This window comes from Monodelphis domestica, chromosome 1, assembly GCF_027887165.1.
Source record: "Monodelphis domestica isolate mMonDom1 chromosome 1, mMonDom1.pri, whole genome shotgun sequence".
NCBI lineage: Eukaryota > Metazoa > Chordata > Mammalia > Didelphimorphia > Didelphidae > Monodelphis > Monodelphis domestica.
In genome coordinates, this window is record NC_077227.1 from 305,006,340 (window position 1) to 305,078,428 (window position 72,089).

At 38.0% G+C, this 72,089-nt stretch overlaps 1 pseudogene and 2 gene segments (V, D, J or C); 1 reads left to right on the top strand and 2 right to left on the bottom strand.

The window, feature by feature from the left end:
• Positions 1-21,847: 21,847 nt before the first annotated feature.
• Positions 21,848-27,691, bottom strand: LOC100618872 (immunoglobulin heavy variable 3-74-like). The segment is given in 2 exon segments: positions 21,848-27,297; positions 27,387-27,691. Coding segments are annotated over 2 exon segments (447 nt in total).
• A 6,190-nt stretch (positions 27,692-33,881) lies between these two features.
• LOC103106393 (eukaryotic translation initiation factor 2 subunit 2-like) lies at positions 33,882-34,794 on the top strand (annotated as a pseudogene).
• Positions 34,795-34,818: 24 nt separating this feature from the next.
• On the bottom strand, positions 34,819-40,057 carry LOC103106579 (immunoglobulin heavy variable 3-74-like). The segment is given in 3 exon segments: positions 34,819-38,784; positions 39,343-39,802; positions 39,903-40,057. Coding segments are annotated over 2 exon segments (477 nt in total).
• Positions 40,058-72,089: the final 32,032 nt, after the last annotated feature.

A 72,089-nucleotide genomic window follows, 5' to 3' on the forward strand; every position in this document is an offset into this window, starting at 1 on the left:
GATTTTGAATGGAATTTCTCTTTCTAATTCTTGCTGCTGAGCTGTGGTGAAGATATGTAGAAATGCTGATGACTTATGTGGGTTTATTTTGTATCATGCTACTTTGCTAAAGTTGTTGATTATTTCCACTAGCTTTTTTGTTGATTCTCTAGGATTCGTTAAGTAGAACATCATCTCATCTGCAAAGAGTGATAGCTTAGTCTCCTCATTGCCAGTTTTAATACCTTCAATTTCTTTTTCTTCTCTAATTGCTACTGATAGTGTTTCTAGTGCAATGTTAAATAATAGAGGTGATAATGGGCATCCTTGTTTCACTCCTGATCTTATTGGGAATGCATCTAGTTTATCCCCATTGCAGATGATGTTTGCTGTTAGTTTTAGATATATACTGTTTATTATTTTTAGGAAAGACCCTTCTATTCCTATACTTTCTAGTGTTTTCAATAAGAATGTGTGTTGTATTTTGTCAAAGGCTTTTTCTGCATCTATTGAGATAACCATGTGATTTTTGTTGGTTTGCTTGTTGATATGGTCAATTATGTGGATGGTTTTCCTAATATTGAACCATCCTTGTATTTCTGGTATAAATCCTACTTACTCATAGTGCATGACCCTCCTGATCACTTGCTGGAGGCTACCTGTTTAAGATTTTTGAGGCTATATTCATTAGGAAGATTGGTCTGTAGTTTTCTTTCTCTGTTTTTGACTTGCCTGACTTTGGAATCAGTACCATATTTGTTTCATAAAAGGAATTAGGTAGCACTCCCTCTTTGCTTATTATGTCAATTACCTTGTATTGTAACAGTTAAAATTAGTTTCTCTGCTAGAAGTATTATATTTTTATGAAGTTTATTAAAGATTAAGAATTAAAGAAAATACAAAATAAGAAAGCACGTGTCTAGGCCCAGAGAGCCTATTCACAGTCACTCACTCTACATCCTGCCTGGTAGAGCCGCCTGAGCCCAGACACAGAAGCCAAGAGAGTGAGCAGTAGGAGGAGTCCCTTTAAATAATAATTTATGATCTCACACTCAGGGAGATTCAGGGAGGTTAGATTGTAATTTGGGAACTCACAAGAACTTCTGGGGATTGAAGTCTGGGGTTCAAATCTCCACTTTTACACTTCCCCGTATGTTCATTTGGGTAGAACATTTTCCCCAAAGGATCATGAAAACATAATCCATTTAAAGATTACAATAATTTGAGGATAAGAGGGGAAAAGAACAAAACCAATAATTGCTGGATGCATTGACAAAAAGCCAGTTGGGGGCAGTCTCCTTTGGCAAAAAAAGTATACATACAAATAAATGTTCAATCAACTGTAATAATTAAAATAGTTGAGTTCATAAATAGTAGTGATTAAAATAGTGGAAGACTTAAATTGTAGTAGATAAAAGAGTGGATGAGTAAATTGTGATGGCAGAAAATATGTTTTCACTACAGTGTCATGTTTTAAAATCAAATATAAGGTGGTCGCCAGGGAAATATTCCCAATTGTTCAAATATACCCAAGTCAGCTGGGTTTTATAGAGATTTTAATTAATACAAATGAGGAATTAAAGAAAAGGAGAGAAAGAATAAGAAAGGAATAAGTATGAAGGGCCTTAAGCCAACATGGCCTAGACCTGAGTCTTAAGAGAGAGATCAGTCAGTCCTTAATCACTCCCACAAGATCTGTCCAAGCAAGAATATAGACACCAGTTCAGCCAGCCATCCTTCTCCAGAGAGGGATTCTTCTGACTGTCCTCAAGAGACTGTCCCAAGAACCTGTTTCCAGAGCTCTCTCCCAACAGCCTCCTTAGAAAACGTTTTTTTATTAAGAGCCTGTCATCTCTTTATATAGGGAATTTTCTCCTATGTCACCTCCCCTAAGTTCTTCCATCTACCAATCACAGTAGACGTTTTTCAAAAGACAGACCATTCTTAGTTCACACCTAAGCAGGTGTAAATTTTTGAGTAATTCACACCAGGAAAGTTCTGAGTAAGTTTCTCAGCTCTTTGTTCCTTGTAAATTCACAAGTTGCCTGACCTTTATAGGTACTTAGCTTAAGAACTTTTTGCCTTATTATAAGTATGGGTTTAAGTACATTTCATTGTTCAGAAAAGAGTTTACAACTTTATCTTCCCCTAGAGCAGACTTAAGTAGGTGAAGTAGAGTTCTCACATTCCTGATGTAAGTAGAGTTCACTGCCCAAATGGGGAATGGTCTTATTCCAATCTTATGAAGTAGGTCTGGAAATTTTTAAGGTTCACACAACCACACCCAAAGTTCAATTTTGATCTTCTTGTGCAGCTTGTGGTCTGGAGGCTTCTTCATGGTGTCTTCTGCAACAGTTCAGTTTCTGGAATCAAGGGGTATCATGTTTCTTTACATAAAATTCTTCTTAAAAGAAATCTAAACTTTGCAATTTAAAATAATAATGTTTTTACATTTCCCCATTAAAATGGTAATTGAAAAACACAGGATCACTTAGGGATGCATGCCTGAGTTATGAGGTATATGAATCAATTGGTAAGAGAAATTAAAAAGTCATCAGAAAAATCCAAATAAAAAAATAAAAATTTCTGGATGAAAATATAGACTATCAAAGTCTTATGTGAAAAAATTATAAGTAAAAGAAAAATAAATCTATAACAGATCCTTGAATCAGGGCCCAATTAATTGATCTAAGCAATGATGCATTTACCCAGTCAGTAGCCAGGACTACAGAAAGTTTGCCACACTATGAAAGACAGAAAAGGGACCAGATTATAGGAGCCAAGTAGGAGCCAAGTTTGGGGATACTCATCTGTATTTTCAGAGTGAGTGTGGACACAAGAAAGGCCTATGTCTTAACAAATGTTAAACATCGCAACCCTTAGTCTTCACACTAGGTTCAAGACTTTGTATTGGCTTAGAAGTGCATCAATCCATCCTGGATTGGTGTATCTTTGGCCCTATGCAATGTTTCTTTTGTGTATATCTTGTCCTGGAATCAGACAGAATCATTAAGCAAAGTCCCATAATTTTTTTAAAATAATTAGTGGCATTTTCATAGTCTCAAGCTTTGGGGGCATGCATTGATATTATAGCAAATGTATTTTAAACTTATATTACTGCAAAATCAAAAAAGTTAAAGAAAATGTTAATACCAGTGACATGTGCTTCAAATATAAAAAGGAGAGAAAAAACTGAAATAGTACATAGCACATGCAATAAAAATATAATAAGAAAGTTTTAAAATTCAAAAATGTAACTTATAATCATTGACACATTGTGTCAGTTAAGAAAATATAGAAATCAAGGTTTCTCACCAAAATGAGATCAAACAAACCCATTATCATATTTCACATAAGTTGCTGTATGGCATTTTTAAAAGCCTATGAACTGATGGATCTTTGTCACAATTTTTACAATCATAGCAAATCTTTCAACCTTGGTAAACATATTTTTAAACAAAGTAAAACTTATTTTGGGTTTTGAACATCATCAAGAAATCTAGATATCATTCTGGTGGAAGTTAAGTAGTGAGATGAAGAGTTATAATTGAGAGATGCTCCTTTTTGGGGGGCTTCTATGGGTACAGATGCCCTGGGATTAACTGCCCAACTTCCAATCACATTTTTAGAAATGCGGGAGTTGGGGGGTTAAATTTGTATTTCACTTCAGCTATTAGAATGGGCCTTACCTCATGTTAGGGGCAGGCAAAAATGACCAGATAATGTTAAGAAAAATTCTAAAAATCATGTCTAAAGAACCCTTAAAATCAATTTGAGACATTTAGCACATTAAATTTTTCAAAGGTTATTTTAGTACTTTTCTGATGGAGTCCATCTATCCTCTATGTGACAATTTACAAAGTCAAGAATATAAAAGCTGTTTTTATATGGGCTTATTCAATAATGTTTGTTCAGTATGGTTATAGGGGAAAAGCAACAGAATATAACAGTAGTTAAAACCCAGTACATTAAAATGATTCAGTGTAACAGAATAGTATGGAATGCAGTAATATATGAATTTAAAATAATAAAGTGAAACCTTAAACAAAACAATCAGCAAAATGCAATAGAAAACAGAGATTTTTTTTTATAAAACACGGAGTCTGAAAGGCCTTAACAATATAATCTACAGTCTTTTTAAAGTTCCTTGGCTTTTTTTATCCATTTAGATGCCTATTGTCAGAAGGCAGGAGATTGGTAATGGATAGGCAATGGGGATTAAATGATCTGTCTAGGGCCACACAACTGGGAAGTATCTGAGGCCAGATTTCAACTGAGGACCTCCCATCTCTAGGCCTGGATCTCAATCCACTGAGCCACCAAGCTGCCTCCCCAAAATTGGCTAAAGAGTTGCAGGGAGCTGAATTTTTACCTAGATCACATGTGATGTGAAGAAAAGAATCAATGCAGTGAAAGATATCCTCTTAAAGTAGCCATGCTTTAAGTTCCTATTTGGAAAAGCCTCTACTTTCATTCCCTTTCTTTCTCCCCTTCTGTTATCCCCTGCTGCCAGTCCACATGGAGGCTAATCAAAGCCTAAGGAAAAAATCATCACCCCGTTTTTACCAGCCGGTGGAAGTGAGTCCTGGGCCTGGGGCAATGTGTCAGAATTGCTGGGCCAGGTGGTTTATCTGGGTCAGGATTGCAGGCAGCAGGGCAGGTGGGCCATGGCTGGGCCTGGGGTGATGAGTGGTCTGCTCCTAGACTGGAGTTTGCTGGGAAGGCGGGTGGGCGGATCACCAGGGTTAAACAGTTCTGGACACTGGGAACAGGACCTGAGGAGGCCTGGTCAGGAAGGGCAGGCAGGCACATGAGCAATATTGAATCAAAAATGTCTGAAGTGGATGGCTGCAGGTCAGAGCTGATAAAGACAGTTTTCTAAAAAAGCATCTTGGATAAACATGGCTTAGAAAAAAACAAACTAGGCACTAGCTATTAAAGGCTGAACTAAAGATCAGAAGATTGAGGGTATTTCATTTTTCCAAAATGGTTTGCCAAAACTGTAACAGTTAAAATTAGTTTCTCTGCAAGAAGTATTTTATTTTTATAAAGTTTATTAAAGATTAAGAATTAAAGAAAATACAAAATAAGTAAGCACGTTTCTGGGCCCAGAGAGCCCATTATATATCCTGCCTGGTAGAGCCACCTGAGCCCAGATGCAGAACCCAAGAGAGCAATCAGTAGGTGAGTCCCTTTAAATAATAATTTGTGATCTCGCACTAAGGGACATTCAGAGAGATTAGAGAGCAATTTGGAAACTCTCAAGGACTTCTGGGGATTGAAGTCCGGGGTTCAAATCTCCATTTTTACAGTATAGTATTGGGATTAGCTGTTCTTTGAATGTTTGATAAAATTCACTTTTGAATCCATCTGGCCCTGGGGATGTTTTCTTTGGGAGTTCTTTGTTGTTGGATTTCTTTTTCTGATATGGGATTATTTAAAAATTCAATTTCTTCTTCTGTTAGTCTAGCCAATATATATTTTTGTAAATATTCATCCATATTGCCTAGATTGGCTTATTTATTGCCATATAATTGGGCAAAGGACTTTTTAATAGTTCCCTTAATTTCCTCTTCATTGGAGGTAAGGTCCCCCTTTTTATCTATGATACTGTTAATTTGCTTTTCTTCTTTTCTTTTTTTAAATTAGATTGATGAGTACTTCATCTATTTCTTTTGTTTTTTTTCAAAGTACCAGCTTCTTGTCTTATTTATTAGTTCAATATTTCTATCACTTTCAGTTTTATTAATGTCTCCCTTAATTTTTAGGATCTCTAATTTGGTTTTCATCTGTAGGTTTTTAATTTGTTCACTTTCAAGTATTGGGATTTGCATGTCCAATTCATTGATCTCGGCCCTCCTTAATTTGTTAATATATGCACTGAGGGATATGAATTTTCCTCTGAGAACTGCTTTGACTGCATCAGATAAGGTTGGAAAGGATGTCTCACCATTGTCATTTTCTTCAATGAATTTATTAATTGTTTCTATGATTTATTCTATAACTAAACAATTTTGGAGTATCATTATTTAATTTCCAATTGATTTTTAATTTTGCTCTCCATGTACCCTTAGTGATCATTATTTTTATTGCCTTATGAGTTGAAAATATTGCATTAATTATTTCTGCTTTTCTGCATTTGTATGACATGTTTTTATGACCTAGTGTATGGTCAGTCTTTGTGAATGTGCCATGTGCTGCTGAAAAGAAGGTGTATTCCTTTTTGTCCCTATTTATTTTTCTCCATATATTTATCAATTCTAATTTTTCTAAGATTTCATTCACATCTTTTACCTCTTTCTTATTTATTTTTTTATTTGATTTATCTAAATTTGATAGTGGGTGGTTTGGGTCTCCCACTAGTATAGTTTTATTATCTATTTCCTCCTTCAATTCTACTAGTTTCTCCATTAGAAATTTGGGTGCATTTGGTGCATACATGTTGATTAGTGATATTTCCTCATTGTCTATACTCCCTTGTATCAGGATGTATTTACCTTCCCTATCCCTTTTAATCTGGTCTATTTTTGCTTTTCCTTTGTCAGATATCATGATTGCAACTCCTGCCATTTTTCTGTCAGTTGAGGCCCAATAGGTCTTACTCCAACCTTTAATTCTGACCTTGTGAGTATCTACTTGCCTCATGTGTATTTCTTGAAGACTAAATATGGTAGGGTTTTGGATTGATATAGCATTCTGGTATTCATCTACATTTTATGGGTGAGTTCATCCCATTCACTTTCAAAGTTATGATTGTCACTTGTGAATTCCCCAGCATTTTGATATCCTCCTCTAACTCTGACCTTTCTTCTTTTGCTATAACCTTTTAAACTTGTGGTTAACTTTAAATCAGTCCCTCTAGTCCCCTCCCTTGCTATTCTTCCCTTTCTGGACCCTCCCTTTTTGTTCCCTTCTTGTTTGAGGGGGGGGTCTGTTAATTTCCCACCCCCCTCTCCTTCTCTGCCTTTTTGTACTCCATTCCCTTAAACCCCCCCCCTTAGTTTTCCCCTCTCCCTTACCCTGTTGGATAAGATAGAATTCATAATCCCAATGGATCTAAATGCTCTTCCCTCTCAGAGTTGATTTCATTGAGAGTAAGGTTTAAGTGATGCCAATTAGCACTCTCTTACTCTCCTTATTAGAGAATTCTTCCCCTCCCCTTCCAGTGTGTATCTTTGTGTGACAAAGATTATTTTATTTAACTCATATCTATTTCTTCAAGTATATCTTGGTACCATCATTGATTCCCCCCTCCCTTTTTCTTTCTTTTTTCCCTCCAAATCATCCTAATGCCCCAATCTTTCCCTATGAGTGATTCTTCTTATTACTCTAATAATGCATACAATTTTTGAGTTACACAGAACATTTTCCTCATACATTAATATATATGTATAATTTGATATAAATGTAGTCCTTATAGAAGAGAGTTTGAATAAAAGAAAATAAAACATTGTTCTCCTTTTCCCTTTCTTTCATATTTACCTTTTCATGTTTCTCTTTCTCTTTGTGTTTGAATGTCAAATTTCCACTGAGTTCTGGTCTTTTCTTTACAAATACTTGGAACTCTTCTATTTTGTTGAATGCCCTTACTTTCCCCTGGAAGTATATAGTCAGTTTTGATGGATAGATGATTCTTGGTTGAAGACCCAGTTCTCTTGTCTTTCTGAATATCATGTTCCAGACCTTGCGGTCTTTTAGTGTGGAAGTTGCCAGATTTTGTGTGATCTTGATTGGTACTCCTTTGTATCTAAAGTGTATCTTTTGTCTTCTTGTAAGACTTTCTCCTTAGCTTGGAAGATCTTGAATTTGGCAACTACATTCCTGGGAGTTGTCTTTTGGGGATTTAGTATAGAGGGTGTAATATGAACCCTTTCAATTTCTATTTTGCCCTCTTGTTCAAGGGGGTTAAGGGCAGTTTTCTTCGATTATTTCTTGTAGTATGGTGTCAATATTTTTGTTTATCTCTGGTTTTTCAGGTAGACCAATGATTCTCAAATTGTCTCTCCTTTCTCTGTTTTCCTGGTCTGTCACCTTATCAATGAGATATTTTATGTTTTCTTCTAATTCATAAAATTTTTTACTTTTATTTATTAATTATTGCTATTTTGAAAGATCATTGTCTTCCAGTTGCTTAATTCTGGTCTTTAAAGCCTGGATTTCCTTTTCACTTTTGTCTGCTCTGCCTTTTGTGGCTTCCAGCTGTTTCTCCAGACTGTTGTTCTCTCTTTGAATCTTTCCCATTTTTCTTGCTAGAAGGCTTCCATCTTTTGGATAAGCTCCAATTTGAATTCTTCCAGAGATTGTGTACAATTTTGATTTTTTGGGAAAAGTTTTGATTTTTTTGAATTTCATCCTCTTTTTCCTCTGTAGCCTGAGTTTTCCCTCCATAAAAGTTTCCAAGAGTCACTTTTTTCCTGTTTTTCTTGGAGGGTTTTTCCTGCTCACAATGAGCCATCCCTTTGGTGGTTTTCCCTTTCCTTTTATAGTCAGAAATCTGAGTGAAATGGGCAGGTTTTCTGTGGAGTTTTGTGGCAGGGCTTTTGCCTCAGGCAGGTTCTGGTGTCTCTGCAGCCTCCTCAATTTGCTAGAGCACCTGAAGTCTGTGCTCTCCAGTGCTCAGGGGTCTCCTGTGTAACTACTCTTAGGGGTAGATCCCTGGCAGTCCTTGTCAGTTCCCAAGAACCCTGGTGTGCCCCCCACTTACTACAGAGAGGAGCAGGGCTTTTGCCTCAGGCAGGCTCTGGAGCCTCCGTAGCATCCGCAGTATGCAAGAGCACCTGCTATCTGTGCTCTCCAGTGCACAGGGGTCCTGTGTAACCTCTCTCAGGTGTAGATCCCTGGCCATCATAGTTAGATCCCAAGGACCCTAGTATACCCCCCACTCACTACAGAGAAGTCCCTCACTCACTTGCTGTCTCTGGTGGGCTCGCTGGTCCCAACTCTGGTTCCATAGGTAAGGTGGGGGAGAGTAGTTCAGATCACATTTGGGTACTACCTTTTGCTCCTTCTTATAGTGTGGAAATGCGCAAACCCCATATACCTTCAGTGTTGTGCCCTACAGTAGAGTCCCTTCTTTCTTCCAAAGATGATTTTTATGTTTTTTTGAGATAGTCTATTTCATTGGGTGCTGGGGAGAGTAAGCAATTCGCATCTAGTTTGCCGCCATGTTTACCCAGAAGAGCCCCTTTAGGTTTTTTAATGGGTAGGATGGACGTGTTGTATTCAGATTTACAAGGGATTAGTATTCCCTGATCAATCAAATGAGTTTATTACTGGGGTAATGCCCTCTGTTGCCTCCTTTGAGAGAGGATACTGAGGAATGGAAGGAGGTGGGCTGGATTTAGTTTTAATTTGCACAGGAACAGCTTATTTAAGTAAGCCTGTATCAGAAGAAGATGTGGGCCAAAGAGACTCTGGTATATCTGTAGGTATTTCAAAGGTGGGAGGCTCTTTTTGCCTCCTGGCTCTCTGAGAGAAGTACAGGGAGTAATTTAAGGATTCCTCAGGTACTTCCAAGGCCATAGAGCCATCTGGGGTACACATTATTGTGGCTTGTAATTTGCATAGTAAGTCTCTCCCCAGTAAGTTTGTAGGAGATCCAGGCATTAAAAGAAAAGAATGTTCAACAGTTAAGGGTCCCACTCATCCCATGCGAGGAGAAAGTTTTGGGACCTTTAACAGTGTTCCTGAAACGCCTATTACATTTAGAGAGCTAATAGAGTCACATTTTCCATCTGGTTCCCAAAACTGACCTAGATGCCTCAGTGTCCAAAAGACAATCATAGTATGAATTTCCCACCTTAAAATGACATGAGGTTCCTTAGTATTTGGGGGGAGGGATGTATAGAAATTATTGGCATTAAAATATCAGGATCTGGAAAATCAAAGGTTTCACTCTTTGATTCCAAGGCCCTTACCCCTGTCCCCCTTCACACTTTCATAAAGATGCTTGGGCAGTTTTTTGGGATTCCCCACATTGTTGGTGGTATTCACCCTGAGTATAGCATGGTCGAGCTTCATTTTTTATATATTGTTGTTGTGCATTTTGGGGGGTATTATCATTTTCCTCATTTGGAGCACTGTCGTTATTTTGATTGGCATTATGGTTCCTATAGTTATTATTCCTAAAGTTGTTATTATTTCTTTTTTTCCTATTGCCAGCTCCTACAGACCATCATTGCATGGCCTCTCTTCCCACAGAAAAAGCATGTTAATGATTTATCTGTGGATTCCTGCGAAGGCACTATGGTCTCCTTCTTATTTTTCAATTGTTCTTGTATCCTTTCCATTTCTTTCATTAAGTCTTCCACTGATTTCTTGTGTGTCTCAGGTCTTTTTGCATGACCCTTATAGACATAGGTTGCTACTTTCCTCAGTTCTTCGAGGTCCATAGAATCCCAATCAGGACAGCTAGTTTTTAAATTGTCTTTTACCACTGAAAAACAATTCTTAATGAATTGCCTGCATATTTGTCTAATGTCCCTTTCTCTGGTCAAATCAAGGTCCACACATATATATATATATATATATATATATATATATATATATATATATATATATATATATATATATATATATATATAATTCCTATGTCAATAAGTCTGTCCATAAATTGGGAGGGGGTCTCATCAATTTCCTGTCAGGACACTTCAATTCATTCCCATGTTTCAGGTATATCAGAGCAATCTCTCATGGCTTTCAATAATGATTCTCTGGCCAGAGTTAGTTTTGTGTGATTTGGTGCAACATTGGGGTTCCAGTGTGGATCTACAGTTGGCCAATGGTGTGCTCCTTTACATTTCCTCTGATTAGCCAGAGAGATGATAGTATGTTTTTCTTTGTCAGAAATTTATCTAACAAATTTTCAACATCCATCCAAGAGGGGTCAAAGGTTCTGAATATATTCTCTAATTTTTCTGTAATTAATATTGGTTCTGCCTCAAATGGTGGAACATTTAACTTGAATTTATCTACATCATGAGGGTTAAAAGGTGTATAGTGTCTTACAGACACCAAGTTCCCATCTTTATTAAAGATGGGTACTTCCCTCAATGGAAATAAACATCTATCGAAGTTATCTAGTGTTCCTGTTTCTAGGCTTCTTGCTCTGTTTTCAATGGGGTAGATAAGAGAAGGGAAAGGTTTGGGATTTTTAAGGGTAGTGTGGGCAGCGCAGGTAACATGGGTGTGTGGGGTAGTCAGGGCAAGAGAGTTGGAGATGGAAGCATGGGTGGGGAAGGGCTGAGGGGGCAGGGTAGAGGCATAGGTGGGAGGGACTGTGTTCAATGTAAACGTGTTCTTCAGGAGGAGACTGACATAATCCTATTGGTTTCACTATCTTATGCATGGTATTTTCCAAGGCTCTCTTAGAGAAAATTAGATATAATATTACAGCTCCAACAATTATAATCGCAAGGAGGAAAATTGCAGTGATCAGGTATAGCCATAAATCCTCTGGGATAAGCCATTTTAGAGAGACAAGGAACAGTACATTTACAAATTTGGTCATGGAGCTCATAAGCCAATTCTTAAGTAAATCATGTACAGGCTGTAGCCACATTTTTCTAAAGTCAATCACTAAGTTGCCTGTAACTTTTGCCCCCTTGTCAGTAGATGGCTCTCCTTACTACCAAGGGTCTTATTTTGTTGTAAATTTTCCTTTACTTTCTTTTTGGTTAGACTTTTGGGTGGGAATCTATTCAGTTCTTCAGTGTGTAAGAAAGACAAAAGGAAGCCTTCTTCCTGGGACTGAGCTCTCTTTTTTTTTGATGGGGGGGGGGGGGAGTTTGGGAGGGGTGACAAGTAAGAAGATAGTCAAAACAAAGCCTTGTGCCTAAGGGGCTGAGGCTTCTTGGAAAAGTATGTTTGGGAGAGGTCACAAGTGAAAAGGCCTTAAAACAAAGCCATATACCTAAGGCTAAGACTCCTTCCTTTTAAAAGTAGGTTTGGGAGAGGTCCCAGGTGATCTTTCCTTGGCCCTCAGGCTAAAATTGCTAGGACCATGTGCTAGAGCAAAGCCCACTTAAATTTTTAAAACTAGACAGGCTAAAAAGCAGGAAAATGGGCTTTAAGCTGGCTCACTACATTTTATTCTGGTTATCTAGACATTACTTGTTTCGAGAGATTGAAACAAGAGCTCCTTTTCTCAGAGTTTCCTTGCTGCTAATCAGCAAGGGTCAGTTAATTAGATTTTTTTCTTTTGCCCAGAGTCACACATCTGGGAAGTAGTGAGGTCATATTTGAACCTAGGCCTGGATCTCAATCCACTGAGCTACCCAGCTGCCCCTTAAGGATAAAAAGAAAAAAATTGCTATTTCCAATTTAATTTAGGAGAAAAAAGAAGAGAGAAAATTGTTTTCTACTCACCTCTTCTAGTAGCTGTGTCTTTAAGCCGAGTTATCTGTTAAAAGGACTGACTGAGTGAGGAGGAAGTAGAGTAAGAGGCAAGAAAATTCAGGAAATTTTTGAGGGGACTTGTCACAACATACATGATCAGCCAAACTGTTATTGTTAATTTTAGGGGTTGAGACTGAATATAGTAACTATTGGTCACCAAGGATTTTATTTATAAAATACTAAATGAAACACTCAAGTCAAAATGGAGTTTATGGTGATTTAATTACAACAGGAGGAAGAAATTATTAGTGGGAGAGAGAGGGGGGGAGAGAAAGAAAGGAGATTAACTCAAAAACTCCTCTGGCTCAGGCTGAGCCAAGGAGGAGTCTAAGGCCTTGGAGAGCTAAGGCAGAGAAGGGAGTCAGTCCTTATCACTCACGTGACCGTTCTGAAGGGAAGCTGTCTGCAGGGCTCCTCCAAGCTCGATCTCCAGGATAGTACTGGCATCTAGCTGTCTCCACAGGAAGTCACAAGAACTCCAGAGGATGTTCTCTACCTCACTTCCTGCATCTCACATGTGCCAATAGTGGATCAAGTTTGGCTTAGGACAGCCCAGTAGTTAGTTGTTTCTGATTTGTCATTAGCAAGCACATGCCTGTGTAGTGTGGGTGTGTGCATTCCTGGGTGCTAGAACAAGCAAGATTGAGGAAATTTTAAAATCACACACAAGAATAATAATGTTTAATGAGTAATTGTGAATTACGTGGAAGTCCTCAACAATAAAATGATCTAAAACAATCTCAAAAACTCTTGATGTGGGGGACTTCCGATCAAGATGGTGGCTTAGAGAAAGCTAAAGTTCAGATCTCCTGAAACCCTTCCTTACCGATCTCAAACTGAATGCTCCTAGGGCACCGAAATTCAAAATGATCAACAGCATAGACCCCGGGAGTCCTCCTCCTGGACCTGGACCTGGATCAAAAGGTACACCGCCCCCAAAAGCCAGAACCCGAGACCACTCAGACCTAAGGAGTAGGCAGAAGGAAGGTCCTAGGACCCATCCCCCCCAACCCAGAGCTCTGAGTCTGAGTCAGAGGCAGCAGAGGCAAGCTCAGAGCCCCACGGCCTGCTACTCTGAAGGCCACATTCTGAAAACAACCTAACACTGTCAAGGGGTCACCCAGACAGAAGGGAAAAAGAGAGGGACGGGGGAGCTCGTAACCCCCTGGGAGGAGCCCTCGGAGCTCAGGGAAGCCACAGCCCCTCCCCCTCAGAGAGCAGGGTCTTCTGAAACAACAGCAACCCTCAGGGCTGGCAAAAGGGCCTCAGGAGTCGGCTATTCTTAAGGCCACATCCTGAAAACAACCTAACCCAGTCGAGGGGGCACCCAGACAGCAGGGAAACAGAGAGAGAGGGGGGAGCTTGTAACCCCCTAGCTGGATCCTTCCATCGGAGTCTCACGAAAAAAGTCCCTGCCTAAAGGCATACTAAATTCAACCCAGGGAAAGATAATCTCATTAGGAGCCCTCTGAGTTCCAGGAAGCCGAGGCCCCTCCCTCCACAGAGGGCAGGTGCTGGCTGGCTAAGGCACAGGAATGAGGGCCAAGCTAGGCTTAGAGCATGGAAGTAAGGCAATAGAGAAGCATCAGGAGGGTGCCGAGGAGAGGAGGGCAGTAACAGGGACACACCGCAACTCCTGGCTTCCCAAGAAGACAGAACAATTGCATAGAACGGACAATCTGCCTAGGGCCAAAACCTCTGAACACCAGACAGAGATAAGAAAAGCTAGTCCCCCCCCCCCACTCAAATACTCAAATAGAATTGGAAAACTCCACAGAAACACAAAAGTCCCAAAATTAAAAAAAAAAAAAACAAGAAGAAGGGGGGGACTTTGGACATATGCTATGGAGCAAAAATACAAAACACAGAGGAGAGAGAAGAGGAAACACAAGCAAATGCTCTGAAACATTCCAAAGGAAATTGTACTAGAAACACTAGCAGTAGCAATTAGAGAAGATAAAGGAATTGAATGCATCAAAATAGGCAAGGAGGAGACCAAGTTATCACTCTATGCGGATGACATGATGGCCTACTTAAAGAATCCTAGAGATTCAACCAAAAAGCTAATTGAAATAATCAACAACTTTAGCAAAGTTGCAGGATACAAAATAAACCCACATAAGTCATCAGCTTTTCTATATATCTCCAACACAGCTCAGCAGCAAAAACTAGAAAGAGAAATCCCATTCAAAATCACCTTAGACAAAATAAAATACCTAGGAATCTCTCTCCCGAGACAAATACAGGAAGTATATGAACACAACTACAAAACACTCTCCACACAACTAAAACTAGACTTGAACAATTGGAAAAACATTAACTGCTCATGGATAGGAAGAGCCATATATATATATAATATAATAAAAATGACCATCCTACCCTAACTTATTTATTTATTTAGTGCCATACCCATTGAACTCCCAAAATATTTCTTTGGTGATTTAGAAAAAAACATAACAAAATTCATTTGGAATAACAAAAGATCAAGGATATCCAGGGAAATAATGAAAAAAACCACATATGATGGGGGCCTTGCAGTCCAATACCTTAAACTATATTACAAAGCAGCAGTCATCAAAACAATTTGGTACTGGCTAAGAAACAGAAAGGAAGATCAGTGGAATAGACTGGGGGAAAGAGACCTCAGCAAGACAGTATACAATAAACCCAAAGATCCCAGCTTTTGGGACAAAAATCTACTATTCGATAAAAACTGCTGGGAAAATTGGAAGACAGTATGGGAGAGATTAGGAATAGACCAACACCTCACACCCTACACCAAGATAAATTCAAAATGGGTGAATGACTTAAACATAAAGAAGGAAACCATAAGTAAATTGGGTAAACACAGAATAGTATACATGTCAGACCTTTGGTAGGGGAAAGGCTTTAAAACCAAGCAAGACTTAGAAAGAGTCACAAAATGTAAAATAAATAATTTTGACTACATCAAATTAAAAAGCTTTTGTACAAATAAAACCAATGTAACTAAAATCAGAAGGGAAACAATAAATTGGGAAAAAATCTTCATAGAAACCTCTGACGAAGGTTTAATTACTCAAATTTATAAAGAGCTAAATCAATTGTACAAAAAATCAAGCCATTCTCCAATTGATAAATGGGCAAGGGACATGGATAGGCAGTTCTCAGATAAAGAAATCAAAACTATTAATAAGCACTTGAAGAAGTGTTCTAAATCTCTTATAATCAAAGAGATGCAAATCAAAACAACTCTGAGGTATCACCTCACACCAAGCAGATTGGCTAACATGACAGCAAAGTGTCAGAGACCATATTCGGGGACAACTTGACCTGAAACAAGATTTAAGATCCTAGGGAAACTGAACAAACAAGTTACCTCCCAGGCGTCGCCAAGACCAACAGCCACAAAACATAACAATAACCATTCTTCATGTTCCCTCCTGGTACAAGCAGTCTTTAGTCACCACCACCACCCCCCCTTTACCTCAAGCATATATATTCTACCTTACACCTGCAATAAACGGAGCCTTGACACTACCAGATTGACTCTGTCTCTCTATTCCGTGCTTGGTCTCCCCCTCTCTCCCCCTATGGGTTCTTTTTAGGTGGCTGCTCCCCGAACCCCACCGTTGAAGTCCGGCAGGCCCAGATAGATGGCGCCTCAACGTGTTGGGATTTGAGTAAGACAGCTTACCGGACGACTGAGAAACAGATTCCGCGGACAAAGTAAACGGTAGAGGCTGAACGGACAGCCTTGAGATAAGGGTAAGTCGTCCCATCCCCCATAGGCATAAGAAGTTGAGAGTAATTACCCCAGAGTGACTGTATGTGACTGTGTGTAATAATTGTGTGAATGAGATGGGGAAGACACTCTCAAAGGAAACTTTATTTGTTAAAGAATTAAAAAATAGTCTCAGGGAGAGAGGCATTAGGGTAAAAAAGAAAAATTTATTTAAGTTCTTCTGCTTCATAGAGGAACAATGCCCCTGGCTCATTCTACATGGCCCGGGAATTCACCCCCGTTTCGCATGGCGAGTCCTCCCACAAGGAATGGCCAACTCCCCGACCTTATGCCAAAAGTTTGTAGCTCAGTCCATTAACCCTGTAAGGACACAATTCCCTTCAGCTTACATCATTCATTATATGGACGACCTCCTGATAGCAGCTCCATCCTCCCACTTAACACAGACTATAGCTCAGACCATTGTATGTGCACTCCAGGCCCGGGGCTTCAGAATAGCCCCTGACAAGGTCCAGACCCAGTATCCCTTCACCTTCCTGGGATTCCGCCTTGAGCTTGACTCCTTATTTTCACATAAGGTTTCACTCACACGCTCCACTCTCAAAACCCTTAATGATTTCCAGAAACTTCTAGGGGACATTAATTGGCTACGCCCCTATCTACAACTTGCCAAGGCGGACCTTCGCCCTCTGGAGGACATCCTTCGAGGGGATGCTGACCCCTCCTCCCCTCGCTCCCTGACCCCAGCAGGTGAAGCTTCCCTTAAGAAAGTAGAACAAGCTATAGCTACACAGAACATTGGGTATTTTTCTCCCCACCTTCCCCTTTACCTTCTCATCTTTCCCACTGAATTCTCCCCCACGGGACTTCTATGGCAAGATCCCTCTCCCCTCATCTGGATCCACCTCCCTATGTATAACCGGAAGATTCTTGCCCCTTATCCTGACCTGATTGCCCGATTAGCAATGATGGGCATCCGTCTCTCCACCCGGCATTTCGGCCGCTCCCCTGACCATGTGGTTTCCCCCTATAACAAGGAGCAGCTTGACTGGCTCAAATCTCAAAATGATAATTGGGCTATACTCATCTCTACCTACCAGGGCATCTTGGACAACCACATGCCCAGTAATAAATTATTGCAGTTTTTCACCCTTACCCCCTTCATACTCACACGCCAAACCCGATCCTCACCTATCCCGGGGGCACCCACGGTCTTTGTGGACGGCTCTAAAACTGGTCTTGCCGCCATAGTTATAAATAACCACCCCCGCTCTATCAAAACACCCTATGAGTCTGCACAGCTAGTAGAGCTTTATGCAGCCCTAACTGTCTTCCATTCCCTGCCTGATACCCCATTTAACCTCTATTCAGATAGCAGGTACGTTGTTCAATCTCTGCTCAGACTCGAGATTGTTCCCGCTGTTCAGCCAACAACCGCCACCTTTTCCCTTTTTTCCCAACTTCAACAAGCCATTAGACGACGGTCCTGTCCCTTTTTCACGGGTCACATACGTGCCCACTCAGGCCTCCCAGGCCCTTTGTCTTTCGGGAACGATCTTGCAGATCAACACACTCGTTTAGCAGCCTTGGTTGCCACAACTACCCCCCCTCCCCATCCCTCAACTGATCCCGTCTCCCTTGCAACAGAGGCACATAGACTTCACCACCTCAACTCTCAAACCCTTCGCCTAGCCTACAAAATCACCAGGGAACAGGCCAGGTCAATTGTTAAAGGTTGCAAGAATTGTGTTACTCTTTTGCCTGAACCCCATCTGGGGATCAACCCCCGAGGTCTTCTCCCCGGCCATCTATGGCAAATGGACGTTACTCACGTCCCCTCTTTTGCTAGACTCAAATATGTTCATGTCTCCATTGATACATTTAGTGGCTTTCTTTTTGCATCTGCACAATCCGGCGAAGCCACAAAGCACGTTATCAAACATATGTTCCTTGCTATGTCCATGATGGGAAAACCCCTCTCCATCAAGACAGATAATGGCCCTGGCTATACTAGCCAGGCCTTTAAACAATTCTGTTCCCAATTAGGCATAAAACATGTTACAGGCATTCCCTACAACCCACAAGGACAAGGTATTGTTGAACGTGCACACCAAACCCTCAAGAACACCCTCTTTAAACTTAAGACCCAGGAAACCTTTTACCCACTAGGTGGCAACCAGACCCTGCTTCTTGCGCATGCACTTTTTGTTCTTAACTTCCTCACTCTGGATGCAGAGGGACGCTCTGCTGCTGATCGCCACTGGCATCCACACACCACATCTGATCTGGCAAAAGTCCTTTGGCGAGACCCACTTACAGGCCTTTGGCAAGGCCCTGACCCTGTCCTCACTTGGGGAAAAGGCCCAGCTTGTATCTTTGATGCCAAAGCAAACAACGCCCGCTGGGTCCCGTCACGATTAATCAAAACCACGAATATCCCCTCCCTTTAATCACCTTCCAGGGCCCATCCCTGAGAAAATCTTCTGTTCTCTTTCAGCTACTTCACAATGGAACAGATGGCGACAGTTCTGACAGTAACCCTCATCTCTATCCTGCTACCAGCCACCAGATCAGGAAGTCCACACATCCCCGTTCATCAAGTATGGGAGATTGTCAATCCAGTGAACCAAGCCGTTCTTGCCTCCGTCTCCAGTTCCCAGTGGCCGCGCCTTACATGGTTCCCCCAACTGACCATCGACCTTTGTGTCCTCGGTATCCCATACCAGTCATCAATGCACTATTGCGCCCCAAATGTGCCCGGTCTCCCGATTAAGGACTATTGGACCCAATATACCCAGTACCCTCTATACGGCTGCCCTGGGTTCGGCCAGCCAGACTACTGTGGGGGGCCACTCATATGGATTCTGTGCCACATGGGGCTGTGTGACTTTTGGCACTGCTCATTGGATCACCAACAAAGACTTGATTACCATCGCCCGAAATCCCTCCCGCCCTCAGACCTGCTCCTTTAATCCCCCCAATTGTAATCCCCTTATTATCAAATTCACCAACAAGGGCAAAACAGATCCCCGTTGGACGGAAGGACTCACCTGGGGACTGCGCCTTTATAAAAGGGGCCCCGATGATGTCTTTCTCTTCACACTCCGACTGCGCGTGACCCCTATTACCAACTCTATGGGTCCTAATTTTGTTCTCACTGACCAACACAGCCCTTCATATCAGTTCCCCCAGCCCCCCCGACCCCTCTCCCCCACCCAATTCCCCTCCCTTACACTCCCACCTACCCCTATTCCCAAAATACCTCCTGGTACCACTGATAGACTCCTCAAACTCATTGAGAGCTCCTATTTGGTTTTGAATGCTACTGCCCCAAACCTTACAATCAGCTGTTGGCTATGTCTCCACTCGCAGCCCCCATACTATGAAGGAATCGCCTTTACCGATCACCCTTACAACACCTCTGCCCCTTCCCCTCGATGCGCCCGGTTCCCCCACCACTTTACCCTTGCCGAAGTCTCCGGAAAAGGCCTTTGCATAGGTCACCCCCCTTCCTCTCACTCCCATCTTTGTAATGTTACCCTTCCCATCTCCCACTCCCCTTATTATCTAGAGGCCCCCAATAACACCTTTTGGGCCTGCAACACCGGCCTCACCCCCTGCATTTCCCTTCAGGTTTTTAATACCTCCTCAGAATTCTGTGTACTTATACAATTATGGCCCAGAATTACTTATCACACAGACACTGCTTTAGAAAAAATTTTGTCTCCGTCCCCTCGGGTTAAACGGGAACCCCTCTCTACTATTGCCATTATTCTAGGTATTGGTGGTCTTGCTGCCGGCATTGGTACCGGCACCACTGCTTACCTACAGACCCAACACCTCACAACTTTACATGCTGATATGACAACTGACATTGAGATCCTAGAAAAGTCTGTTTCTGCTTTAGCAAAATCCCTATCCTCCCTCTCAGAAGTTGTACTGCAGAACAGACGTGGCCTCGACCTACTTTTTTTAAAAGAAGGGGGATTATGTGTAGCCATTAAAGAAGAATGTTGCTTTTATGCTGACCACACAGGCATGGTCAGAAAATCAATGGCAAAATTAAGAGAACGCCTAGCCCTTAGAAAAAAGAAGGCCGAGGCCCAAGAAGGATGGTACAACAATCTTTTAAGAAAAACCCCTTGGCTCTCTACTCTAATTCCCACAATAATAGCTCCCGTTATTATCATCCTCCTAATACTCACCTTTGGCCCTTGGGCTTTCCAACGCCTGACTGGATTTATTAAATCAAACATTGACTCAGCCCTTACTAAGTTCCCTACGGTCCAATACCATCGTATCGAAATAACAGATACTGACCGACCACACATCCCTACTGATCGTCTCCAATTTACTAGCAGGGCGGTAACCCAATGACGGGAATAGCACAGGTCCTTGACCCTTGATGGTCAAGCAACTCCCCCTGTGTAGCCTAAGACAGGGGCCGTCGCTGCGGTCCTGACTTAAAACCTTCCCTCTATAAAAAAGAAAGGGGGAATTGTCAGAGACCATATTCGGGGACAACTTGACCTGAAACAAGATTTAAGATCCTAGGGAAACTGAACAAACAAGTTACCTCCCAGGCGTCGCCAAGACCAACAGCCACAAAACATAACAATAACCATTCTTCATGTTCCCTCCTGGTACAAGCAGTCTTTAGTCACCACCACCACCCCCCCTTTACCTCAAGCATATATATTCTACCTTACACCTGCAATAAACGGAGCCTTGACACTACCAGATTGACTCTGTCTCTCTATTCCGTGCTTGGTCTCCCCCTCTCTCCCCCTATGGGTTCTTTTTAGGTGGCTGCTCCCCGAACCCCACCGTTGAAGTCCGGCAGGCCCGGATAGCAAAGGAAAGTAATGAATGCTGTAGGGGATGTGGAAAATTAGGGACATTAATTCATTGTTGGTGATCTAACCATTCTGTAGGGCAATTTGGAACTATGCCCAGAGGGCGACAAAAGAATGTCTACAAGAGATAATGGACAAAAAGACTTGTACAAAAATATTCATAGCTGCGCTCTTTGTGGTGCCCAAAAACTGGAAAACAAGGGGATGCCCATCAATTGCGGAATGGCTGAGCAAATTGTGGTATATGTTGGTGATGGAATACTATTGTGCAAAGAGGAATAATAAAGTGGAGGAATTCCATGGAGACTGGAACAAACTCCAGGAAGTGATGCAGAGCAAGAGGAGCAGAACCAGGAGAACATTGTACACAGAGACTAATACACTGTGGTATAATCGAATGTAATGGACTTCTCCTTTGGTGGTGGTGTAATGTCCCGGAACAATCTGCAGGGATCTAGGAGAAAAAACACTATCCATAAGCAAAGGATAAACTATGGGAGTGGAAACACTGAGGAAAAGCAACTGCTTGACTACAGCGGTTGAGGGGACATGACAGAGGAGAGACTCTAAAGGAAACTCTAATGCAAATATTGACAGCATAGAAATGGGTTCGAATCAAGAACACATGTGACACCCAGTGAAATCACGAGTCAGCTATGGGGGTTGGGGGGGAGGAAAAGAAAATGATCTTTGTCTTTAATGAATAATGCTTGGAAATGATCAAATAAAATATTATTTAAATATATATATATATATTACAATAAAATACAATAAAAATTAAAATATATTAGTAATCAAAAAAAAAACTTGATGAAAAATAAGATATGCCTCCAGAGAAAGAACTCATGGAGTCTGGATGCAGACCAAAAGATACTTTATTTCATTACCCGAATTTTTTTTTTTGAGATCTCTACAAAATAACTGACATGAAAAAATGTTTTCTATGATTGCACTTGTAAAATCTTTATCAGATTGAGAATTTGGAAATTTTTTTTAAAAGATAAATTTCAAAATTGTTTTTCTATGAGGTTGGAGAAAAATAATTTTCTAAAGTGCTGGAGTCAAATCTATTATGCTTCAAGTAAACTCAAAAGAGTTTGCATGATCTAAAATGAGTTGAGTCAAAATAAACTTGATTGAAAAAGAGAAACACAGAAACTACATTATACTGGTGCAGCCCCTGTAGTGAGAGTAAACCCCAATAAGATCAGAGCTATAAGCTAGGCAGAATCAGTCATGCATCTTAGGCATCACCTGAGACTCCTAAAACCCCTTCTGTACTTTGCAACAACTTGTTGTCCTTAATCTACGCACTAAAGCCAAACATTTCCCTGAAAATTTGGACTTGGTGGTTTCTTATTTACCTGATCTTTTAGTTATAGAAATTACTATTGAGAAACACTAAAGTAGTTCATTTCCATTATCTTGATCTTGTAAATCATTATCATTATTTCTGTATGAAGCTTACCTAATCCCCTTTCCTACACCATTTACCTTATACATTGTAAACCCCAATCCATTAAACTTTGCCACCTCTCTACGATGCTGTCTACATAATTCTTAGTCAGCACAGGCCCTCCTGTAAGCCCAATACCCATACTTCTCACCTCTGCTCAAGGACCCACAAAGCTATTTCCAGAGTAAGATTCTATGAAGGTATCAGAGTCATTAAATTAATAACAATTCTTAAAACAACATATTTTTAAGTTTATAATCATGCATGTAACATATACATACACATGCATAGTATTTAATTGTTAAAAGGAAAAATCAACAAAATATTAAAATAAAGAGAGATTAAAGCTACAATACTGAGGTTTCTTAATGTTCCCCTTTTAAATCAACCAAAAATAAAAATAATGTTAGGAACCTAAATATAATTTTGGGGAAAAATCTCTGACAAGTATTGAATTAAAAAAGAAAACAAATTATTTTTTTTCTTTAACCAATGCCTATACAAACCTGGTCATTCATGGAGGCATTAAAATTTAAGCTAATTCAGAAAATCAGAAATATTTAACTTTTCCTTTACTGTATATCATCCAGTCCATATTTAGTATAATAAAATTATATTTGTTAAGGGACATTTGAAAAATCACTTAAAAAACAAGAGATATAAAAATATGCATGGAAAGATCACATATATTAACATACATATAAAGATATATAAACACATATTTATATGAAATACATCTTTGTACTGATGTGAAACCTAGAATTTAGACAACCCTAATTCTGAGTTATTTGAACCTTGATTAGTTTTCAGCAAAGTTGTAAGGAATTATTTTTTTCATATTTGTGGCAGCGATTTCTAATGAGAGTTCAGAGGGATTACTGAGCTCACACGCTTCAAACATTCCTGGGCTTTCAGTATTTTGCTTTTTATGACTCCCTCCTGAATCTTCCTCCCTCCAATTAACACCCTTTTCACTTGTCTAATTCTCCTTGTACTTTTCTGTAGGGTAAGATATAATTTTATAATCCAATGAGTATATTTGTTTTTCTTTCTCTTAGCCAGTTATGATAAGAGTAAAGTTTAAACATTGCCTATCAAAACACTTCTCTTCCCCTCTCTATAATGATTTATGATGCCTCTTTCTGTTATATAATTTAACCCATTCTAACCCCTTCCCTTTTCTCTCAGAATTATGATAACAAATTAAGTTTTTATTTAAGATAGAACATATGGGAATATGAACATTAAAGACCCTGCTAAATAGCATTCTAGGTTACAAAGAACATTTTAGACAGAGTCATGTGGGATTCTTATCTACAACTTACAACATTTATAGGGATGGTCAGTGGAGGCAGGACTCTGGTCTGGACATGTGGATCAGACATCTGGCCAGAAAATCTGGACTGGATACATGGGTAAGCTTGTTTGCACATCCACCCCAAAATGTCTAGGTTGCCAAATGTTCAAAGGAGAATGTTCCCAACACTTTAGGATTCCATTATTAGAATATCTTGCCTAGATAGCCAGTTGGACAATATCTGAAACTGTTTCAACTGGTTGTATAGTTCTGTCAGCTCATTAATATAATCTATAGTCCACTGCCTTGTTATGAGGAAACTCAAATTATGTAGGAAAGTGTGTAAGTTTGCAGATAAAAGTGGTATGAGACCAGAGGGAGATTCTGGAATTTTGAAGGAAAGGTTAGGCTTGGACTATTCATCTCTCTGATGAATATCTGAAGGTGGAGGCTGCACATTTTCTTGGTGACTAATCCTGACTTTTCCTGCTTGCTGCAATTCATCAAGGCAGTTCCTGGTGAACCTAAAACACCTACAGTGATTGTGAGATCTGGTCTGGATCTTTTTGGATCTAAGACCTTCCCTGGTCCTACCAAAGGCCCTTTCCTTAAATCGAGCAAAGGGGGGCTGTTAATTGTAGGTTTAGTTAAGATTGGGGATTTAGGCAGTTAGGGAGTATTAATGTAGGAAATTCACCCAGAAGAAATCTCTGTGATGAGCTAATTAGATCTGGTAGGTTTAGGTAGATTGACCTTAGTTTAGATGATCCCTAATCCCCTTTTCACCTTCCCTTATTTATTAAATACAATAATTTGTCTCTGTTATGTAGTGGTCTGTATTTATTATCTCAAGACAGACTAAGACTGCACTGGGCCTATCAGCCTTAGAGAGCTTTCCAAAAATTTATTCTTCTGATATTGGCCCTACATTGTAATATCTGATCCCATCTGAAAAACCCTACCATTCAGAAGACATTAAGAAAGTATTGCTTTTACAATTTACTTGGAGGTTAATTTTACTGAATAAAGTGATGAAAAAAGGCCAAAGCATAGAAAAAATAATTCTCTAAGGGACTAGAGTCAACTCTATTAAGTTTCAAGTCACCTCAAAAGAGCTTGTATGATAGCAAATGAGCAATAGCAAAAATAAACTTGACTTAAAAAAGTAACGCAGATATTCCTTTCTGCCGAAAGGTACCAGTCAATAAATTAATAACAATTCTTAACACAAACACATGTATATTTGCATAATTATATATGATATATGTACGCATGTAAACATAGTATTTAATATTTAAAGGGAAGAAATCAACATTTATTAATTAATTACTATGTTTTAGTAATGGCCTTAGATATAAAACAAGTTAATATATAAATCCTCTCAAAATTCTGTAGATTATTCTTTCATGAAACTGAACATTTTTATACACTCTCCATTTATAGGAAGATTGACGATATGGATATAGCTAGCCCCTACACTGAAAATCAGTTTATACAGTAGTGAGCACATTAAGGGCATCATTAAGTAAATCAACATTGGTTGTCTAAATCTTACATGAGATTTAGTGCAGCAGTCTACTTTTTCCACTATTCTGGTCAAATCCATAAAGAAGCCCAAGGGTGTCTGCTGCAGGGGAATGGCAAAGCCTGCTAGAGCGTATCTTCACTAGGGAGTTTTTAAAGCTTGGAAATAATATCCGACTATACCAGCAGAAAAGCCACTTTTCCACAAAATCTTCATTCCAGATTGTGAAAGTAAAGAACCCCCTTTGCTTGGTCTTGGCCCACAAATCTCTATGTATGTTGGTTCTGAAAAAGCACAGTTGATTCTGCTTCATCTTCAGCTCCCAGCTTGAGGTTATGTTCTTGGATTGCCAGAAAGGTTCTCTTTGGTTCCTTGCAGGTCTGAATTTAAAAGCAGTTAAGAGTCCTGCAGACCAGAGCAGGCAAGAGAGCCAGCAGGAAAGGTTAGTCCCACAGGGCTTGGAGGGAGGTACAGTTGGAGCAGTCTGAGCAAAGGCAGTCTGCATCCCAGCCAGAGAAGGGGGGAGCCCCTGCCCACATGAAAGGGAGGGTCCAGCCGAACTCTAGCCAGCAGAGGGAGCTGTGAGTCCCCACTCCAACAAAAGGCCAACAGCAAGACCTCAGAGGACCCAAGCCTCCAGTCATGCCCTACCACCAAGGGAACAGGACTTCAATCTGGCCCAAGCACCAGTGAAGGCAACCACAAAGACCTCCCAGCTGTGCAAGTCAGCATGGAAACCCCCTTCACAGGAACAAAAGGAATAAGATTTTGATCATATGGAAAGTCTGGTTGAGCCTCATGTTCCCTCCAGTTAGGTCCCTCCCATATATGCATGAATATGGATAAATACATACATGGAAAGATCACTATTAGCACACACAGAAAGATAAACAGATATTTATACCTATGTTAGATGGTAAACGGAGCATCTAGACTTAACCCTAATTAAATGAAGCCAGCTCAGAAACAGAAGTTAAAGGAGTTTATTCCACTCCTATCCCCAGAGAAGCATTGGGAGGACCTTCCAAAAATCCTGCTTGTTTAGACCACAGCAAGCATCTTCCTATGAGGTCAAAAGACATTCTGATAGAATCACTGAAACTCTGATTGAAATGAGAAGAGGCTGAGAGTGCAAATCCCACCTTCTTAGGCAGCTGCCTGTGTAAGGGCTAAAAGGAAAAAAAAAGGTTTTTAAAGGTTTCCTCTAGACTGACTCGGCACACCAGCTGACTTCCCTGCACAACTGTGCTTCCCTGTGCTCAGAGTGTATGAAAACCCTGCAGGATGCATGTAGGGAATGTTCAGTGCTTCCTCATTTGTCATGTGACCTCTTCTGTGCTTCATGTCTGACAATGTCAGAGAAATTAGAGTCACGATTATACAAAATACGGAAACCATTAAAAGAATAAGTCTCCTCCCTGAGCCTCTGCTTATCAGAAGCAGGAAAGAGCAGCAGAGACAAAAAGGAATTAAGACAGAAAAGAGAGAGAGAGAGAGAGAGAGAGAGAGAGAGAGAGAGAGAGAGAGAGAGAGAGAGAGAGAGAGAGAGAGAGAGAGAGAGAGAGAGAGAGATGTTCACTGGCATTTGGGAGAAAATCACAGACCTTGAAAAGACACTTGTCAGCCTCCCTCTTCACCTGTTGTTGTAACTGGGCTCCTTGTGCTAAGAGTTCTGGAGTTCCCTCTCTGTCATTCTCCACCAGAACTCTCTGGAGAGGAGGTTTTTGTCTGCTCTCTCACTGCTCTCCCTCACTGTGTCTCTTGCACAGTAATACGTGGCTGTGTCCTCGGCTTTCAGGGAATTCATCTGCAGGTGCAGCAGGCTGTTGCCATTGTCCCTGGAGATGGTGAATCGGCCTTTCACAGAGTCTGCATAGCCTGTGCTACTTCCATCACTACTAATTGCTGAGACCCACTCCAGCCCCTTCCCTGGAGCCTGGCGGATCCAATACATGTAGTAGCTGCTGAAGGTGAATCCAGAAGCTTTGCAGGAGAGTTTCAAGGATCCTCCAGGCTGTCTCACATCTCCCCCAGACTCCACCAGCGGAATGTCACAATGGACACCTGCAAGCAAACAGTCATTAGAGACAATAGTCACACAGACCCACCACTTCAAAGACTTTTAAAAAACAGAGTTAAAAATTGAAATCTACCTTGCAAAATCATCAGAATGAAAATGCCTTTGAGTCCAAATCCCATGATTCAGGCTCTACAGTGTCAGTCCTCAGCTGGGAAAGGCCACACAAGGAGAAGCTCCTCTCCCAGAGCAGCAGACACAGGTTTTGTGCTGGGTTCATGCCCAGAGGGAGGAACCTCATTTGCATGTCTTGCTCTGTTTAATGGGAGGAAGAGCAGCTGCCTTCCACTGTGATGATCCCCTTCCCTGAGCTACAGAAGCAGGAAACCCCCAGGGTTGGCTCTAAAGCCCTGGGGAAGGCTTTGGTGACACTGAGAATCCAAGTATCATTGTGAGGTCTCAGTGTCTGTCCTCCATCACTCCATCTGACACAGTCTCAATATGAAGAGATTTCTAAAGGAGAAACTAAACGAGCTTAAGAAGGAAAAATAGTAGCACTATTTTGGTGGAAGACTGAAACCTTTCTGTTTCAAATAAATCAAACCAATAAAGAAATTTAAAATGAGTAAGGGAAGCAAATTAAATGATAGAAATATTAGAGTTAATAGATATCTGAAGAAAACTGAACAAGGATTAAAAGGAAGATACCATCTCAGCAGGACATGGTACATATACAAAGATCCACCATGTACAAAAGCACAGAAACATTGCAAACAAATGGAGAAAAGCAGAAATCATGAGTGCAACTTTTTCAGTTCATAATATGATTAAAATTATAATTAATAAGTGTCCATGGAGAGGCAAATTTAAAATTAATTGGATACTAATTAATCTAATTCTTCAAAACAGGTAAGTCAAAAAAGAAATCAGAGAAACAATTGAGAACTTAATTAAAGAGAATGACAATGAGGAGAAAACATATCAAAATCATCTATAGCCGAAGCAGTACTCAGAGGAAAATGTTTGTCTCTGAGTTCCTATAGCCGCAAAATTGATGGTGGAGATCAATTAATTGTACTTGCAATCTAAATATTAGACAGAGAACTAATTAAAAATCCCTAGATAAAATCTAAATTGAAAATCCTATAAATTAAAGGAGAAATTAATGACATTGAAAATAAAAGAACTATTAAACTAATAAATGGGACTCAGAGCTTGTACTTTGAAAAAACAAAAGAGATAAAGTTCTGGTAAATCTAATTTTAAAAAAAGAAGAGAAGCAAATTAACACTATCAAAAATGAAAAGGGTGATCTCTCCTCTAATGAAGAAAATATTAAGATCGTTATGAAGAGACACTTTCCCCAATTATATAGCAATAAAAAGAATAATCTAGGTGAATTGGCTAAAAACATAAAATGCATAAATTAACAGAAGAGGAAATAGAATGCTTAAATAAACCCATCTGAGAATGAAATTGAACAAGTCATCAAGGAATTCCTTAAGAAAGAATCACCAGGGACTGGTGGATTCACAAGTGAATTCTTTCAATTATTTAAAGAACAACTAATTCCAAATATACATAAACTGTTTGACAAAATGAGCAAAGAAGTCTTATAAAATTCATAATGACATAAATATGGTAATTATTTGTAAACCAAGCTAACCAACAACAGAGAAAGAAAACTAGAAAGCAATCTCCATTATGAACATAGATGCAAAAACCCTAAATAAAATGCTAGCAAAGAGGCTACAGTAAGTCATGAGAAGTATTATTTATTATGACGGGGTCAGATTTATAGCAGGAATGCAAGGATAGTTTAATATTAGGAAAACCATCCACATAATTGACTATATCAAACCCCAAACTAACAGAAATCACATGATTATCTCAATAGGTGTAGGAAAAGCCTTTGACAAAATACAAGACCCGTTCCTATTGAAAACACTAGAAATTATAGGAATAAAAGGGCTTTTCCTTTAAATAATAAACAGCATTTATTTAAAACTATCAGCAAGTATCATCTGCAATGGGCATAAGTTAGAAGCCTTACCAATAAGATCAGTAATGAAGTAAGGTTGTCCATTATCATGACTATTATTTAATATTGTATTAGAAATCCTAGCTGTAGCAATAAAAGAAGAAAAAGAAATCAAAGGGATTCAGGTAGGCAACAAGGAAAATGAGCCATTTTTGCAGATGATGTGATGACTTATTTAGAGATCCTAAGAAAATCAACTAAAAATTGTGGAAATAATAATTTTAGCAAAGTTGCAGGATATAAAATGAAGTCACATAACATTAGTACTTCTATTTATTTCCAATAAAATTCAACAGTAAGATTTAGAAAAAGAAACTCCATTTAAAATCACTCTAGGAGATATAAAATATTTCAGAATCTAACTGCCAAGACAAATTCAGGAATTATATGAACACAACTACAAAATACTTTTCACACAAATAAAACTAGATCTAAACAAGTGGAAAAAACATTAATTGGTCCTGGGAAGGATAAGCTAATAATATAAAAATAACAATCCTTCCTAAACTAGTTTACTTATTCAGTGCATTGAAATACCAAGGAATTTTTTTTTACTGAATTAGAAAAAAAACATAATAAAGTTCATTTGGAAGAACAAAAGAGCAAGGATATTAAGGGAAATAAATATTGAAAATAATTGGAAAGAAGGTGGCCTAGCAGTACCAGATCTCAAACTATACTAAAAAGCAGTGGTCATCAAAGCCATATGGTACTGGCTAAGAGACAGAAAGGAGGATCAGTGGAATAGACCTGGGGTAAGTGACCTCAGCAAGACTGTCTATGATAAACACAAAGATTCTAGCTTTTGGGACAAAAATCCACTATTTGAACAAAACTGCTAGGAAAATTGGCAGACAGTATGGGAGAGATTGATATTGGATCAACATCTCCCCATACACCAAGATAATTTCAAAATGGGTGAATGATTTGAATATAAAGAAGGAAACTATAAGTAAATTAGGTGAACACAGAATCGTATAATTGTCTGGTTTTGGGGAAAGGAAAGACTTTAAAACCAAGCAAGAGTTAGAAAAAATTACAAAATGTTAAATTTTGATTACATTAAATTAAATAGTTTTTATACAAACAAAACCAATGCAACCAAAATTGAAAGGGAAGCAACAAATTGGGGGGAAAATCTTCATAGCAAAAACCTGACAAAGGTCTACTTATTCAAATTTATAAAGAGCTAAATCAGTTGAAAAAAAAATCAAGCCATTCCCCAACTGATAAATGGGCAAGGGAAGGTGTAATATTTATTGGGGAAAAGAGGGAGAATGGAAAAATGGGGGATAATGGGAGGCTTGTAGCAGGGTATAGAGGAGTTGAGGGGAGAGAAGGAATATTGCTGCTGATGAGGCAAAGGAGAGAGATGCCCCCTGCCGAGAGGAAGCAGTAGGGATCCGATAAAGACATTTTGTCATTGAATGATTGAACTGATGTTCAGCTCCCTCTATGCACAAAAAATATAGTCCACTTATCTGACTGCGAAATCAAATAATATGAAGTTAAATAACCAGTAAGGATTGGAGAGATATCAGAAAGGTGGGGCAAGGGAGGTCCCTAAATAAGGTTGGAGTCTGTCTCAGTTTTTAGAGCTGAGGCCAGGCCCCAAAGGCTGGTGGAGAAAAAATGTTCTAAATCACTCCTGATTAGAGAAATGCAAATCAAAACAACTCTGAGGTACCACCTCACACCTAAAATATTGGCAAAGTGGTCAGTAAAGGAAAATAATAAATGTAGAAGGAGATGTGGCAAAATTGGGGCACTAATATGCTGCTGGTTGAACTGTGAATTTCTCCAATCATTCTGGAAGGCAATTTTGAATTATACCCAAAGGGCTTTAAAAGAATATATTCTGGATGTAGAACTAAGATGGCCAAGGAACAGCAGAAGCTTTCTGAATCTCCTTCATACCAAATATCACAAAGTGTCTCAAAAGAATAGAAATCAAAATCAGATAAGGAAAGAGGCTCTCCCATTGGATGAAGCCTTAAAGGTAGGCAGTTTTTGGAGATTTCTACTCTATAGGCGGACAAAACTACACTTATCCCCCCTCCCCCACACAACCTATGACACCAGAATCAGAGCAAGGGCCAGGCAATCTCTAAATTATTTGAGACTGGCTGAGGGCACCACAGACATACCCATGAGGGCAGTGCAAGGCCTTGGAAGAGATATTTGGGAACTGAGACTAAAGAGCAAAGAGCCTGGGCAGCAGAGCTCAGGAGATTGGACAGAAACAATACTGGTCACAACAGAGGCATCAAGGTAGGGAAAAAATAGCCTCAGGGAAAAACTGTTTAATGTAGGCTACACAAAGAACTGCCTGGAAGATACTGAAACTAAGAAAGCAAGATCTACCAACATACAGGAACTGCAATCCACAACTAGCAAAAACATTAAAAGCCACCAAAAAAAAGCTTTTAACCCTGGATAATTTCTATGGTGAAAAAGAGAAAAATAGAACAAAAGGGCAAAAATAAGCAACACCAGAAAGTGACAAAGAAGTAAACACATCTAAACTTTTCAAAGAAATGAAAATTGGTCATAAACTCTCAAGGAATTAAGTAAAATTAATGTCTACCAACTATTATTTTTCATAAAGTTTATTGATAGAAAGGGTAGATCAGCACAGATAAAAATCTCTTTCTTTACTCTAAGTTCTCAGACTATGCTTAACCTAGCCTCCATGAACCTATTTTTCCTTCACCTCTCTCCTTTCTCTCCCAGAGTCTACATCACAATCCCTGGTCAGTTCCTCCCCCCTTTCTTTTATTGATGCACCAGGACATAACTTTGGTATTTAGAGAATATGGATCAAACAGTTTGCCCTCCAGGAGGGGGAGGGAATGAACTTCCTTTGTCACCAACCCCCTTATTATTTTATGGAAGACCAGTGAGTCTCCCCAATGCACCATTTAAACATAACTCTTTTAAAACATCTAAACACCTTCTTGCTAAAAGTACATACAATGTTGCATTTTCTAAAAGGAAGTTAAAATAGTTAGAGATGAGAGGAAAATATGAAAGGAAAACTATAAAAATGATTGATAGATGCATTGACAAAGTGCCAATTATAGGGCAGTCCCCTTTGGCATAAGAGTTATCATTCAGAATAAGTATGTTCAACTCCCTTCAATTTAGTTCATTATATCCCAAAGTTCATTCTGGATGTTTTGATTCAGTGTGTGGCTTCTTCAAGCATCTTTTCAGCACTTTCTCCAAAAGTTTTGGGTTTCTTCATTCAGTATGTGGGCAAGATTCTTTTCCTGAAAACTCTCCAAAAATTTTTAACCTTGGATTTTAGAATAATTACACAGTCCCCACCCCCAGGAGGGTGTTAAAAACACCAGAATCACCCTGGAATATATGGCTGAGTTATGAGGTTTATTGAAACAATTTTCAAAAGAAAAACAAAACCCCCAAAAAATCCCAAATAAAAAAACAAAAATTAAATTCTGTATAAAAATGCTAAGTATAGAAATTATTTTTTAAAAATTTAAAAATCCTATGTGTATAAAATTCTGAGGAAAAAAATCCTGTAATAGGTTCTTGAATAACAGGCAAGGTCTAAGTAAAATAGCTTATGTCCCACAAGCCTGTAGGAAAATAGCAGCAATAAATCACTTTGCCCGTTTCCAGCCAGGACTACAGAAAATTGCCAAAGTATATGAGAGAAGGAAATAGGTTTCAGCACCAAATGTGAGAAAAAAATCATTCCCTGGTCTGATTGTAGAGATAAGTGGAGCCAAGATGATAGTGAAACTGAGGAACTTGACTCCGAATATCGCACATGCAGTATGGTACAAGAAGTCCTGCATCTTAACATATGTCAAGTGCCTCAACCTCAAGTCTCACACTGGGTTCAAGTCCTTTCGAATTGGTATAGAAGTTCAACAAACCTCCCTGGATTGGTTTGGTCCTTTTTGATCTCGTGCTATTTGGCACTGCATAGTGGCTCTTTTGTTCCCTTCTCCTGGAATCAGACATAATCATTAAACACAGTCCCATGATATTTATCAATGTATGGCAGGTTTCCATAGTCTAAAGCTTTGGGGTATGCATAGTTACTAAGGCTAATAGATACTGTAAACCTATACTATAAACTTTATCCTTCAAATAAAAAACATTAAGTATTACCAAGAATAGGGGAAAAGGAAAAAAATCAAATATTCTATTGCAAATGTAAAGAAGAAAAAATAATTTTAAAAATCACAATTTCATAATTCACAGTCCATGTGACAATGTGCTAGCCAATCAGAGGCACAACACAAAAGTTGCTCACTCAAAAATGAGATTTATATCCCTCTTAAAGTGGCCATGATCCACAGTGTAAGTGTACCTGATTTTTTTCACAAAGTAAAAGTCTTTTAAAAACAGTACTACAGAGCTTCTCATGCTCATGCAGAAGGGGGTGGGCTCGGCCCAGGTGTAGCACTGGCACCAGGAGGTTGAAGGGAAAAGTCCCACCCCTTTTCACTGATGGAAGAGGCGAGTGCCATGCTGGGAGCAGCAGGAGCAACAGCAGCAACACTGGACTGGGACCTGAAGAGGCAACTGGGACATCCGACTCTCTGGCTGCACTGAATCTTCTTGAGCTGCAGCCATGTCTGGGGACAAAATGATTTTTGTTCCTACTATGAGCAAGAAGAAGAAAAATAAGAAGAAGCCTTTTATGCTGGATGAAGAAGGAGATGCACAGACAGAAGAAACACAACCCTCAGAAACAAAAGAAACTGAACCAGAGCCTACAGAGGAAAAAGATGTAGAAGCTGATGAAGATGGTAGAAAGAAAGATACTTCTGATGACCTTGGTGACTGAAGCTTTTTCAATCAAAAAAAAAAAGAAAAAAACAAAAGAAGATATTGATAAGCTGAAGAAGGTGTTAAGAATCTAAAGATTAAAAGTGATGTGCAAGAACCACCAGAACCAGAAGATGACCTTAATATTATGCTCAGCAACAAAAAGAAGAAAAAGAAAAATGTCAAGTTCCCAGATGAGGATGAAATCCTAGAGAAAGATGAAGCTATAGAAGATGAAGACAGGAAAAAGGATGACAGAATCTCCTTCAGCAATCAGACTGGCCCTGCATGGGCAATTTCAGAAAAAGACTATACTTATGATGAGTTGCTGAATTGAGAATTCAACATAATTCGGGAAAAGAATCCAGAGATGGTTGCTGGAGAAAAAAGAAAATTTGGCATGAAACCTCCACAGGTTGTTAGAGTAGGAACCAAGAAAACTTCTTTTGTTAACTTCACAGATATCTGTAAACAATTGCATCATCAGCCCAAACATCTCCTGGCATTTTTATTGGCTGAGTTGTGTACAAGTGGTTCCATAGATGGTAATAATCACCTTGTAACAAAAGGAAGATTCCAACAGAAACAGATTGAAAATGTCTTGAGAAGATATATCAAGGAGGATATCAAATGCCAAACATGTCAGTCACCAGACATAATCCTACAAAAGGATACACGACTCTATTTCTTTTTTTAAAAAATAATATTTTATTTGATCATTTCCAAGCATTATTCATTAAAGACAAAAATCATTTTCTTTTCCTTTCCCCTCCAAACCCCCATAGCCGACACGTGATTCCACTGGATATCACATGTGTTCTTGAATTGAACCCATTGCCATGTTGTTAGTATCTGCATTAGAGTGTTCATTTAGAGTCTCTCCTCTGTCATGTCCCCTCAACCTCTGTAGTCAGGCAGTTGTTTTTCCTAGGTGTTTTTACTCCCAAAGGTTGTCCTCTGCTTATGGATAGTGTTTTTCTCCTAGACCCCTGCAGATTGTTCATGGACATTACACCGCCACTAATGGAGAAGTCCATTCGTTCAATTACACCACAGTGTATTAGTCTCTGTGTACAATGTTCTCCTGGTTCTGCTCCACTCGCTCTGCATTACTTCCTGGAGGTCGTTCCAGTCTCCATGGAATTCCTCCACTTTACTATTCCTTTTAGCACAATAGTGCTCATCACCAACATATACCACAATTTGCTCAGCCATTCCCCAATTGAAGGGCATCCCCTCATTTTCCAATTTTTGGCCACCACAAAGAGCCCAGCTATGAATATTCTGGTACAAGTCTTTTTCCCCATTATCTCTTTGGGGTACAAACCCAGCAGTGCTATGGCTGGATCAAAGGGTAGACTTTCTTTTATCGCCCTTTGGGCATAGTTCCAAATTGCCCTCCAGAATGGTTGGAAAAGTTCACAACTCCACCAGCAATGAATTAATGTCCCTACTTTGCCACATCCCCTCCAGCATTCACTGCTTTCCTCTGCTGTCATGTTAACCAATCTGATAGGTGTGAGGTGATATCTCAGAGTTGTTTTGATTTGCATCTCTCTGATTATGAGAGATTTAGAACACTTCTTCATGTGCTTATTAATAGTTTTGATTTCTTTATCTGAAAACTGCCTATCCATGTCCCTTGCCCATTTATCAATTGGGGAATGGCTTGCATTTTTGTACAATTGATTTAGCTCTTTATAAATTTGAGTAATTAAACCTTTGTCAGAGGTTTCTATGAAGATTTTTCCCAATTTGTTGTTTCCCTTCTGATTTTACTAGTTGGAGTAGCTGGGTCTCTGAACACTAGAGTTTTGCGTGGGACAAAATCTTGTGATGAGTGATTAAAGAGTGACTAGTCTCTCTTAAGACTTAGGCCATGACCTAAGCCTTTTCCTACTATTTCCTTTTACTCTGTCTCTCTCCCTTTCCTTAATTCCTACATTCATATTAATTAAAATCTCCATAAAACCCAGCTGACTTGGGTATTACATATTTGGGAATTTTTCCCATGGTGAACACTTATTTTTGATTTAACTCAATACACTAAAAATTATCTTTACAGTTTTGGCAGTTCAAAGTCTCCAAACCCACATTTTTGTGGCCACAGTATTTGCTATCATGTAAGCTCTTTTGAGGTGACTTAAAGCAGTCTCTTTGAAAATTCTTTTTCTATACTTTGCCATTTTTTCATTATTTAATTCAGAAAAATTAGTCTCCTGTAAATTGTGAAAATAATACTTTCTTAATGTCTTCTGATTTTTTTTAAATCATCAAAATGTTTTCTAGCACCCCTGGCTCTCTTCTCTACCTAGGGAGTCATCGCATCTAACAATATTTTAAAATAACATTTTATTTTTCTCCAATTACATGTAAAAATAATTTTGAACATTTAAAAAAATAGTTCCAAATTTTATCCCTCCATCCTTATTGTTTCACCCTCTTTGAGACAGTAAGCAATCTGATAGAGATTTTATAATAGCAATAATGTAAAATATTATTCCAAAGAGGTTCTATTGTGGAGAAGATCTAAAAAAAAGAAGAAAGTGAAATATAATTTGTTTTGGTTTGCATTCACATTCCATCATTTCCTTCTCTGGAGGAATATGGCATTTTTCATCATGAGTCTCTGAGATTGTCTCATAGCACTCGATTGATGATAACAGTGAGGTGATTCATACTTAGTCATCAAACAATATTATTACTATTGTGTACAATGTTCTTTTGGCTCTGTTCACTTCACTTCGCATCAATTCATCATGTCTTTCCAGGTTTTCCTGAAATCATCCTGCTCATCATTTCTGATAGCACAAATAATATTACCATTACAACTTCTTTATCTATTCTCAAATTGATTGACATTCCTTCAGTTTTCAATTCTTCCCTACCACAAAAAGAGCTGCTATAAAAATTTTTGTTATAAGATAAAAACAGAAAATCCATTCTGCTAAAAGATACCAGAGTCAATAAATCAATAACAACTCACAACACATGTTTATATGCATATTTACATATATGTAACATATATGTACACACATAAACATGGGATTCATATTTGAAGGGGAAATCAAAATTTACTTATGAATTATTATGTATTAGTAAGGGCTTCAGATACAAAAACTAGTTAATAAATAAATCCTCTCAAAGTTCTGTAAATTATTCTGTCATTTTTATACATTCTGCTTTCATTTATAGGAAGATTGCTAATATGAATACATATAACCCCTGTGTTAAAAATCAGCTCATACAATAGTGAGCACATTAAGAGCATCATTAAGGAAATTAACATTGGTAATCTAAATCTTACATGTGTTTTAATGCATCAGTCTACTTTTCCCACTATTTTGGCCAAATCCTTAGAGAATCACAACAGTGTCTGCTGCAGAGGAAGAACAAAACCTGTAGAGAATAGTTTCAGTACTATAAAAATGGAGATTTGAACCCCAGACTTCAATCCCCAGAAGTCCTTGGTATTTCCCAGAATTCCCTATAATCTCACCTGAGTCCTCACCTTAGTGAGAGAACACAAATTAGTATTTAAAGGGCTCTCTGACTCCAAAGAACCTCTCTTCTTCCACTTCTAAGCATACACATTCTCTACCTGGCAGGCAATATGTAGTGAGTACATTGTGAATGGGCTAATGTGCCCTAGGCACGTGGTTTTCTTATTTTATATTTTTTATTTCCTTGCTTTCTAATAATCTTTAATATATCTCATAAAAATATAATACTTTTATCAGTAGAGATTAAATTTAACTATAACAGTATGGAGTTTTAAAGCATGGAAATAATATCCAACTATACCAGCAGAAAAGCCACTTTTCCACAAAATCTTCATTCCAGATTGTAAAACTAAAGACATCCCCTTTGCTTGGTCTTGGCCCACAAATCTCTATGTATATTGGTTCTGAATTAGCACAGTTTGATTCTGCTTCATCTTCAGCTCCCAGCTTGAGGTTATGTTCTTGGATTGCCAGAAAGGTTCTCTTTGATTCCTTGCAGCTATAAATTTAAAAGCAATTAAGAGTCCTGCAGACCAGAGCAGCACAGAAAGCCAACAGGTAAGGTTAGCCCCACAGAGCTTGGAGGGAAACACAGTTGGAGCAGTCTGAGCAAAAGCAGGCTGAGTCCCAGCCAGAGAAGGGGAAGCCCCACCTCTAGTCCCAAGACCCTAGAACAGACCTCCTGTATGACCCAGCCCCAGTGAAGGCCACCACCAAGGCCTCCCAGTTGTGTTAGTCAGTATGGAAACCCCCTCCACAGGGACAAAAGGAATATGATTTTGATTATATGAAAAGTCTGGTTGAGAAGAAGCCTCATGCTCCCTCCCATCTATCAGGTTCCTCCCATATATGCATGAATATGGATGAATATATACATGGAAAGATAACATATATAAGTGTACACAAAAAGATACACATATTTATAACTATGTTAGATGTTAAGCAGAGCATCTAGGTTAACCCTAATTAAATGACGCCAGCTCAGAAACAGAAGTTAAAAGGCGTTTATTCCACTCCTATCCCCAGAGAAGCACTGGGAGGATCTACCATAAATCCTGCTTGTTTAGACCACAGCAAGCATCTTCCTATGAGGTCAAAAGACATTCTGATAGAGTCACTGAAACTCTGAAACTCTGACATGAGAAGAGGCTGAGAGCGCAAATCCCACCTTCTTAGGCAGCTGCCTGTATAAGGGTTAAAAAAAAAAAGAGTTTTTTAAAAAGTTCCCCCAGACTGACTTGGTACACCAGCTGACTTCCCTGCACAAGTGTGCTTCCCTGTGCTCAGAGTGTATGAAAACCCTGCAGGATGCATGTAGTGAATGTTCACTGATTCCTCACTTGTCATGTGACCTCGTCTGTGCTTCATGCCTGACAATGTCAGAGAAATTAGAGTCACGGTATACAAAAATATATAAACCATTAAAAGAATATGTCTCCTCCCTGAGCCTCTGCTTATCAGAAGTAGGAAAGAGCAGCAGAAACCAAAAGGAATTAAGAGAGAGAGAGCAGGAGGGTAGCTGGGTTGCTCAGTGGATTGAGATTCAGGCCTAGAGATGAGAGGTCCTGGGTTCAAATTTGCCTCAGATACTTCCTAGCTGGGTGACCCTGGGCAAGTCCCTTAACCCCCATTGTACAAAGTATTGATTCCAAGGCACGGGGTAAAGGTTTAAAAATAATAATTAAAAAGAGAGAGAGACAGAGAGAGGGATGTTCACTGGCATTTGGGAGAAAATCACAGACCTTGAAAAGACACTTGTCAGCCTCCCTCTTCACCTGTTGTTGTAACTGGGCTCCTTGTGCTCAGAGTTCTGGAGTTCCCTCTTTGTCATTCTCCACCAGAACTCTCTGATGAGGAGGTTTTTGTCTGCTCTCTCACTCCTCTCCCTCACTGTGTCTCTTGCACAGTAATACATGGCTGTGTCCTCGGCTTTCAGGGAATTCATCTGCAGGTGCAGCAGGCTGTTGCCATTGTCCCTGGAGATGGTGAATCGGCCTTTCACAGAGTCTGCATAGTTTGTGCTACTTCCAGGACCATTAATGTTTGAGAGCCACTCCAGCCCCTTCCCTGGAGCCTGGCGGACCCAGCTCATCCAATAGTTGCTGAAGGTGAATCCAGAAGCTTTGCAGGAGAGTTTCAGGGATCCTCCAGGCTGTCTCACATCTCCCCCAGACTCCACCAGCTGAATGTCACAATGGACACCTGCAAGCAAAGAGTCATTAGAGACAATAGTCACACAGATCCACCACTTCAAAGACTCTTTCCTCCTGCATAAAAAACAGAGTTAAAAATTGAAATCTACCTTGCAAAATCATCAGTATGAAAATGCCATTGAGTCCAAATTCCATGATTCAGGCTCTACAGTGTCAGTCCTCAGCTGGGAAAGGCCACACAAGGAGAAGCTCCTCTCCCAGAGCAGCAGACACAGCTTTTGTGCTGGGTTCATGCCCAGAGGGAGGTGCTTCATTTGCATGTCTTCCTCTGTTTAAGGGAGGAAGAGCAGCTGCCTTCCACTGTGAGGAATCCCTTCCCTGAGCTACAGAAGCAGGAAACCCCCAGAGTTGGCTCTAAAGCCCTGAGGAAGGCTGTGGTGACACTGAGAATCATTGTGAGATCTCAGTGTCTATCCTCCATCACTCCATCTGACACAGTCTCCGTACCAAGAGAATGCTCATTAGTTCCTGCTGTGTTCCTGGCCAGCCCTGAAATGAGTTGTTAATGTGTGTGGAAGTGGTGTAGTCATCTCAGATCATGCACCATATATATACTCCTGTTTCTTAGGAAGCATTTTCTTTAATCCAACTCCATGGCACATAGGATAAATCACTGTAAAATCATTTATTAAGCAAACACTGGTGGAAAATTTTGATGATACAGGAAAAAAAAAGAAAACAGCACACATTGCCCTCGAAGGGCCCACATTCTAATGGAGAGACAGCATGTAAATAACTAGATATATAGAACATACATGAAGAGATGATGAGGAATAATTTCAGAAGTGTTAAACCCAGGCAACGACAGAGGGCTTTCAATAGAAGTTGATATTTAAAATGATATTTAACCTGAGATGTAAAAGTAACCAGGGAAACTAAGAGACAAATGTTAGGAAGGACATTGCAGGTATGGAGATAGCCAGTTCAAAGACAGAACAACCAGAGAAGATGGAGTGTCATGGGCATGAAACAGCAAGAAAGTCAATGTAGTCAGATGTGAAAGTATAGTGAAACGTTACAAGTAATTAGATTGAATTATAAATTGTTTATATCCTTGAAGCACTTTACACTGAAATAGAGTAGGCACATGTCCTTGAACTGTTCTGAAGTCTATAGATTCTTCTCAGAATCATGTTTTATTTGCATAATACAAAATACAAGGATTACAAAGGAAGCCAATGATATTGAAATATAATCATTAATTTCAAACAAACAAAAAGTTTCTGGGCATCAGATTAAGAACCTCTGGTGTTCTGGTCTCTCATAAACTCTTTCTATAATTAACTCTCAACGTCTCCTTAGTAAAGTAATTTTCTTAGTTTCCTCTCAGTGCCTCACATAGACTTTTCTATCACAGTTAACTGATAGTACCTAGCATTATATTCAGTCACTCTTAAAGAAAGTAATAAAATATAAAGCAGTCTTCATCACTTCTGACCTACTTCCCTCTAGACACTAGTGTTCTCTTCTCCAGAACTACTTTTATTTTTATATACAAGGTACATAGTCATTTATATACATATTTTCCCCAAAACAAAGAATTACATACTTTTATGAATATTCAATGATTCCTGATGGGTTCTAATTTATTCCTTTAATTTCTTCTTGCTTGGTTGCAATTTCACTTTTCCTGTTTGGGTTATTTTATTTTCTGCTATATTTTTAGTCTTTTTAAAGAACTAATCTTCAATTTGTATGACCATTTCTATAAATTTTTTTTCTAGAATTTAACTTTTCTTATTTTAGGTTTGTTTGTTTATAGTTTTTTAATTTTTAAAAATTCACTTTCACTTCAATAAATCTCTTTTATTGTGTTATTGTTTGTTTTAGGTATATAATTGACCTCATTCTGAAAGATAGGGTCTTGTGACCAATACAGTGTGTTATCACCCTCCAATATCCAATTTGAAACTGGACCCACTTCCCAGCCTTTAATCTTTGTGTAATAGCCCCAATCCAATTGTTTAGCATATGTTTCTCATGGACATTGTTATGCCCCACAAGAAATTTTATCCAGTGAAGGGAATTGACTAAATTCCTTTATAGGTTCTTACACTAATGGAGAGAGTCTTTTAACAATCTTGTTCTTTCTTAGGAGGGAAAGGATGAGGGATTGAATATTTATATATCACCAACTCTATTACTTTGCCAGCCATTGTGCTGAGCACTTTTCACAAATATCATATCACTGATTCTTTCAACAAGCTGTGAGAAAATTGCAATTAATATTCCCATTTTATAACTGTATAAACAGAGACAAACAGAAGTAAAATGACTTACCTAAGATCACACAGCTCATAAGTGTCTGTAATAGAGGGGATTTCATCCCCTCCTCCTTCTGGATTTCAGACCAGGTTCATCCCATTTGTAATGATGGGGAGTAGGATTAAAGAACCTTCAGAAGAAATTGGAATATAGGAATGACAATTAGAAACTGAACAAGGACTTCTGGGAAATTCTCCTGAGGAACAGGGTCTTGGGTACAAAGACACAGAAGGGAGAGGAAGGAGGGGCTGTTTCTCTGTGCCATGTTCAAGACACCTGCAGAGATTTCTGACATTGACAGAAATCCCAACATCGAGGATTCCTGTTTAAAACATTGCTAGTTCCTGTCAAGGAAACTTAATTTCTCTGAAGACTTTCATTTCCATGAACTATTGAGATACTGGACTCAAATCAGTGAGCAGTGATCTCCCCTTTTTCTACTTCTCCCCTTTTTCTACTGTTCCCCTGCCCTGGAGAAAACTTTTTACTTCAGTAATTAGATTATTAAAAAAAAAACATATAGGGTGACCTACAATCCCTCTAACCTTTTCAACAATTAAACCCTTTTAACAATTAAATCAAATAAGCAGTCAGATGACTAATTCAATCTTGTTTATTTACATCTAGAGAGTAACCCTTTGGCAGAAGCCATGTGAAGTGGGGCATTTCATAGAGCGAGTCTGGACATCCGGAATTTCAATTATTAGAACCAGGATTTATTGATAGAAAAAAAAATAAGGAATCTACCAGTTGGGACAGTCTTCCCTAGTGGAAGCTGTATCAGACTAACATTATAGGATAGCTTTTATAGCTTACAAGATACAATAGTTATTTCCTTTCACAATAAGTTCTGATTTGAGAATCAACAAATCTTATCACAAATACAGGTACCTGTAGTCAGAGACAATACTTAGATTATTCAGGGGTTGTTAACTTTTACATGTACCTTAATTCCCTTATCCCTAGTTTGCTAAGTATTAACTTGCATTCCATCCTGACCTCTTTGATAACCTGAAATTCCTATTTCTTGTTACAGCCCCCCAGCAACCCCTGCACAAAAGAAATTCCTAGTAGTTGTAACTTGAGGAGGAGAAAGAAGCCAGGAGAAAGGATTGATAAATCGAGAGACACAGACAGATTAACTGTGAAAAGGGAAGGTGCTGGCCCCTTTGATATGTTCCTTTATAGGGTATTCAGTGAAGGAAGATACAAATAACAAGGAACTTGTGGAATAGGAGATTCCTAGATAGGAATAGAGTTCAACCATGAGGATAGAAATCAGAGTTACAGGGGAGAAGCTTCCAAGCAGGAGGAGACAAAGGGTAAGGTCTTTAGAGATCATAGTGGAGAGAGAGAGAGGCCGCGCCTTTCTTGCCTTTTATTATGGCAATGACTGTAAGGTATGTAATACATATGTAACAATGCATAGTGGATTTACATTGGCTTTACATATTAATGACATACAAGCTAGAGGCATGGGTAAATTCAGCCCACACTTTCCAAACTCCCAGAACAAAGACAGCATGGCCCACTCATAAATCATGCATTGGAATGCTGTTTGACCAGGACAGAGCTAAGCCCTCTATGGCTCAGGCCCAGAGATTCTTCTGACCTCTGAGATGTCTCATTAACTGCTCTGACCAAGTATAATATAATATCAATACATCAACCACATTTTCCAGATGTATATGACTGGAATCCTACACTTGTCCTTCCTAATTCTCATCCCTAAGCTAATTAGAGTCTAGTATGTTGCCTGCATAAGCAACTTGACCTCCTGGGGGCTGGAGGGTAAGGAGGGAGGCAGCTGGGTCAGTTTCCTAAAAATGCAGGAAGGGATTGATCTGCTTTATCTACTTTAATTTTATTATCTTCCCTTATTGGGATGACTTCACATCTTGCTGCCAGTTTTCAAGAAGACATGGAAAGGGAGAGGATTGTGAGCACCTGAAAGCAGCATATATCCAGATTGAATTCCCTAATACCTCTCCTTGAAGTGAAGACTTCCCCACTGCCCATGAGGGCCAGTATGGCCACTAAGGAACAAACCTTCAGCAAGGGGAGATATCCATTTTGTTGCCCTCAAGTAATTCAGAGACTCCAGGGGGGAGTAGTGGGAGAAGCCATTTTCACCAACCCTTTCCTCACTGATTTCAACCCTCATTTCTCCGTCTAAGGGGTGTGAGTCACCTCAGATAACACATTTTTCACATGCCAGGGTTGTGTCCAGGAACATAAATAAAAGGGTGTGGTTGGTGCCCACCTGGGTCTACTTCCTTGAGCAGGCAGGTGAGAGGTAATGAGGATCCTGCAGGATGAGTTACATGTGGTCAGAAAGAGACTTTAAATCTATGCTTGTCTGCAACTTCTATTTCAAGTGATTGTTAATAAACATTATGGAAAACAAGAACTTGAAAATATGAATTTTAATCTAACATATCCAAGGCAAAATTTGAACTGAAATCTTCCTGACACTAAGCTCTATCTAGGGTGATAACAGCTGCCTCCAGGACACAGAGGGCTTGGTCAGCTACAGGACCACTTCCCAGGAACTGCCAGTAAGAAAGTTTCTCTCTGATTGATTGCACAAGGCTCTTTTCATTCCCATCCATGTAACCTAGAATTTAGCCAACAGGAAGGATCAGCCAACATCCCTAAACCCTATGATATCTCTGCTGAAATAAAGTTGCATGTGCATCTCTGGTAGAGAACTAAATAAATGACTCATCAGGTAAAGTGATATTCCTCAAAACTCCTCTATTAATAGCTGGAATACTACTGGACCAAGAGGACACAGTCACTGGAATAGTTTCCACGTCTTTGTGAATATCATCTCTACCAGAAGGACTCAAAAAAGCATGATTTCTAAAGTATTTTTCCATTCATTAGTAGAAACATCATGTGCTGTAACCATTTTGTTAGAAACACTAGCTCACATTGAAAATTCTGGTTAAAGAGGGATTGTATGACCCTATGTCATCTGTTGAGAACCAAATACCAGGCAATCAACTGTTGTTAAAAAGCCATGGTTTTAGTGGATAATCTGAGTGACTTGGGTCTTTAGATCCTTAGTGATAGCTTATTCTGACCACTCTTTTTAGGTTCCTGCTATACCCAGCCTAGACTTTATGAACAGAATCCTTTGGAAATATGAATCTTATCAGGTCATTAAGGCCCAAATGGAAAAATTGTTCTTTTTTCTAGGCTGTAATCTTTCCTAAACAACTCTTGAATGACATAAATTTGTGGGTAACTGAGTGCATGGAGGACATTAGGATATTCAAGTGGGAAGTGAGAATTTTTCAAAGCCTGAAAAAGTCCAAAATTACTCTCATATTCCTTCTTGGACATGAGGAATCAAATAGTAGTAGCATATTCTGAGCTATGCTTGCAGTCCATTGGGGATTCCATAACTAATAATTTTTGTGTGGTTGGGGAGATAAAATCTGAAGCTATCTGGTGGGGTTCCACTGAGAAGTTAGGATGTAATTTTCCCTGAGACTGGATATCAATATCAACTAATCAATATATCTATAAAAATTATTAACTACCCAATTTCCCTCATTAATATCATTTCCTCCCTTATAAATTCATATGTATATATATATATATATATATAATATATGTATATATACCGGCTGCAGGGGAATTTCATAATTAGAAGACCTGGGGTTAGAAACTCACTATTTGAATTACCTAAAGGAGGTTACTATTGTTATTTAAAACACAAGAATTTTCTGACTCTTCCTGACCATATTTGGGGTCTTCTTGGCAGAGATGCTGCAATTATTTGCTGTTTTCTTCTACTGCATCATATAGATTATGTGATTTGGATAGGGCTACTTAGCAAGTAAATTTCTGAGATAAAATTTGAATTGAAGATAATAATGCTTCTATTTTCTGGCCTGATACTCTATCAACTATCTCACCTGGCTGCCCCCAAAGCCTAAAAGATTTAATTTAATATATTCCACAAAGGGACATCCTCAGAGAGCACACTTAGGGCATGTCCAAAACAGAAAGCCTCTCAGCGTTGACTGTAGTAGGCCATACCATTGGAAACCTATATTCCAGGAACTCAGATTCCTGCAAGCACCTCAACTCTTGGGTAGAAATATTGTGCTCATGGTGCACTCCTTGTGTAAATGTCTTTCTCCTCTGAGAATTTATAGGATAAACCTGAGACCTTCCATGCAAAGGAAGAAGATTTCAAGCTTTTCCCACAAATCTGTTCTCTACCAAACTCATTGTACCTATCTCAGAAGGTTCCAGGAACTCTTAAGAAGGGTATATGAGTGGACATATAGCTAGGTACTCTAAGCCCTTATTCTCATCAGGCAAGTCCACCTTTCATTGAATAGTGCTTAAGAATGAGAGCTGAAAACCAGCTAAGGTTCAATGTGTTTCAGCTGGCACTGCAACTTATACAACCAATGCTCTTGGTGCTTTCTTTATCAGCCTGGTCAGCCTTCTCCACTACACACTGAGATAATCCATATGCTGACCAGAATTTGGCTGCCAATCCCACAGAGAGGATACTGTCATATCAACTGATCAGGCTGACCTCCTCCATAGTTTCTGGCTTTTCTTCCAATTTAACCACAATATGAACCTTGACACCATCTTGTTCCAAATCATCAGTTAACTGATTTCCAATACAGCTTCAAAATGAATGGCTTTTAAGTTCTATTTTGATCCTGGTACAAAATTAAGCACTTGCAGACCATTTGCAGACAACTGAGCATTTTGCAAAAGAGAAGGTTGTCTTTGATCTAATGCAGCAAGAATTTGCAAAAAGAATACAGTAGGATTTAGCTTCTAGTAACAGGAACCTCCTCATCTCCATCTTGAAATGTATCCAGTCAATAAGTAATCACAGTATTGCAAACACTGTGGTCTCAGGCACCTACCAAGTCTGAGAAGTCCAGACTTCATAAATCTGGAGATATTTTATAACACTTGATCAAAAAGCTGCTTCAGGAAAACTGTGGCTAGGCAAGTTGTACAGGAAGCTGCACCAGGTCAGACTCTAAGGAAGCTAGAGTGGAAGGACATTGTGTGGGAAGAAAACTACTCTTCTGTCATACCCATTGATTGAAGTCTGGCTAACCATTGTGGAAAATTCATTTATATTCATGGAATATGACTGGGTAATAAATGATGAATGTGACAGATATAAATGAAGCATGGAAAATTACACATGAACTGTTTAAAAAGAAGGGAGCAGATTCAAGAAAACAATATACATAATGACTACAGCAATGTAAATACAAAATGCAACCACACACAAACAAAAATCAAAAAAGAAGGTTGCATCATTACAAATAAAAACTATGTCTCCGAGTAAATATATGCCACAAATGCAGCATTCATTCAATATTAGGGAAACTCTCAAATTAATGGACTATAATGATAACAGGAACAATAAATAGCATATAATTATAATAGATGAAAATAAAAAGTTTTGACATTTTTTACAGATGATATAAGACAATTATAAACTACCTTCAATAAAGAATACATGAAAATTATAATTTCAAAGTAAATAACAAAAAGATGGCATAGAGAATAGATTGCTAGACTTCAGTATTGTAAAATGAGATCAAATCTGTCTCGAGGATTTAACTGTGTGACTCTGAGTAAGTGACTTAAGTTCTCTAAACCTCAGTTGTTTAATCTATAAATTTAAAATAATAGCAATTCTTAATCACATATGATTGAATTTGCAAATTTTCTAAAAATTTTTATTTTTAAAATATTTTTCCATGTTTTCATAATTCGTTTTCTTTCCTTCCCTTTTTCCTTCTCCCCTCCCAGAGCCAGCAAGCAATTCCACTGAGTTATACAAATGTTATTACTTGATACCTATTTCTATAGTGTTCATTTTTACAATAGAGCAATATTTTAAAACCAAAGCCGCAAATCATATATCCATATAAAGAAGTGATGTCAAGTGAATTTCTATTCCCATAGTTCTTTCTCTCCATGTGGTTAGCATTCTTTCTCATAAGTCCTTCGGGGTCATCCTGGATCACTACATTACAACTAGTAGTAAAGTCCATTAACATTGGATTGTTCCAAAGGGTTTCCCTTTCTGTGCACAATGTTCTATTGGTTCTTCTCATTTCACTCTGCATCTCTTCCTGGAGGTTCTTCCTGGAGGTCCTTCCAGATCATGTAGAAATCCTCCAGTTCATCACTCATTATAGCACAATAATATTCCACCTCCATCATATGCCACAATTTGTTCAGCTATTCCCCAAAAGATAGACACCCCCCCTTTTTCAATTTTGGCCACCACAAAGAGTGCAACTATGAATATTTTTATACAACCCTTTTTTTATTTTATCTTTTTGGGGTAAAATCAAAATCTATAGGATAGTTTATAGGATACAGCCAAAGCTGTACTTAGGGGAAAATGTATGTCTGAGTGACTATAGCAACAAAATTGAGATAGAGGAGATCAATGAATTGGGCTTGAAGTTTAAAAATTATAAGGAGAACAAATTAAATATCACCAGGTAAAAACTAAATTAGAAATCATAAAAATTAAAGGAGAAATTAATAAAATTGAAAATAAAAGAATTATTGAACTAATAAATAAGACTAGGATAATAAATAATAAATAAGACTTTGGGGAAAAAAAACAAATAAAAAAGATAAAATACTGGTCAATCTAATAAAAGAAGAAAAAAGAAAAACCTATCTTGACTTATGACAGACCAGAGCTCTGTCCTTTTTTTGCACTTGTCTGTTGAAGGCCATCTCCTCAGATAATTAAATCTTCAATTTGATGCAGACCTTCAAAATCTTGTTAAACTGAGTAGGGTGGAGAATGTGGAGTTTCCGAGAGCTGATTCTGTTATTCCAAGTATCTCCATTGTTATTGATCAGGAAATAGCTAGCTTTAAAAATCACAGTAGGATGAGCAAATATAATAAAAAAAAAGACCTAAATTAACTTTCTTATTCAGTGCTATACCTATCAAAAAAACCTAGAAACTTTTTTATAGAATTAGAAAAAATTATAATAAAGTTCATTTGGAAGAACTAAAGCTCAAGAATATCAAGGAACTAATGAAAAAAATATTAAGGATGGGGGCCTAGTAGTACAGACTTCTGTAAACTAGTGTTTGATAAACCAAAAGATTCAAGCTTTTGGGACAAGAACCAACTATTTGACAAAAACTGCTGAGGTAATTGGAGAGATTAGGTTTAGATAAACATCTCACACACTATACCAAGATAAATTCAAAATGGGTAAATGACTTAAATACAAAGAAGGAAACTATAAGTAAATTGGGTGAAATTAGAATAGCATACCTGTCAGATCTTTGGGAAAGGCAAGAGTTTAATATTAACAAAATGTAAAATGAATAATTTTGATTTGAATTAATTAATTTGAAAAAGTTTAATTTTGATTACATTAACTTAAAAAAGTTTTGTACAAACAAAACCAATGTATTCAAAATTTGAAGGCAAGCAACAATTTGGGGGGGAAATCGTTATAACAAAAAGCTCTGGCAAATATCTAATTTTTCAAATATATAAGGAGATAACTCAATTGTACAAAAATTCAAGCCATTCCCCAATTAATAAATAGTTCAGGGACATGAATAGGCTGTTTTTAGATAGAGAAATCAAAACTATCACTAAGCACATGAAAAAAGTGTTCTAAATCTCTCATAATTAGAGAAATGCAAATAAAAACAACTCTGAGGTAGCATCTCACACCTAGCAAATTTACAAACATGATAGCAAAGGAAAGTAATAAATGTTGAAGGGAAAAAAATTGGGACACTACAGCATTGTTGGTGGAGTTGTGAATGGATCCAATCATTCTGGAAATTATTATGCCCAAAGGTTTTTAAAAGACTTAATGCCTTTTCATCTAGCCATACCACTGCAAGGTTACACCCCCAAAGAAATAAAAAGGGAAAAACACATGTACAAAAATATTTATAACTGCACTCTTTGTGGTAGCAAAAAAATTTAAAATGAGGGAATGTCCATCAATTGGGGAATTACTAAACAAATTGTTTATCTGATGGTGATGGAATATTATTGTGTTGAAGGGAATAAATAATGAACTGGAGGAATTTCATGTAAACTGGAAAGACCTCCAGGAATTCATGCAGAGCAAAAGGAACAGAACCAGGAGGAAGTTGAACATACATTATGGCACAATCAAATGTAATTGCCTTCCCGATTAGCAGCAATACATTGGTCCAGGACAATTCTGAGGAACTTATGAGAAAGAATGCTAACCACATCCAGAAAAAGATCTGTGAGAGGAGAAGCACAGAGAAAAAAAAAACATTCATATGATTGATCATATGGCTTGATGGGGATATGATTGGTGATGTAGATTTTTTTTTTAGTTTTTAAAACATTATTTTATTTGGTCATTTTCATACATTGTTCATTGGAAACAGATCATTTTCTATTCCTCACCCCACACCATACCCCCAACTACCCCTTCCCTAGCCGACGAGCCATTCGTCTGGGTATCACATGTGTTCTTGCTCTGAACCCATTTCCTTGTTGTTGGTATTTGCATTAGGGTGCTCATTTAGCCTCTCTCCTCGATCATGTCCCCTCAACCTCTGTAGTCAAGCAGTTGCTTTTCCTCGGTGTTTTTACTCCCTAAGTATGTCCTCTGCTTGAGGATAGTTTTGTTTTTGTTTTTGTTTTTTCTAGTACATCTCTGCAGGTTGTTCAGGGACATTGTAAAGCCATTACTGGAGAAGTCCATTACGTTCTCTTGTACCACAATGTGTCAGTCTCTGTGTACAATGTTCTCCTGGTTCTGCTCCTCTCACTCTGCATCACTTCCAGGAAGTTGTTCCAGTCTCCATGGAATTCCTCCACTTTATTATTCCTTTTAGCACAATACTATTCCATCACCAACATATACCACAATTTGTTCAGCCATTCTCCAATTGAAGGGCATCCCCTCATTTTCCAATTTTTGGCCACCACAAAGAGTGCTATGGCTGGATCAAAGGGCAGACAGTCTTTTATCGCCCTTTGGGCATAGTTCCAAATTGCCCTCCAGAATGGTTGGATCAGTTCACAACTCCACCAGCAATGCATTAATGTCCCTACTTTGCCACACCCTCTCCAGCATTCATTACTTTCCTTTGCTGTCACGTTTAACAATCTGCTATGTGTGAGGTGATACCTCAGAATTGTTTTGATTTGCATCTCTCTGATTATCAGAGATCTAGAACACTTTTTCATGTGCTTATTAATAGTCTTGATTTCTTTAACTGAAAATTGCCTGTTCATGTCCCTTGCCCATTTTTCAATTGGAGAATGGCTTGATTTTTTGTACAACTGGTTTAGCTCTTTATAGATTTGAGTAATTAGACTTTTGTCAGAGGTTTTTGTTATGAAGATTGTTTCCCAATTTGTTGCTTTCCTTCTAATTTTAGTTACATTGGTTTTGTTTGTACAAAAACTTTTTAATTTGATATAGTCAAAATTATTTATTTTGCATTTTGTGACTCTTTCTAAGTCTTGCTTGGTTTTAAAATCTTTCTCCTCCCAAAGGTCTGACATGTATATTATTCTGTGTTCACCTAATTTACTTATAGTTTCCTTCTATATGTTCAAGTCATTCACCCATTCTGAATTTATCTTGGTGTAGGGTGTGAGGTGCTGATCCAAACCTAATATCTCCCACACTTCTTCCAATTTTCCCAGAGGTTTTTATCAAATACTGGATTTTTGTCCCAAAAGCTGGGGTCTTTGGGCTTGTCAAAGACTGTCTTGCTGAGGTCATTTACCCCAAGTCTATTACACTGATCCTCCTTTCTGTCTCTTAGCCAGTACCAAATTGTTTTGATGACTGTTTCTTTGTAATATAGTTTAAGATCTGGGACTGCAAGGCCACCTTTCTTTGTATTTTTTTTTCATTATTTCCCTGGATATCCTTGATCCTTTATTCTTCCAAATGAACTTTGTTATCATTTTCTCTAATTCAGTAAAATAGTTTTTGGTAGTTCAATGGGTATGGCACTAAATAGATATATAAGTTTGGGTAGGATGGTCATTTTTATTATGTTAGCTCGTCCCACCCATGAGTAATCAATGTTTTTCCAATTGTTTAGATGTAGTTTTAATTGTGTGGAGAGTGTTTTGTAGTTGTGTACATATAGTTCCTGTGTTTGTCTCAGCAGATAGATTCCTAAGTATTTTATATTGTCTTGGGTGACTTTAAATGGAATTTCTCTTTCTAATTCTTGCTGCTGAACTGGGTTGGAGATATATAGAAATGCAGATGACTTATGTGGGCTTATTTTGTATCCTGCAACTTTGCTAAAGTTGTTGATTATTTCGATTAGCTTTTTGTTTGATTCCCTAGGATTCTTTAAGTAAATCATCATATCATCCGCAAAGAGTGACAGATTGGTCTCCTCATTGCCAATTTTAATATCTTAAATTTCTTTTTCTTCTCTAATTGCTACTGCAAGTGTTTCTAGTACAATATTAAATAATAAAGGTGATAATGGGCATCCTTGTTTCAATCCTGATCTTATTGGGAAGGCTTTGAGTTTTTCCCCATTGCAGATGATGTTTGCTGATGGTTTTAGGTATATACTGTTTATTATATTTAGGAAAGGCCCTTCTATTCCCATACTTTTTAGTGTTTTCAATAGGAATGGGTATTGATTTTGTCAAAGGCTTTTTCTGCATCTATTGAGATAATCATGTGATTTTTGTCAGTTTGCTTGTTTATATGGTCAATTATGTGGATGGTTTTCCTAATATTGAACCATCCTTGCATTCCTGGTATGAATACTACCTGATCATAGTGGATAACCCTTGTGATGACTTGCTGGAGTCTTTTTGCTAGTATCCTATTTAAGATTTTTGCATCTATTCATTAAAGAGATTGGTATATAGTTTTCTTTCTCTGTTTTTGACCTGCCTGGCTTTGGGATCAGTACCATGTTTGTTTTGTAAAAAGAATTTGGTAGAACCCCTTCTTGGCTTATTCTATCAAATAGTTTGTATAGTATTAGAGTTAGCTGTTCTTTGAATGTTTGATAGAATTCATTTGTGAAACCGTCTGGACCTGGGGATTTTTTCTTAGCGAGTTCTTTGATGGCTTGTTCAATTTTCTTTTCTGATATGGGGTTGTTTAGGTAATTTATTTCTCCTTCTTTTAGTCTAGGCAATTTATATTTTTGTAAGTATTTATCCATATCACTTAGATTGCCATATTTTTTGCCATATAATTGGGCATAGTAGTTTTTAATGATCGCCTTGATTTCCTCTTCATTAGAGGTGAGGTCTCCCTTTTCATCTTGGATACTGTCAATTTGGTTTTTTTCTTTCCTTTTTTTAATTAGACTGACTAGTACTTTGTCAATTTTATTTGTTTTTTCAAAGTACCAGCTTCTAGTCTTATTTATTAAATCAATAGTTCTTTGACTTTTAATTTTATTAATTTCTCCTTTGATTTTTAAGATCTCTAATTTAGTCTTCATCTGAGGGTTTTTAATTTGTTTACTTTCTAGTTTTTTAATTTGCATGCCCAATTCACTGACCTCTGCTCTTCTTAATTAGTTTATATATGAACTCAAGGATATAAATTTCCCCCTGAGTACTGCTTTGGCTGCATACCAAAGGTTTTGAAAGGATATCTCACCATTGTCATTTTCTTCAATGAAGTTATTAATTGTTTCCACAATTTGTTCTTTAACTAGCTGGTTTTGGAGAATCATATTGTTTAATTTCCAATTAATTTTTTATTTATCTATCCATGTACCCTTACTAATTATTATTTTTATTGCATTGTGGTCTGCGAAGGTTGCATTTATTATTTCTGCCCTTTTGCACTTGTTTGCAATGATTTTGTGCCCTCGTACATGATCAATTTTTGTGAATGTACCATGTACTACTGAAAAGAAGGTGTATTCATTTTTGTCTTATTTATTTTTCCCCATATGTCTACTAACTCTAATTTTTCTAAGATTTCATTTGCTTCTCTCACCTCTTTCTTATTTATTTTTTTATTTGATTTATTTAGTTCGGATAGGGGAAGGTTCAGATCTCCCACTAGTATAGTTTTTCTACCTATTTCATCCTTGAGCTCCTCTAGTTTCTCCTTTAAAAATTTGGACGCTCAGCCATTTGGTGCATACATATTGAGTACAGATATTTCCTCGTTGTCTATACTGCCTTTTATCAGGATGTAATTACCTTCCCTATCTCTCTAACTAGATTTATTTTTACTTTGGATTTGACCGATATCATGATTGCTACCCCTGCCTTCTTTTTATCATTTGATGCCCAATAGATTTGGCTCCATCCTCTTCCTTTCACCCTATGCATATCTACCTTCCTCATGTGTGTTTATTGCAGACAGCATATGGTAGAGTTTTGGATTCTAATTCACTCTGCTATTCACTTGCGTTTTATGGGTGAGTTCATTCCATTCACATTCAGAGTTATGATTACTAGCTGTGTATTTCCTAGCATTTTGATTTCTACTCCTGGTCCTGCCTTTTCTTCCTTCACTATTTCCTTCTACACAAATATTTGTTTATAGTCAGTCCCCTTAGTTCCACCCCCTATTTTACGTCCCTTTCAAGCCCCCTCCTTTCTTATTCCCTCCCTTATTTTCCCCTGTAGTCTTTTTAAAATTTCGCCCCCCCTCCCTCCCTTGTACTGCTTCCCTCCCCACCAGTCCATTTTTTACCCTTCTACTCCCCTATAGGGCGCAAATCTATTCTCTTCTCCAATTGACTGGATTGTTCTTCCCTCTTTGGGTCAGTTTCAAAGTATGTAAGAGTTGAGTATTTCCTATCTCCAACCTCTTTACCCTTCCAGTGTGTCAATGTTCTCCCCCCTCCCATCATGAGCTTCTTTGTGACATATAAGTTTACCCCCATTTGTTTCTTTTCCCATTTCTTTTAGTCATAACCTTTTTTTTAGCTCCAGTCATGCACATATATATGTATAAATATATATACATACACATGTATATGTATTTATGCATGTATATATCTATATACCTGTTTATGTCTTGTCCTTTCATCCTATACAGTTTGTCACTGTTCCTTCTGAGTATAGTCCTTCTAGCTGCTCAGGTGATAGCAACAGTTTTTAAGAGTTACCAATGACCTCTTTTCTTATAGGGATACATATCATTTTAACTTATTGAGTCTCTTAAAAAAATTTTGTTGTTGTTATTGTTGCCCCCCCCCCCCTTTTTTAATTACCTTTTGATGATTCTCTTGAGTTCTGTGGTAGGACATCAAATTTTCTGTTCAGGTCTGGTTTTTTATTTATGAATGTTTGGAACTCTTCTGTTGTGTTGAATGACCATACTTTCCCCTGTAATAATATAGTCAGTTTTGATGGGTATTTTATTCTTGGATGTAGACCTAGTTCCCTTGCTTTCCAGAATATCGTATTCCATGCCTTTCGGTCCTTCAGTGTGGATGCAGCCAGATCCTGTGTTAACCTCACCGTGTTTCCATGGTATCTGAATGGCTTCTTCTTGGCAGCTTGTAATATCTTTTCTTTCATGTGATTATTTTTGAATTTGGCTATAACATTTCTTGGTGTTGTCAGTTGGGGATTAAATACAGGGGGTGATCTGTGGATTCTTTCAATCTCTACTTTCCCCTCTTGTTCTAGGATTTCGGTACAGTTTTCCTGGATAATATCCTCTAGTATTATGTCCAGGATTTTTCTTTTGTTGTGGTCCTCTGGTAGTCCAATTATTCTTAAATTGTCTCTTCTTGAACGATTTTCTAAATCATCTGTTTTGTGAATGAGATGCTTCACATTTTCCTCAATTTTTTCATTCTTTTTGTTTTGTTTTATAGTGTCCTGCTGCCTTGTGAGGTCACTTGATTCTACTTGTTTTATTCTGGTTCTTAAAGATTGGATTTCATCTCTGGCTTTTTGGTCGTCCTTTTCATTCTGGTCTGATTTTCTTTGAAAATCATCTTTCAGACTTCCGGGTAATCATGGCTGCAATCTAGACGCCACACGCTTCCTCTCCCCGGCACCGAACGAAATAGACTACATCAAAGTAGCATAAAATCACCTTTGGAGGAACAGAAGGACTCCCCAGTACCCCACAGAGGCAAAGGTACGTGGGGCTTGAACATTTCCACACTAAAATAAGAAGGAAAACCTTGCACAGAAAAGTGAACTGAGCCGCCCTTTCCCCACCCCACCTCCCCCACTAAACCAGAGTGAGCTACCTGAGCGCTCACCGGGACAGCGAGTGAGTGGGGAGCATCTCTGTCTGGGGGGGCACTCCAGGGTCCTTGGGATCTGGGGACTGCCAGGAAAAAACGTCTCAGGGCAATTTCACTGGAGAACCCAGCGGAACTGTACTTGGGGCGGGCTGCGCTGAACACCGCGCGCTGATTATCTGGGCGGAGCTGAATACCTGGGCTCGGAGGCTGGGAAGAACTAGTCTGAAGCAACTTAAATTCACAGAAAAACCGCTCATATAACCCAGACCCCAGACCAAAAAGGAAAGGGAAATAAAACCACCAAAGGGATGGCTCACATGGCCCAAAATCAAGCCTCCAGGAAGAAAGGGAAAAAAGTGACTATTGAAAAGTTTTATGGTGGAAGTACCCAAGGAAAAGAGGAGAATGAGGAGGAAATCCAAAAAAATTCAGAACATGCCTCCCAAAATGGAAACTATCAACAAGCTCTGGAAGATCTCAAACTGGAACTTATCCAAAAGATGGAAACCTGGAAAGAAAAATGGGAGAAAGAGATCTGCTGTCTGACAGATAAGAATGCTCAATTGGAAAAAGAACTCGAAGCATCCAATAGAAGGGCAGACAAGGCTGAAAAGCAAAACCAGTCCCTAATGACCAGAATTAAGCACCTCGAAGAAAGTGAGATGATAAAACAGCAAGAATCAATAAAGCAAACCCAAATAAATAATGAATTGGAAGAAAACATAAAATATCTCACCGAGAAGGTCACAGACCTGGAGAACAGAGGAAGACGAGAAAATCTCCGTATTATCGGTCTCCCAGAAAAACCAGAGGTAAACAACAAATTGGATATTATTCTACAGGAGATTATAAAAGAAAATTGCCCCCACGTTCTGGAGCAAGGGGGCAAAATAGAAATAGAAAGGATTCATAGAACACCTTCTATACTAAATCCCCAAAAGACAACCCCTAGGAATGTAATTGCCAAATTCAAGAGCTTCCAAGTAAAGGAGAAAATCCTACAAGAAGCCAAGAAGAAGAGCTTCAGATATAAGGGGGCTCCCATAAGGATCACACACGACTTAGCGGCTAACACACTAAGAGACCGCAAAGCATGGAACACGATATTTAGAAAGGCAAGAGAGCTGGGTCTCCAACCAAGAATCAACTACCCAGCAAAACTGACTATATACTTCCAGGGGAAAGTATGGGCATTCAACAAAATAGAAGATTTCCAAGCATTTGCTAAGAAAAGACCAGAGCTCTGTGGAAAGTTCGATATCCAAGCACAGAAAGCAAGAGAAACATGAAAAGGTAAATATGAAAGAAAGGGAAAAGGAGATAAATCTTATCTTTTTCTTTAAGTCAAACTCTCTTCTATAAGGACTACATTTACATCAAATTATATATATTAATATGTGGGGAAAATGTTTTGTGTAACTCTCATAAATTGTATCACCATAAGAGTAGTTAGAAGAAACATGCATAGGGAAAGATTGGGGCATTAAGAAGATTTGGGGAAAGTTGGGGCAAAGAAAGTAAAAGGGAGGGGGGAACCGCGATAATACTAAGATTAACTTCAAGAAATAGGGGGGGAATCAATAGAATAATCTTTCCCATATAAAGATACACATGGGAAGGGGAGGGGAAGAACTCTCATATGAGAAGGAGAGGAAGAGAGCGTGAAGTGGAATTACTTAAACCTTACTCTCAGTGAAATCAAATCTGAGAGGGAAGAACATCTAGATCCAGTGGGATCCTGAATTCTATCTTATCCATTAGGGCAAGAAAGAAAGGAAAATCAAGGAGGGGGAGGGGGGAGGGAGTACAAAAAGGGAGGGAAGGAGAGGGGGAGGGGAAGGGAGCATAAAAAGGGAGGGGCTAGAAAGGGAAGCATCTCAAGGGAGGGGACTAGGGGGACTGACCTAAAGTAAATCACTGGTTCAAAAGGAGAAAGCTAAAGAAGAAAGGTCAAAACTAGGGGAAGATATGAAAATGCCAGCGAATCCACAAATAACAATCATAACTTTGAACGTGAATGGGATGAACTCACCCATAAAACGTAGACAAATAGCAGATTGGATTAGAACCCAAAACCCTACCATATGTTGTCTTCAAGAAACACATATGAGACAGGGTGACACTCACAAGGTTAGAATTAAAGGTTGGAGTAAGACCTTTTGGGCCTCAACTGATAGAAAGAAGGCAGGAGTTGCAATCATGATATCTGACAAAGCCAAAGTACAAATAGACCTGATCAAAAGGGATAGGGAAGGTAAATATATTCTGCTAAAAGGAAGTATAGACAATGAGGAAATATCACTAATCAACATGTATGCACCAAATGGTATAGCATCCAAATTTTTAATAGGGAAACTAGGAGAATTGAAGGAGGAAATAGACAGTAAAACCATATCAGTGGGAGACTTGAACCAACCACTATCAAATTTAGACAAATCAAACCAAAAAATAAATAAGAAAGAGGTAAAAGAGGCTACGGGGGGTAGGGGGCTGGAAAAGAAAATGATCTTTGTCTTTAATGAATAATGCATGGAAATGATCAAATAAAATACTATAAAATTAAAAAAAAAGAAAAGAAAAAAAGCACAGGAAAAAGTGTTTTAAATCTCTTATAATCAGGGAAATGCAAATCAAAAAAAACTCTGGGATACCATCTCACACCTAGCATATTGCCTATTGTGATAACGAAGGAAAGTAATGAATGTTGGAGGGGATGTGGCAAAATTGGGACATTAATGATGGTGGAGTTGTGAATTGATCCAATCACTGTGGAAGGCAATTTGGAACTCTGCAAAAAGGGTGCTAAAAGGCGATTTGCCCATTGATCCAGGCATAACCCTCCTTGGTTTATACCCCAAAGAGATAATAAGGAAAAAGACTTGTACAAGAATATTCATGGCTGTGCTCTTTGTGGTGGCAAAAAATTGGAAAATGAGGGGATGCTTTCCAATCAGGAAGTGGCAGAACAAATTGTGGTATCTGTTGGTGATGGAATACTATTGTGATCAAAGGAATAATGAACTGGAGGAATTCCATGTGAACTGGAATGACCTCCAGGAATTAATGCAGAGAGAGAGGAACAGAACCAGGAGAACATTATATACAGAGACTGATACACTGTGGTACAATTGAATAAAGCACTTCTGTACCAGGAGCAATGCAATAACCCAGGACAAGTCTAAGGGACTAAAGAGAAAGATTGCTATCCACATCCAGAGAAAGAACTATGGGAGTAGAAACACAGAAGAAAAACAACTGCTTGATCACATGGGTTAATGGATATATGATTGGTGATATAGACTCTAAATGATCACCCTAATGCAAAAAGCAATAATATGGAAATAGTCTTTGATCAAGGACACATGTAAAACCCAGTGGAATTGCACGTCAGCTACGGGAAGAGTCGGGGGAAGGTGCTGTGGGCCGTCATGCCCCAACTGGCTGACAAATTCAGTTTAGGAAATGCAGCCCCAGAAAATGAGGGCCCCACTGATCCCCCTTTCAGACTTCTCTTTCTCTTTTACTTTCCTCAATAATGGACATTTATTGTTCGCTCTCCAATATGAAAGAAATAATATAAGAGCAAAGACTTATAGAATAAATATACATCCCACTCCAACTTTCCCAGATTAGTACCCCAGAAAGATTATATTCTTAGAATGAAAACCTAAAGATCACTACCCATTACTCCTCTTTTCTCTCTCAAGCAGAGACACATTCCAAGACCCCACACCCAACACCAGCCAAATGCTTAAACACCACAATAAATCTTTCCTCTAAAACATACACTGTTTACACACTCCACTGAATTCATTTACAAACAGAAACGAGGAAACATTTCTAGGTGCTTTAAAGTAACATAAGAAAAATAGAACTTGTAAATTGAGGAAAACCCCAATTCTGGTCTGCTTTAAGTTACCCTTTAACCCTGTGCCTAGCTATGAAATGTTTTGTTACTCATTTCCTAAGTAATTGTGATTGATTGTTCAAGCTGATCAAAAGCAACAATGATTCTCTCAACAGGTCAAGAGGAGCTAACTTCCTGATTACACTATCTATGTCATTTATATCCATCACAAATTTATCTGTTGTAGCAACACGGTAAATGATCACAGAATGTTGATTAAGTGATTTGTTAATGTGTGACATATACAATTAAATGCAGAAAATCATGTATGTAAAAAAATTGATTGTATGTCAGAAAAGTATGCACCCCCTGAACCTATATAATAAATGAAATCTCATGCCATGGCAGAGTGCTGTGTGATGCCTATGCACTTAGGATTGAGGACACAGCATCTCTCAACCATTATTTGACCAAACAACTATACCTAGACCAAGTGACCCTACCCTCTGAGAGACTGATGGCTCAGCTCTCAAAGAGAAGGGAGGGAAAGAACATGATTCTTGTAACTGAGGGAAAATATTCTAAATTGGCTAATTAAATAAAAATTTCAAAAACAAACAAAATAATATAACAAAGTTAATCTGGAAGAACAAAAGATTACGAATATAAAGGTAAAAAAAGAAAAATATGTGAAGAATGGGGACCTAGCAGTACTAGATCTTAAACTGTAATACAAAACTGTGACCATCAAAACAACCTAGTATTGAATAAGACATAAATTTGTGGATTGATGGAATAGACTTGGGGTAAATGACCTCAGCAAACTCACATTTAATAAACCCAAATATCCTGGCTTTGGGGACAAGAATCCACTTTTTGACAAAAACTGCTGAGAAAATTGGGAAATAGTATTGGAGAAATTAGGTTTAGATCAATATCTCATACCCTATACCAAGATAAATTCAGAATGGATTAAAAAAAAAAAAAGAGGGACATTATAAGTAAATTAGGAGAACACATAATAGTATGCCAGTGAAACCTATGGAACAGGAAGGAATTACAACCAAGGAAGAGATAGAGAACATTACAAAATGTAAAGTGAATATTTTTCATTCCATTAAATTCAAAGGCTTTCATACAAGCAAAACCAATGCAACCAAAAATGGAAGGGAACCAACAAAATTGGGGGAAAACGTACAACAAAAACCTCTGACAAAGTTCTAATTTCTCATATTTGTAATTAACTAAGTCAAATGTGAAACGAATCAAGTGGTCCCCAATTAACAAATGGTCAAGGGACATGAATAGTCAGTTTTCAGATGAAGCAATCAAAACTATCAATAATCACATGAAAAAATGTTCTAAATCACTCCTGATTAGAGAAATGCAAATCAAAACAACTTTGAGGTACCACTTCACACCTAAAATATTGGTGAAGTTGACAGTAAAGGAAAATAATAAATGTTGAAGGAGATGTGGCAAAATTGGAACACTAACATGCTGCTGGTTGAACTGTGAATTTCTCCAATCATTCTGGAAGGCAATTTGGAATTATGCCCAAAGGGCTTTAAAAGAAGGTATCCTGAAGTTGCAACTAAAATGGCCAAGGAGCAGCAGCAGCTTTCTGAATCTCCTTCAGACTAATCAACACAAAGTGTCTCAAAAGAACAGAAATCAAAATCAGATGAGGAAAGAGGCTCTCCCACTAAATGAAGCCTTAAAGGTAGTCAGTTTTTGGAGATTTCTACTCTATAAGGGAGCAAAACTACATTTATCAAAGCATGAGCTGATCACCCCTACCACACACAACCTATGACACCAGAGTCAGAACAAGGGCCAGGCAATCTCTAAATTATTTGAGGCTGGCTAAAGGAAACACAAACTTACCCCTGAGGGCAGTGCAAGGCCTTGGAAGCAAGACTTGGGACCTGAGACTGAAGAGCAAAGAGCCTAGGCAGCAGAACACAGAGATTGGACATAAACAAGACTGGCCACAGCAGAGGCAGAAGGGTCTGGAAAAATAGCCTCAGGGCAAAACTATTTTAAATATACTACACAAAGAACTGCCTGGAAGATACTACCAAGGAGAAAGATTCACCAGCATACAGGAACTGCAATCCACAAGTAGCAAAAAAATTAGAAGCCCAAAAAAAAGCTTTTGACCCTGGATAATTTCTATGAACAAAAATAGCAAAAAAATGGGGGAAAGGGTGAAAATAAGCAACACCAGAGAGTGACAAACAAGTAAATACATCCAAACGTTCCAAAGAAATGAAAATTGATCACAAACTCTCAAGGAACAGTTAAAAATAAAATTAATCTGTCTACCAACTATTATTTTTCATAAAGTTTATTAATTGAAAGGGTAGATCAGCACAGATAAAAATGTCTTTCTTTACTTTAAGTTCTCAGACTATGTTTAGCCTAGCCTCCATTAACTTTTCATTCCCTCACCTCTCTCCTTTTTCACAAGCCCTGGCCAGTTCCTCCTCCTTTTCTTTTATTGATGTACCAGGACATAACTTTGGTATTTAGAGAATATGAATCAACCAGTTTGCCCTCCAGGAGTGGGAGGGAATGAACTTCCCTCGACACATATGCCCTTGTGATCCTTTGGGTGACCAGTCTCCCCAATGGATCATTTAAACATAACTATTTTAAACATCTAAATACCTTCTAGCTAAAAGTACACACAACTTTGCATTTTCTAAGAGGAAGTTACAATAGTTAGAGATGAGAGGAAAATCTAAAAGGAAAAATATAAAAAATGATTAATAGACACATTGACAAAATGTCAATTAGGAGACAGTCCTCTTTGGCAATAGAGTTTACATTCAGAATAAGTATGTTGAACTCCCTTAGATTTAGTTCATTATATCCAAAAGTTTATTCTGGATCTTTTGATGCAGTGTATGGCTTCTTCAAGCATCTTTTCAGCACCTTCTCCAAAAGTTTCTGATTTCTTGATTCAGGATGTTGGCAAGATTCTTTTCCTGAAATCTTTCCAAAAATTTTAAGTCTTGGATTTTACGATAATTACACAATCCCCTCCCCCTACCTCCGCCCACCTTGAGGAGGGTGTTGACAAACACTGGAATAACCCTGGGATATATGGCTGAGTTATCAGGTATATGAAACAATTTTCAAAAGAAAAACAAAATCCCTAAAAAAATCCCAAATAAAAAAAAACAAAAATTAAATTATGTATAAAAATAATAAGTACAGAAATGATTAAAAAATAAAAATCCTAAGTGTATAAAATTCTGAGTAAAAAAAAAAAACCTGTAACAGGCAAGGTCCAATTAAAGTGACTATGTCCCACAAGCCTGTAGGACAATAGCAGCAATACAGCACTTTACCCATTTGCAGCCAGGACTACAGACAATTGCCAAACTGTAAGAGAGAAGGGACTAGGTTTCAGCAGCAAATGTAAAAAATCATTCCCTGGTCTGTTTGTACCTTCATTGTCAGAGATAGGGGGAGCCAGGATGATAGCCAAACTGAGAAATTTTGACTCAGAATTTTGCACATCTTTTGCACACTTTGCATATGTCAAGTGCATGAACCTTGAGTCTCACACTAGGTTCAAGTCCTTTTGTGTTAGTATAGAATTTCAACAAACCTCCCTGGATTGGTTTGGTCCTTTTTGACCTTGTGATATTTGGCACTGCATAGTGGCTCTTTTGTTCCCTTATCCTGGAATCAAACATAATCATTAAACACAGTCCCATGATATTTATCAAGGTATGACAGGTTTCCATAATCTAAAGCTTTGGGGTATACATAGTTACTAGGGCTAATAGATACTGTAAACCTATACTATAAACTTTATCCTTCAAATTAAAAACATTCATACTGATTTCATGTACTTCAAGTATTACTAAGGATAGGAAAAAAGAAAAAAAACAAATATTCTCTTACAAATATAAAGAAGAAAGAATGATTTAAGAATCATAATTTTATAATTCAAAGTCCATGTCACAATGTGTTAGCCAAGAAGAGGCACAGAACAAAAGGTGCTCACTCAAAAATGATATTTATATCCCTCTTAACTTGGCCAGGATCCATAGTGTAATTGTACATGATTTTTTCACCAGGTAAAAACAGTAGTATGGCAACTAATAAAAATTCTAAGTACCAAAATCCGCAAAATTGTAAAAGTCCATTAATGACAATAGCAAACAAACCCACTATCATTGGTATTCACATGAGTTTTTACATAGTCATTTGTTGTATGACATTCAAAAAAGCTATGAACACAAGAATACTTGCCACAAGTTCTACAGATTTACCCAATCTTTCAACCTCGATTGAGATTTTTTAACAAAGTCTATTATTACCATCATTCCAAAATTTGGTAGGGGAGAAACCCAGAAAAACCTCTGTTCTATAAATGAAAATCTTGTGGTACCAAAAATGTCACCATGAATCTAGATTATTCTGGTGAATGGGTGGAATAAACTGAAGAGTTAAAGACATGGTAAACCCATTTGAAACCTACTAGGCTTCATAGAAAAAATCATTCCCACATCTTGGATGAGATTATAACACATCAAAGAGTAACTAAGACACTTGGACACCTCTCTCCCTCTTGGTATGAGACTGTAACACTACTGTCTCCAATATGTCCCACCCATTTTCACATGGAGTCAAGAAATACATAGTGAAATTCACTTCAGATGTCTGATCCAGTACATGTTTAATAAATGCAGGGATGGTAAAATACAACAGTGCTATTGCATTTAACTTCAGCTACAAATGGACCCTTACCTCTTATTACAAACTATTCAGAGGCAGGCAAATGATCAGTCAGAGGTAGAGATGCTCCCAGATTTCTGAAAAAATCACTTTCAGAGACTAGTTAAAATCAATTTAAATCATTAGATACTTAAATTCTTCAAAACTTTTATAAAGTTTGAAACCAGTTTGATGAAGTCCATCGATCATCATATATGTGACAATTAAAAAAAGCAAAACAGGAACAAAAGGCTGTTTGTAGTCATCTAAATTCCTTTGTCCACACCTCTGGGGTCCCCCATACTGAGCAGGGTTTCCACATTGAGTACAGATATTTGGGTGTGAGTTTTATTCCTATTTTCGTGATTTCTTTTCTTACAATTCATAATTACATTACCCACTTTTCCACAAAAATAACATGTGAGTAGTTGCTTTGTAGATTCTTTTAAGGGAACTATGATCTCTCCTTGTTTTGCCTTTCCAACTGTTTTGGTTAATTCTTTTATTTCCTTCCTCAATGTCTCTATTAAAGTAGTGTTCTCTTTATCTTTCTCTCCATGTTTAGCAATTAATTTCTTTATTGCCTTCCTTAATATTTCCACTAAATCAGTGTTCTCTTTCTCCTTTCCCTAATGTTCCTCAAAAGCAAAAATGGCCACTCTTTTCAAGTCTTCAAGATCCATAGGAGGCCAGTTTGGACATCAAGTCATAAAATGATTCTTAACTACTTACAACTGTTCTTTTCAGACTGTATTCTGATTTGTCTAACATCCCATTCTCTAGCAAGATCCAGTTCTATGTATCTTCCTCCCAGCTCAATAAGCCCATACATAAACTGAGAGGGGTTTTCATAGTCTTACTGTTTCAGATTCTCAACTTTAGTCCATGTACCAGGCCTATCAGAACAAGCTCTCATAGCTGTTAGTAATGCATTTCTAGCATAGCATAGTTTTAAGTAATCTTGCTCTGAATTTGGGTTCCATTTAGGATCTTCATTTGCCCAACTAGGTCTTCCCTGTCCCTGGTTCTAATTAGTAAGAGAAAGAATCTTATTTCTTTCCCTTTCCATTAGCAAAGCCTGGAGCAAATCAAGCCATGTGGGATTGTATGTAAGGAAAATGCTTTCAACCTTATTTATAAGAAGCACAGGCTCAGATTCAGAAGAAGGTAATTTTTCATAGAATTTCTCAATGTCCTGTGAAGAGAAAGTTGTATGATGTCTAATGTTGACTAAAATCTCCCTTCTGTTCTAAGTTGGAAAATCCCTTAGAGGAAATATAACCTTTATTTTTATTATCTGTGGTAACTGCTGCTTGGTCTATGTTCTGGATTTCAATGGAGTGGGTTATAGTGAGGCTATTAGGGGAAGGATGGGTGAATGGAGAGGGAGTCCAGTCCAGGTGGGATGATTTTCCTTCATGCTAGATTGAATCAAGGGTTCAAGAAGAAGAACTGAAGAAGTTGAGACAGAATGGTTTGGGTCCAAAGAATGAATGGTTTCCTTACTGGAGGGAATGGTTGATGTATCAACATGATAGGCCCATGAGAACCAGTTTTTATAAACTTTGGAATCTATTTTTAATCGCTAACTTCAAATCTTTTAAGATCTTGAAGCTAAAAGAGCCATATTTTGGCCAGGATAATGACTTTTCAATCCATGCCTTACAAAACTTTATAGCTTCTTTCTTTGTCATCCAATTCTCCATAGGAAGATTCAAATTGCCCCCAAAATGAAAAAGTGTAAGCAAGGGTGAATCTAGAGGAATCTTTCCTGATTTCCCTTGATTTGTTGCAGTATTTCCCATATAGTCTAGTCTGTCTGACTTTAAGTTAGTCTGTCTGACTATTTAATTTAGTCTGCATATTACTAAATGGTCAGCTTAAAAAATGAAAAGTTCCTAAAACATAAAAAAAAGAGACACAAATTTCGTCAAAGTTATTGTGGAAGGCAATGAGAGTAGGTTGTTTTTTTTTTTTAATGAGCTAATATAAGGAACTAAATAATTGTGGCCCAGCAATAGTACTAATAATGAGTGTGTATTTAGTGTAATATTGTTGTTACTAATAATTTATAATATGTATTTATTATCATTATTGTTGTCATTAATAATAGTAGTCACAATTAACATATCAATTACATATAATAATTATTAACAATTAATAAAAGTTTTTAGTGACTAATAATAATTATGGAAATTAAATATTATTATTGATAGCATCATTAATATTTTGGTGTTCTAAAATTATTCCTTATTATTACATTTAATTAATTCTATTTAATGTTGGATTTGTTCAATCTTAGAAATTTGGTTTTAATTTTGATTCAGTAATATCAATATTGAAGTATTAATAATACTTTTATTTAAATGTTTTCAATTTAATGTTATTAGTTTGGATTTCTAGTAGCAGTGGCAAAGGAATTTTCTTTTAATTTTCCTGCAGATTTAATTCTCGACAGAGGGTGGCACTATAACTGTGTGTAGAATAGAACACATTCCTGTTTAGGCCTTATCTCTTTTCCACAGGGAGGTAAAGAAGAGGGAAAAAAACAAGTTGTGGCTTTTGGTATGCTTAGAATAAGCTGGCAGTCTGAAGGAATGTGGGAGGGGGAAGGAAGGTTGAAAAATTCAGTTCTTTTCCCTCCCATAGATGTTAAGTCATGTTTTTTTTTTCCTTTTAAAGTTGGTGGGGCTGGTAACTGCCAGCAACCCACTTAATCAGTGCCAGAGTTTGTTTTGATTTTTTTTTAACTCAGGATCTCCATCCCCAGGTCAGGCTCTCAAGCTACTAAGCTAGCCTGCAACTCGTAAATTGCAGTCTCTGCTCCAGCTCCTCACCAGGTGCTAAATCTTAGGGGTAAGGAGCTCCTAACTCTAATCCACAGCCTTGAAGGAACCACCAGGATTAATTTAAGGGGTGTCTACCAAGCTCAGTACAGCACATGGTCATCTAGGTCCCTGTGGCAATGTCCAAGTCCAAGTTGTTTTTTTTTTTTAATGACTTACTGGATTTTATTTTCTCTCTATAACAAATTCATTAGGAAATTTTATTACACATGATTTCTCTTTATACAGATATGTGTCTAGAGCTTGGGAAAGTTCGAGCTTGGGAAAGTTAGGGGCTGTGTTGTGCTCATAGCAACGAGGAACCTGCCTCTTCACAAGCAGAAGAAAATTCAGGCAGACATAGGCCTGGGAAACACCAGGAATTCCTATTGGGTCCTAAAACCCCACTGGTTCTGGGCAGAAAGGATCTAGCCTTGTACTCTACTGATCCACCCTAGGTTAAGCTAAAGGAGTGGGGTGGAGGATTACATGGGAGGGAGTTCTGTCACCAATTTATCCCAGGAAGTGCAATAAACAACCCTGCTTCTTTCTCTCAGCCTAGGTGTCACTCACACATGAAGGCAAAGAAGCAGTGCTGCTTAAATTCCCTTACACTTCCCTAATCACTAATCTAAAAACATTCCTCAGAAGAATTTAAGAATCCAAAATAAACCCAGGTGGTTGTCATGCTGTTGTAAATAAAATTAATATATCTACCAATTATTATTTTTCATGAAGTTTACTAACACAAAGGCAAGATCAGAAAGATTTAAATCTCTTCTTTTACTCTAAGGTCTCAGACCACATTTAGACTAGCATCCACTAACCTTTCTCTCCCTCACCTCTCCCTTTCTCTCCCAGAGTCACCACCACCAGCCCCTGTCAGTTCCACCCTTTTTCATTTATTCACATACCATAACATAGTAACTTTGGTATTTAAAGAATCCGGATAAAATAATAGTTTAAAAGACAAAATCACCCATATAAAAAATGAGGCAGAGAAATCAATTGAAATAATGAGCAAATTTGAGACCAGAATCAACCTGCTTAGAAGCCATGAAAGGCATGACACACCAAACCAAAAACGAAAATCAAAAGATCAGAGCAGAAAATCAGGCAATAAAGATTAGAGCTGGGCAAATAGAAGCTAATGGTCTCATGAGACAGCAAGAATTAATAAAGCAAAATCAAAAGAATGACAAAATAAAAGGAAAATGAAATATCTCATTGAAAAGGCAATTGACCTAGAAAACAAATCCAGGAGAGACAATTTGAGAATTATTAGTCTACCTAAAAACCAGGAAAAAATTAAAATCCTTGACATCATATTATAAGAAATTATCTGAGAAAATTGCCCTGATATTCTTGAACAAGAGGGCAAAATAGACATTGAAAGAGTCCATAGATCACCCCTTACACTAAATCCTCAAAAGACAACCCCTAAGAATGTGATAGCCAAATTCAAGAAATTCCAGACCAAGGAAAAAAAATTGAAAGCAGGCAGAAAGAGTCAATTCAGATATCAAAGAGCCCAAGTCAGGATTACAGAGGACCTGGGAGACTCCTCACTAACTGACCATAAGACATGGAATATGATATTCAGGAAAGCAAGAGAATTGAGTCTACAACCAAGAATCACATATCCATAAAAACTGACTATATACTTTCAGGGGAAAATATGGGCATTTAGCAAAACAGGAGATTTCTAAGCATTTCTAAAGAAAACACCAGAACTAAATGGAAAATTTGATGTACAAATAAAAATTCAAAAGAGTCATGAAAAGGTAAACAAGAAAGTGTGGGGGGATTTTAATGGTTTCAGTAAGGTTAAATTGATTATATTTTTACATGAAAAATTGATATCTGTAACTCTTAAAAATTATTTTCATTTTCATAGTATATAGAAGAAATGTTCATAGGCAGAGGTTGTAGTGCAAAGTTTTTTGAGATGATATGTAAAAAAGGGGCAGGGAATAGAGGATGGTACTAAGAGAAACTTGATGGAAGAAGAAAAATGGGACAAATTATACCACATAAATGGTGAGGGGGGAAGAATACTATTATAAAAAGGGAAGGAAGGAAGTGATAATAGATAACATTTAAACCTTACTCTCAGTGGAATGAATTCTGCAAGGGAAGTGTAGATAATTTTATTGAGGTCTAGAAATATATTTTATCCTATAGAGGAGTTGAGAAGGGAAAACGAAGGGGGAAGGGGAAGTGGATTGGAGAGAATTAAAAGGAAGGGAAACTGGTGGGTGGCAATTAATAGAACTTAAAGAAAATGAGAGAGGAATAAGAAGGGAGGGGTGGGGAGGAAAGTAAAATGAAGATGGGAAAAAGGGGGCTGATTAAAAGCCAAACACTGTTGTGTACAGAAATAGTGAAAGAAGAAAGGGCAGAAATAAAAGAGGAAATGAGAATGATGGGAAATATACAGGTGGTAATCATAACTCTGAATGTGAATGGCATGAACTTACCCATAAATCAGAAGCAGATAATAGAATGGATTAGAAACCAAAATCCTATCATATGTTGTGTACAAGAAACACACACGAGGCAGGTAGACACACACAAAGTAAGGTAAGAGGCTGGAGGAAAATATATGGGTATCAACTGAGAGTAATAAGGCAGGAGTTTCAATTATGATATCTGAGAAAGCCAAAGTAAAAATAGATCTGATTAAAAGAGATAAGGAAGTTAATTACATCCTGATAAAAGTCAGTATAGACAGTGAAGAATTATTAGTAATCAACATGTATGCACCAAATGGTATCCCATTCAGATTTTTAAAGGAGAAACTATTAGAGCTTAAGGAGGAAATGGATAGTAAAACTATACTAGTGGGAGACCTCCTCTATCAGATCTATATAAATCAAACAAAAAATAAATAAGAAAGAAGAAATGTGAATGAAATCTTTGAAAAATTAGAATTAATGGATATAAGAGAAAAATTAATAGGAATACAAGGGAATACACATTGTTTTCAGCAGCACATGGCACATTCTCAAAGATTGGCCATGTCCTAGGGCATAAAAACATAGCAAACAAGTGAAAAAGAGCAGAAATAATAAATATAAGCTTTTCAGATCATAATGTAATAAACATCCTGGAAGGCAATTTGGAATTATAGCCAAAGGGCTTTAAAAGACTGCTTGCCTTTGATCCAGCTATACCACTGCTAGGTTTGCATCCCAAAGAGATAATAAGGAAAAAAAAAACTTGTACACAAATATTTATAGCCATGCTTTTTATAACAGCAAAAATTTGGAAAATAATGGAGTGTCCCTCAATTAGAGAATAGGTGAGAAAATTGTGCTATTTAATGGTGATAAAACAGTACTATGCTATAAGGAATGATGAACTGGAGGGTTTCTATATGAACTGGAAGGACTTCCAGGAACAGATGCAGAGTGAAATGTGCAGAACCAAGAGAACATAGTACACAGTGAGTCAAACATTGTGTAACAATCCAATGAAATGAACTTTGACTACAAGATAATCTGAGGGGACTTATGAGAAAGAATTCTATCCATGTAGGAGAAAAAACTGTGGGAGTAGAAACACAGAAGAAAAAACATATTACTTATTATTTGGTTGTATGGGTATATGAGTTGGAGTTTTAGTTTTTAAAAGATTGCTTTCTTGTAAAAGTGAAAAATATGGTAATGGGTATAACTCATAACATTTGTATAACCCAGTTGAAGGACTTATTAACTCTGGGAGATGGGAAGGAGTAGGGCTGGGAAAGAAAATGAATCATATAAGTATCTGAAAATATTGTTTAAAAATAAAAGTAAAGTAAATGAAAGTAAAAAGAATTGAAAACTCTTAATGTTTTTTTTTTATAATAACAAGGGAATTTCATGACTGAAAGAGGCACAGCCAAGATGGTAGGGACCCAGAAAGCTCAAAACGTTCTCAGATTTTTTTTTTAATTTCAGGAGTGATGTTCAATTAAAATGAAGCACAAAGTAACTATTGAATATTTTGCAAAAGAGAAGACTGTCTTTGCCCTAATAGAACAAGAATATGCAAGACAGATACAGTAACACTTAGCATCTATGACTAGGACACCTACCCTTATCTCTATCTTGAAAAACATTCTGTTAATAAGTCATGAGGGTATGGCAACTGGTCTGGTTTCAGGCACCCACCAACTTTGAGAAATCCAAATTACACATAGATCGGACTTTTAAAGGTGTGAAGACAAAAGTTGTTTTAGGAAGCTAGAATCCTCAAATTGTGTGAGAAGAAGAAATTACCAGGCCAACCTTTAGGAAGCTAGAACACAAGGAAGTTTTGTGGGGCTTCTGTAAGGGAGTGAAAGTTGTTTTCAATGATATCCATTGTTTGGGTACTGGCTAAACACTGT